Source organism: Phalacrocorax carbo, chromosome 6 (genome assembly GCF_963921805.1).
Source record: "Phalacrocorax carbo chromosome 6, bPhaCar2.1, whole genome shotgun sequence".
NCBI classification, from domain to species: Eukaryota; Metazoa; Chordata; class Aves; order Suliformes; family Phalacrocoracidae; genus Phalacrocorax; species Phalacrocorax carbo.
In genome coordinates, this window is record NC_087518.1 from 41,051,769 (window position 1) to 41,121,946 (window position 70,178).

The following is a 70,178-nucleotide window of genomic DNA, read 5'->3' on the forward strand; positions in this document are numbered from 1 at the left end:
CAGGTTCTTTAGGATTCAGGGGAAGAAAGTTCAGGCAGAGCTCAATTAGTCTGACTTAATTTACAAGCAAAGTTCTGTATGATTTGCTTCACTTGTCTGTTGCACATTTTAGTGCTTAGAGCATTACTGGTCTTTTTTACTTTTCAATGCACGTACTTAATGTAGAAGCGCTCCTGTTATTTGCATGTTTACAGCCCTCCTCATAATGAAACTACTGGTTTTTCTGCTGTGAAAAAAAAAAAAACAAAACAAAAAATCTAGTGCTGTGCCAAAATGAGCAGAATATGTGGGAGGATAAAGCGTTATAGTGCACATTGTGTATTTTCTCATGAGTTCTGCCTGACTTCTCCTGGTCACTCCTGCTGTCCTTCTCCCCAGTGCTGCTTAATTCTGGGAGTTCTTCTCATAAGGGATCAATGTGCTGTGAATGCGCTGAGCAAACAGCTCAGTCACAAGTGCTCTGTGTTCTTGCTACCTGGTGTATTCACTGCACAAGCAAGTGAATGATGAGCAAGCACTGGCAAGCATCAGGTACCGCTTAGCCAATGCAATGTACTTCATTACTATATTAGTAATACAATAATAATTAGTAATGCAAAAATATTATTATTACATTAGTAATGCAATGTAATGCAAAGTAATTGCAAAAGTTACAGATGTAGGTAGCTTGCTTGCTATCTTCCACCGACTGCTAACCTCAAACTCCACAGCACTGATATGCTTTGCTTATAAAGGGTGCCAGGAGTAGGTCATCTCTCACACTTCACTCTGAGCTGTCTCTGCTAAAGCCATATGATGGCTGTAGAGCACCTCATTTTGAACGGTTGGTATCTTCATGCAACACATCAAAAATCCAATTTAAAAAATTGCCAGAACAAACTGAACAAGCAGCTGCTAAGTTTCTCTGTGGCATACAATGATTATGTGATTCCTGAAGTTTTTCTTACTGGTCAGAAATCATGGCCATACTTGACTTTATTCAGAATCAAACATAATGTTTTCTGTACAAGAAATCACTGTATTTTGTGTGGCCTAGGAAAAGATCCATCTCAAAAAAACCCCAAGCAACTTCCTCCTTGCCCGTATATTGTACATTATGACAGCAAAGTAACACATGCATCTGAAGAAAACTGGCAAAGCAGATTTATAAAAGTTCTTAAGTTAAAAATTAGGAAAAACATCTCTTGAGAGTAGACCAAGGACCAAAACAAATTCTTCTCTCCCTGCCATCAACTTGCTGCATTTCCTATTCTTGCTTAATAAGCAGACAGCCAACAGCTGTTGGCAAAGCTTGAAAATAGCATGAGAGTGTAGCGTGTCAGAAAGCACGCTGTGCCTCTTTTGGTAAGCAGTGCAGGAGCGGCTCCTTAGGTAGGTTATCTATAGGCCAAATTCAGCCAAGGAGCATTGCATGTCCCAGCCATAAATAGCACCAGCAATCCACTTCTTTGGGTGGTGGAAATGTTGGGTTTGCTCCAGTGCAAAACAGTAACACAAGTGTGTGCTATGCAGGAGAACTGCATCAGCCTGCTCAGTCTTTGATGCCAGCTCCTGGAAGTCTTCTGTGAGTGTTTGAATTACCCACATGCTGTCTGCTAGCGTCTAATGACTGCGTCAGCAAGCAGCGTTAACGAGATGACTGTCCTGAGACCGATGTGTGGGGTTTCAGTGATTTGGAAGCTGTAATATAGAAGTTACATCCTTGATTAGAAGCAGAAGTGCAGAGTTAATAGTTCTTGGCTATTTAATTTCCAGGCAATAGTTGTCTGCGGTTCAGATCTTCAGGATCGATTGCAGTTCAGCATCGCTGAGCATGCATGAATGTTTCTCTGGCACAAAATTTTGCCGACATTCAGAGAGTAGCTAAGTCCCAGACCTCGCCATCTGTCCTTCCCTTGGTCAGCCGCAGCATGATCTCTGTCTTTATCCAGCATGGGCCAGGACGTAAGGAGGTGTGATGCCACCACACAGAAGCCGTGCTAGCCAGGAGCTGGGCACATGCTGTCGCAGCACAATGGAGAGCTTTGTCAGCAAACTGCGCCTGTGGCGTGAAAAGCAGTTGGGGCTGTTTCTTCCTGAAGTGGTGCATGGGAGGGCTTGGCTGTGGCTGGCTGTAGTTCTCCTGAGCCTCCCCGCAAGCTGGCCAGGATGCTGCCCCTGCCAGCCACACTGGAGAGCAGAAACCAGCCTCACTTGTCTGCAGTATCTCAGTCCAGACCAAATTGTGAAAGAGGTTTTCTTTGCTAAGCACTTTTTTCCCTGGCCTTTCCTACCTGTGGCTCTGTCCACAAATGTGGTCCCAGTAGAAGATACATTTCAGCCAAGCTTCCTAAGGAAGCAACGTGAGCGCAAAGCTGTCAGCCTCAGCCATCCCCCCAGTCACCTTTGGATTTGTTGGCCAGCATTGAGCAGATTTAACAGAGCAACATTGATTAAAAAAGCCGTATCTTGTAAGCCCTGTGAAAGGAGGCAGCTGGGTACAGGGCAGGGACCTCCTAATGCTGCTCCAGAAGGCAAGCAAAGGTACCTGCAGGAGCGCTGCTCCTCCAGGCCCTGCTAGGTATCAATGAACCCGGTGGGACCCGCCTGGAACTCCCCAGGTGTAGGAAGCCAGGCTTTTCAGCTCTGCTGAATTGAAATGTCGTATGGGCAGAAGTGCCTGAAAACTGTGAATTATCAGTGGACAACATTGTAATTTGGACTTTTGACCTGTGTGGCTAATTGCCAGGCCTCTTGATTGCAAACACCAACATGCAAGAAGGCAGTGCGCGCCAAAGCACACAATGGTCCCAAGAAGAGCCGGAGCTTCCTACCATGCACCCTGCAACTCCTGTTTCTGGCTACACAAAATGAATAAGTCTGGTTGTTGGTGACTGTATTCACATGATGATCGCTTTCCCAGTTTATATTAAAATACTTTGAATCTGTTTTGTGTGTGTTTCATTCAAAATGTGACCCAAACCCTATTATGCCGTGTCTACATTTGGAAAATTTTGGAATACTGAATGTATGTCAGCATGCAGTATAGCTCAGGGGAGTTAAGTATGCACAATACTTGCAAAAGCAACAAAAGGGAGATGCTCTGACTTCCCTTTGAGTGAAAAATTCCAAGCCCCAAAGACAGGCAACTAAGAAGTCCATTTCTGTGAGCAAATGCCCTCTTATAAACAAGAAGCTGTCCATGCCATCTGGCAAGCAGTGCTCCAGTGCTCCAAATGAGAAACATTTGTATTTTGTTCGTAAAATGTATACGATGCAATGTAGCTTCAGTGCAAGTGATGGGGCAGGAGGCTGAAATGGGTTCAAATCTTTTCCCGAAAACATCTGCCATGTAAATAGGAAGAACTATAATTATGTGTTGCTTGGTGACATTTGATTCATCCCCAAAGCAAAAGGCTTGCTTGAGGAAAATATTTTGAGTTCTGAGGATGTAATTTATGGTGATGACTTAACAATATCCCGAGAACAGGGTGAGCTGCTTGAGTGAGCGATGCAGTGCTTCAATCCCCCTTAGATCTAGCAGCAGTACTGCAGGAGGGGCTACCTCATCAGCTTCCCAAAAGCAGAACAGGGTGGCTGTGGTACTGCAGGGCAAGCTGATGAAGAACAATAATAATTTTCAGCTAATCTAGAAGAAAATAAACTGTGGACTTACATTTCAGAACCAATTGGTTTGTGGAGTCTCCAATTTATGGGCAATGCACATTCAAGAACTGAACAAATGTAATGAAATTAATTTCCAAAGCAATTATGTAAAGTGGTCTAACTTCTCGGAGTAGGCAAGGCAAATATTAAAAGTATTATCCATGCTGAGGATAAATTTAATTATACTAACAAGTGCCAAAAGGTTCTGACAACTTCTTTAAAGATAAAAAATGTAAGCATAAGAAATAGTGTTTTAGAAGGACATGTAAAATCTGCACCAGTTAAATATGTTTTAATTCCCACTGGCTATAAATAGAACTATAAAGACTAACTGATACTGCAAATACTTACTGTCTTCACTTAATATTGTCTTCTAATTGTGCATATCTGCTAACTAGATGAGTACAAATGTTAATGAAAGTATGAAATTTTATTATACCGCTAAGGTCAAGGTCACTCTGCCATGTTTTGAAACAGCCACTTTTATTGGTTATAGCAGCAAATCTCTTAAACTGCTGTTACTGAAGCTGCCTTCATTGACACATACATTTTTCTCAGTGTCATGCTTTAAAAAGCAACTTAATGTTAGTGAGAAGTGTCAGATTCACAGGTTTTGAATGCAAAACCGCTCTGGATCCTCAGCAGAGAAACGTGTCCTGCATTAACTCGATCCCTCATCAGAAGGACTGTGTCCACGCTTGCGCTTGCCCAGCCTCTGTATGCGGGGTACTTCGAGCACTCACGGTAATGATCTTCACTACCACAATGTAAGAACAATTTTGCTTTCAAATCAAACACCGTGGCACTATTACCTTTCTAACCTTCAACAGGGTGTTTCTCCCTGAGTCTGCACTGGATCCGATGGTGGGTCGAGTGTTGACCATGACAGTGGACAAACTCTGCGGGCTCTGAGCACACCGCTGGATCGCTTGTGGCTGTCCCACAGCTGCCTGCGAAGGCCCGAGCTGGGAAACCCAAAATGTCTGTGATTCCATACTCTTCAGAGTTTTTTTAAACCCATCTTTATAAGGCAACAAGATGGTGAAGCAGGACAGAGTGAGGTATTCAGTAGTTTCTTGTATTAGTGCATTTACCGGGATGGATGCAAGGATGAAAGCACAAATCCGTGACCGGTCATGCCTTCGCTCGGGCGTATCAGTGTGCTCTTAAAGTGTCTCCACAGCTAATTAAAAACTGTAACTTTGTTGCGGCCAAGCGTACATTATTTAATCCTTAAGCAGACTCTACACATACTCCCGCGGCTTGGTACGCTTTAACGGTGGAATTTGTTAAAAAAAGAGGTCTATAGATATTTTTTTCCACTTTTTGTTGCCCTCCACAGACCCTCGAGGTGACCGGCTTCTCCAGCCGAGGGAAGCCTCCGGCCTGTTCCGAGCGGGCTGGGACCGGGGCGAATGGCGCCTGCACCAGCCACACACGCCTAGGGTTAAGAAAGACCCTTAAAAAAGCGGCTCATCGCGTCAGGACTGATGTCACCGCCGCCGGCAAAACCCCTTCCAGGGCTCCCGGCACCCCCGGGTCACCCCGGGGCCCTGGGTGGTCGCCCCCAGGGGGTCCGTGAGAGGCCGCCGTGCCCACCCACACCGAGCGGGCCCACCGCCGCTCCGCTCCATTCCCCTCCTGGCCCCGCCTGGGGCGGTGGCGGCGGCGATGGCGGCGGGAGGCCTCCCGCCCCCCGCCCCGCCCGCCCGCACAATGGCGGCGCGGGGCATGCCGGGAGTTGTAGTTCGCCGGGCGGGCGCGGGCGGCGGCGGGAGCGGGCCGCCTGCCGTTCCCGTCGTGCCCCGCGTGGGGTGAGGTGCCCGGATGTGCTCGGCGCCGGAAGAGAAGCGGGTCTCTTCGGAGCCGGCCATCTTGTGCGGCAGCGAGCAGGGCGCGGGGGCCCGGCAGCATCGGAGGAGGATCCCGCCGACGGGGGCCCATCATGCCCGGACACCTGCAGGAGGGCTTCGGCTGCGTCGTCACAAACCGCTTCGACCAGCTCTTTGATGACGAGTCCGACCCCTTCGAGGTGCTGCGGGCGGCCGAGACCCGGAGGAAAGAGAGCGGCGGCGGGAGCCAGGGGGGCGGCGGGGCCCGCGGCGGCCCGGCGGGCGCCCAGACCAACTCCTCTGGTGGGGCCGGCGGCGGCGGCCCGGGCCAGGCGGGCGCCGGCGGCAGCGGCCCTGGCAGCGCCGCCAAGCAGCTGCGCAGGGAGTCCCAGAAGGAGCGCAAGAACCCGCTGCCCCCCTTCGCCGCCTCCGCCGGGGGCGCCGGCGACCGCCGTGAGGAGGGCAGTGGCCAGCCCGGCGCGCCGCTGCGGAAGGAGGGTGAGCGGGGCCGCGGGGGGCTGCGGCGGGGGAGGGAGCCGAGCGCCGCGGCGCAGCCGGGCCCGGCCCCGCCGAGGGGCCGCCCCTCGCCCCGCGGGGGCCGCGTCCCGCCGCGCACAAAGGCGGTGGCGGCGGGAAGGCGCCGGAGCGCGGCGCGAGGGGCCCCGGGCAGGGCGGGCCGAGCCGAGCCCGCGGCGGCCTTGCACCCACGTGGGGGAGCGCATGGTGGGGCCGGCGGGGGCCGCCCAGGGTACCTGCCCGGTCGCGGGGCCTGGTGGCGGCGGCGGTCCCCGGCAGCTGGAGCTCCGGGAGGAGCGGCGGCTGTGCAGGCCGTGCAGCCCGGCCGCACGTGGCCGCGGGCGGTGTGTCCCCACGGCCCGGCCCGCGCAAAATGGAGGCGTGTGCGTGGGGTGCCCGGGTGCTGCCTCCCCGCCGAAACGTCTGCTGTGGCGGGGCTCGGAGGAGGACTCCCCGCGGGAGAAGAGTGGCGTGAAATTGAAAATTCCTAATCTTCGGTTGTGTTTCGTGTGGCCTGACGTATCTGACAGGCTATCTGCCAGTCCCTGGGCTCTTCAGAAGTCACTTGGGTAATTTTTTCGAGGGAATGGCGTTGGTAGGATTCACGTATGTATTTTAATAATAGCTTATGTGAATTCTCAGTCGCGTTTGTGTAAACCCATAAAATGTCCCACACGGGAAACTTTGTTGAAAAAAAGAAATCAAAGCATAAGCAGGTTAAATGAATATGCTGTATGCAAAGTGGGTAGTAGGACACAGCCCTGCGTGAAGAGGGGTAGATGATGGGCACGCATGTTGTCCCGTGGAGGCAGTTGCACCGCGTGCGGACTTCAGTGCACGTCGAATTGGTCAGAACTCTGATTAAATTGGAATCCTTGAAATATGTCAAAGTGTGGTGATGGCAGTTGGCGTGTGGGTGAGGAAATAACTTGCTAACTGCAGTTTAATTCTTAAGCGATCTTTTCAGAAACACAGACAGTTCGGAAGAGCGCAGTGCTATATGAAAGCATCTTAATACTTCAGCGTTTACTGCAATGCATGTTGCAAAATCAGTCTCCACCACGTTTTAGGCTTTTCAAGAAAGAGAAAGCTTTAATATATTGGTTGTTTTAGAAGGTGGGCCTCTTAGATGTTACTTGAAAATACCTTGTGACAAGCTTTGCTTATGGATCTTTTGTATTTTAAAGCTTGAAATCGTTTTCCCTGTGAGGAATGCAGTAATTTGTCCCGAGTGGCAATTTACTAAGCCAGTGTCCTCTGGAAATATTAGTCAGATACAGAGTTATGGTTTTGTTCTGTATGAGGGAAACCTGAAACATGGGCAGCGTCTTTGGCCAACGCAAGAGAACGCAGAGGGGTTTTGGTAGGGCTAGCAGTCAATGTTTACCTCCTGGTTTTCACATTCATTTTCAGGAACAAGCACTATGAAAAAGGTATTTCATGGCTTATTACAGTAGTGAAACAGAGAAAGTCAGGCCTGCTTTTGCAGCACTGTGTATGGAGCACTGTAGTAAACAAAGTGACTGACTTTCCAGTTTGAAAGTTTCTATTTTTTGTGTGGGAGAGTAGTTCTAACATTAAAGGTGTTGAATGGCACAGAATTGATGGGGCTTGTATCTTGTGTGAATGTACTGCAGTTTGAAACTATTCCACTACTGTGTAGAGGTGCAGATTATTTGACTGGTGAATTAGCAGTTCAAAGCTTTGTGATACTAAGAAAAAGTAGCAGCTTGTATTTTTGGTTAGGTTTCAGCAGAGAAAACCAGGTTTTTCTGAGTGCAGGATGTTGGAACTCGAAATTCAAAAGACATGGATTATTCATTCCAGTTCTGCAGCATACCTCCTGTGTGACAGTGGCCTCTTTGCTTTCCTTGCTGAGCTTTACCTCTTAAAATGAAATGGTCCTCCTTAGTTTGAAAGTCCTTTTCAAAGTAAATGTTAGTGAGTTTAACCCCTGTGTTTCCTCAGGGAGTAAGAATTACTTAGCAAGCAATGTATGTCATGCAAACTTTAAGTACAGCTTGCAAGGTAAGGAATACATTGTTCATTTGGGTGTGTTGGCTTGCATATCATTACAACTGTAACTTCTTTAGCCCCACCCAAACATGACATTGTTAGGCAGGAACTTATTCTCTAAATTTTCTTAAAAATTGGCAGCTTTTAATGTAAAAGATGGTTCAGTTCACAAGTCTTAAGGCAGCCTTGGAGGTTTGCTTAGTGGTTTTTCCCTAAATATTTTGGCAAGAAAGTAATATAACAAAGGAGTAATGTGTTTGTTGAGATCTTTCTAAAGGAGAGTAAATGGGCCTTTCAGATGAGTGGGGGGAAAAAGCCCTATATTTAAGATCACTCAGATGTCTTGGTGAAGATGATGATGCCCATGGGGAGTTATTACTTCAAAAAAAAAAAAACCCAAACCAATTTTCGGAAGGCATAGAGAGGGAGGGAAGAATGCAAGCCAGTTGAGTGGCACAGTGTATTCTTAAGCTATTTTAAGTGCACAACGAGGTGAGTCTTTGTCAGGGAGCGTGTGTTGGACTGTGAGGACTGGCGTGGATGAATGCATGTTTAGTCATTGACCAGTACGTACTGTACTGGGCTGCCTGCTTGTTGGGCTGCAAGTGGCACCTGTCTGGGTGAGGGTGGCCCTTGTGGGAGAGCGACCCAGGGCTGAGTGTGTACTGCTCTCCAAAAAAGTTTCCAAAAAGAGCACAGTGGGATGAAGGAGGGTGGCTGTCATCATGGCAATGCTGACTTCATTTTGGTGCGCATCAAGATAAAAACCACTTGTTTTACCTGAAAAGCACCTTTCAGAGGAAAAAAAAAATCTTGCTTACCTTGATCCTTCTTTGAAAGTTGAACCTATCATTTTAACATGGATTGCTAATGTATTGTGTGCTCCGACAGGTTTTGTTTCCTACACTATTGTAAGAGTGTACACTTGTACAAAATACAATTTGATTGAAATGCTGCGTAAAAATGTGAATAAGAAGAGTCAAATGATCTACAGTGACTTTTTTATAAAGGTATAGTTTCTCAGATTACTTAGTCACAAGGCTAGAAGAAAAACTTTAATTGCAGCTTACTTTAGATATTGTTTTATGGTGTTAGAGTCAGTATCTCTCCTAGAGCAGCTCCACATTCCGTTGATGTGTTTCGCCTAATGTTTCAGGGATAAGACGGATTGGCAGAAGGCCTGATCAGCAGCAGCAGCAGCAGCAGCAGGGTGAAGGCAAGCCTATTGACAGGAGACCGGAGAGACGACCTCCTCGTGAGCGCCGCTTTGACAAACCCGCTGATGAGAAAGGCGAAGGAGGAGAATTTTCTGTTGACAAGTAAGAATTTTGTCTTGCCTGACAGTTTTCCCAGTTCTGATAGGAAGGGGCTTTCCTGCCTTCTGCTACTAAGTTTAAAAAAAGCTGATTGAATCAAAATTAGAATGATAGAATTAAATTTTGTCAGTCACTAGAAGCACACATCATGCAGAATATAACACTTTTCCTTCCTTTTCCATGATTTTGTTTACAGACTTGGCTCAAATTATAGACTGGCGGTGATCTAACAGGAACGGTTCCATTGGTTTAACTGAAAATACGGTTTAAATCAATAAAATATCTTTTTAAATCTATAGGAGATGGGTAAGGAGAGGAGCTCAAGTGTAGTTGTTGCCTGCAGGTTGGGATTTGTTTGCTGTTACAACTTGCTTAAATCCATGCAGCTGACTTCAAGCCAATAAAAGTTAGGCCGTGTAGGTGTTTGTACCTTGGCTGCAGTGACTTCAGGCCTGGAACTGGGGAAGCCATCTTACGGCTAGGCAAGTTTTAAAGTGTCTCGAGTACCATGTGGCCTCCAGAATTCAAATGCTCTGAAAGCAGTGTTCAAATACCAAATTCTACTAGCCAAAGTTAAAAACCTTTTAAAAAGTAAGTTGGTTGAACATGAGTTAAATTGAAATTGCACTATCAGCTAGTGATATAACACAATACAAACACTAAATTTTGGAATTTAGTGCCAGAAGATGCAAACGAATGGTAATCCTTCTGAGCATGTGTTTCCAGATCCTAAAATGCAAGCATTATATATTTGGGTTTTTTCAGCGTAATCATTTGGCATTGAAATTAGAGCCTCAACACAGTTCCAAACAGTACTTATGAAAGGAAAAGTAAGTGAACAAGAGTCTCAAAAGATAAAAAGAAAACCTTAAAAACAATGCTGTAAAATTTTGGAGGTGAAATATTCAAGTTTGACTGTTCTGTGCCAGACCCATTCTTGACCGACCTATGCGTGGACGTGGTGGACTTGGAAGAGGACGTGGACGTGGACGTGGAATGGGCAGAGGAGATGGATTTGACTCTCGTGGCAAACGTGAATTTGACAGACATAGTGGCAGCGATAGATCGTAAGTCTTTAACTTTTTCTATTGTTTTTATTTTACTATTCTTTGCAATTAAACCACATTTTAAAATTTGCCTTTGAATTTCTATATCTGGACACTATAATGTTAACTCAGTTTTGTTAGTTCTGTTTCACATTCACATTTCAGCGGCCTAAAGCATGAGGACAAGCGTGGTGGCAGTGGATCACACAACTGGGGAACCGTCAAAGACGAACTAACGTTAGTAGTCTGTAATTGCTTGGAGAACTATTAGCATAATGTTAATAAATCCTAATTCTTACAGTTTGCAAAATGTAAAGATTTAGCTGCTTTTGTTGTCTTTGATTTTGATAATTTTTGCTGACCTATTAAGGCAGCCTTAACAGAATTTAGAAATTTAGTGATCTCTTGTAACATAAGAGATGGCTTCACTGTTAAAACCAGAATTTTGGGGAAGTTTGGTATGGGGGAGGTCTTGTGCTGGTGTTTTAACAATTCTTATACTAAAAATATAAAAACTTAAAGAGCCTCAATGAGGTTAAGCATGCTTTTTTACAAGTATTACGTTGAAAACAGTATCTTTAATACCCAGATGCATTTTGTGTTTCAAGGTATGGTGGGAGGCTTTCAGAATGGGTGCTAGTAAGTGGTGGGGAAAACCATTGGGAAGGTGGAAAGCATAGAATTTAGAAGGCATGGAGAGCAACAATTCTTAATGAAATAGTTGTTCTTAGAGTGGGTTGTGTAAATCCACTATAGAACTTAGTCATTAATCTTATGTAGCTTTAAATAGGGATGAACGGCTAAAAACCAAAACTCCCAACATTATGTAATTGCAGTGAATTGGATCAGTCAGCTGTAACTGAGGAAACGCCAGAGGGAGAGGAACATCCGCCTGCTGATTCTGAAAATAAGTGAGTACTACCCCTCTTAATGTTCTTTGGTTGCTTCAAAGGTAGTATTACTTCATCTTTAACCTCTGATATTTATTCCTACTTCTGTTTTGCCAAATTTGGATTTTATTTTCTTCAGTAGATATGAAATTATCCACAGTGCTGTTGAAAGACTATCTCTTTAAAAACTGCATGCCTAAAAATTGTGATCTTGAAACTTCATAGTGTCACACAGGCTCTTAGGTTGCTTTCAGATTTAGTTGTTAATAATCAGTTCAGACACACCTAGGGTCTTGGGATTGCAGCTCCCAAGGACCAAATCCAAAAGCATCTGTGCTTGTAACTTGGTAGAACCACTGAACAAAAGGGACAAAGAGTTCTTCTGCCAGTGGAAGGCAACTTTTTTTAAACCTAGTTTTTCAAAGCAGCTGCTGGGACTGTGTGACTAGCCTGTAGAAGAAAGGTTATATCTCTTAAATGCTCCTGGGTGTGCAGGCAATTTTCAAAGTAGTTAACTTGATTGCTTCTCATTTCACTTGGACGCTGTTACAGAAGAAACCAGTGACTGGATGCATGAAATAGAGTAACTAGAGAAGCAGAATGAGCAGTAATAATACTTAGAGTTGATGTAAAAAAAGTGATTAAAATTTTTATGGTAGCATAGTACAATAAAATGTTATTTTAATAAGGAATGTGCTTTATAGTAAATTCAAAAGAAAATGGCAACTAGATAAGATAGAATTTTGAAATAGTTGTTTGCCCGAGATTTCTAATGTGGAGTTTGCTATAGCTTGATTTCCTCATCAATAACTTTGGCTAGTGGTAAAGAGGGTACAATTACTGCGTAGAGAATAAGAAATGGATTTAGTTTAACTAAAAAAAGACTAAATGCTATTACTTCTCTGAGGTTGTGGTGGTCCAGGGTTAAGGTCAGCTTGTATACAGTATGAGAATTTTTAAGGAATTACAGCTTGAGCATTGGTCGGAAAATGCAAGCTAGCTAGTCCTTAAAATTATCTGTGGAAATCTGGATATATTTGTTTCGTCTGCAGTATTTCGTGGACCTTTATTAGTAGCAGTGTCCTTGTGCTTGACCAGATACTGACCCATCCATGTGCAGACAGGTTATCTGCAAGATTCTGCAGGCTATTTGTATCTGGTTTTGCTTCCTCAGATCTACAGAAAATGTGTACTCAGTTTCAAGCATAACACATCTGTTGTAATCCATCAATTTTCTTTACAGAAAAGCATCTTTACATGCCTTAGTCTTTAGGTTGGCTAGTTTGGTGTGGACCTCTAACCTAAATGTTTTGGCAGAACTGGAAGATGTTTTACTGCAGTAAAATTTGCAGAATGCTGAGGGGTAGTATCTTTGCCTTGACCAAAAAAAAAGGCTTCTGAATATATACCATGTCAAAAATCATTCTGTCCTATGGAATGAGGAAAAAACTGAAATAAAGTGAATTTAATCTAAAACCTCTGCATTATTACATCAAAAATAATGACTACAAATTGAAGATATTTTACATTGAGGCACTCATGATCTTCTTGCTCCACATACAAGGCACTAGTTTTTCTATAAATTGGAAATTTAGTTGCATAAGCACACTGAAGAATGACTAGAGGATTGACTGCCTGTGTGGCTGGAACATGATCTGTCATTGAACATAGTGATTGTGTGTTTTACTTAAAAATAGCTCTTTGGCAGTAGGTAGAGGCACCAAAGATTTACAATGAGGTGATATGTCACACGAGTAACTAAGTTGTATGCTCTTGTTTTTTCAAGTTAGCTGAAAGTAAAAGCTATGTCAGTTAACTGGGAAATTAATAATTGTCTTTGGTCCAATAAAGGAAGCAGACTACCCAGAGCTGATTAAGTTCTGGCTTTTAAACACTAACAAGCTTTAAAATTGTGGTAAGAACGAGCTCGCTCTTACTGACTTGACTTGAAGCTTTGGGAGAGAGGTATCTCAAAAAGGGGGCGGGGGGGGGAAGCCTCCAAGTCCATTGCAGAAGCTAGGCTTTTATATTTGTAAAGAAAATTATCGTTAAGATGGAGAATATATGGCATGGGTCAGTGTTAATTTTAAATTTTAACACTGGCTGTGCTGTGCTCACTATTCAGTTGCTTAAAGGTGTCTGGCATGATTTTTTTTTTGCATGGTCTGGCTAAAGTTTCCATGTGCTTTCTGAGTGGTGGAAGTGAGGGGTTTTTATATGTACCTCTTAACTGCTAAATACTTGACAAACTTTTTTTAATCTGGTGCTGATTAACAACTGGTCTTGAATTTGTTGTATCTAGAATGTGAGTTCTAAGTCATTATCATAATATCCATGAATTTACTACAGAGAAAATGAGGTTGAAGAAGTTAAGGAAGAAGGCCCTAAGGAAATGACCCTGGATGAGTGGAAAGCTATTCAAAGTAAGGATCGTGCAAAAGTTGAGTTCAACATCCGTAAACCAAATGAGGGTGCTGATGGGCAATGGAAAAAAGGATTTGTTCTTCACAAGTCAAAGAGCGAGGAGGTAAAGTGATTTTTCCGTATTTGCTAGTATCCAGATTGTATTCCTCTGATCCAGGTTTTTCTATTGATATGCACTTCTTGGAGTGGAAGCTTCATTCTTTGAGGTGCTGGCCTGTAGCTGAAATTTTATAAAGTGGGAACAATGTATCTTTATAATAAAAACAAGTTATGCGATAGCATAAGTAGCCATTCTTACTGTGGTTAGTTTTAGCAGTTGATCTGTACCCTTAGGTTGGTGTATACTGTGATATAATCTAGAGATAAGGCAAATACTGCTGCATCTGGGCAGGTAACCTTGTAAGGACTGTCTCTTGGTGTTTCAGAAAGTTTGTTGGTATAAAATTAATTTGTTTGCTTTTTATGCGGTACACAGATTTATGGTGCTTGCTAAACATGATGTAAGATTAAAGAAATACCGGTCATGCCTCAGACACATTAATACCTAAACGGTATGTCTTAAGTTTGTGACGTAGGTATCTTCTCATTTTGTAGTATTATACAGACGAGTGTCCTTGAACCTTTTGGGAAACCAGGTGACATACACTTGTATGCTTCAGTGATGTTCAACACAGTTGCTGTAGAATTATTTTAAAACTGTAGTTTCTCAAGCATACTCATCTCATTCACTGCAAAATTTTAATTATTCTGCTCCAAGATAGTGAGAGTGGCAAGGAGAGACGTACTCTTTCACTTCAGAAGGAAAGGGAAGTGCTGAGAGCTCTGTTTTCTAATGCAGGGCTGCATTAATCTTTGTTTTTAACACTGTAATATCTTGAGTGGTCCATTGTTAATCCGTGTCCTGCAATTTTGTATACCAGATGGTTCTGACTCCGTTTGATGTAACTAAATAGTATGGAATATGCTGTTTGGTCTTAGAGTATGTATTTCTGCTTTTTCATACCTTGTCAGTTTTTTCTTGTAAGCTGGGGACATAATACAAATGGGGAGGCACTATTCAGTACTTTCCAGTGAAAACTCCATTTCTAATCTCATTGAATGTGGAATGAGTTTGACTTTTTGTTAGTCGTGCTATTTTCTTTTCTTGCTGTGTAAGGTCGTTCTTTAAATGATTGTGTATCTTCTTGTTTACCTTAAGCTGTTCAGTGTTTGAAGCGTTCATTAAATACCACTTTCTTTGGCTTATGCTGAAAAGGGAAACTGAGTTAGGCTTAATGTTGCTGTATGTTAAGAGTAGATTTAAACAGAAGTATTCATGTACTTCAAGATTAACGAAAACTATAGTCCTGCAAGTCCCCCCCAGTCCCGGTCTCCAAAGCAGATCTGACATTTAGTCAGTTAAAGACAGACTTTTTTTAACATATCTCCATGTATGATAGTATAATAAGGTGGTGGCACTCTTGAGTAATGTACAAGCTAGAAAAATCCATACTGTATTTTCCATTTGAAAAATGAATCAGTGGTGAACTCAGAAAAACCCAAACAAAACCAATGAGAATAATTAAATTACGTTCATGGAAGAACTGACAGAGTTGGTAGATTGTTCTATCTGAGAGGTGTATTCAGTTAATTTCTCTTCAAAGAAATGAGTCATATTTTTAACACTATTACATAAGAAGTTAACAGCTCCTTGCTCTGTAAGCACAGAAGTGAGATTGCCTTAAAATCTAGATGCCTTTAGCCTGCTTTTATTGTATGTCCAGCAGACGTCTCTTCCCCATTTCACTTATTCATTGTTCACTGATCCCTTGGAAAGCAGCATGGGGGTATTTTGTGAAGTATTATAGCAGAACAGCTCTATAATACAGGCATTAAGAAAGGCTTCACTGTGGCTTCTTTGTGAGCAGGTTTAGAAGGTGGAATATTTAGAAGTTATGAACAAAACCTACTAATCACCTGCTGTTCTTTTCCTGTTGGTGCTCTTGGACGTACTCATGAGTCATGAAATTAAGGTTGATGTAAGGTTTCTGTGATTCTTACTCATAAGAAGGGAGCTGATGTGTGGAAGTGACTTGCTTTATATGTAAATTCTAGGTTTCAGCCCCAAATCTTCAGTACTGCTACGGCTGAAAAATCCCAATGTGCCCCAGTAGATTTTCTCAGAAATTTGCAGTGAAGTGTGTTGACCACCCTCATTCCTGTAGCTTGAGAACTACTGGGAGAATGCCATAGGAGTCTGTGGGAAAAGGGACTATGAGGCTTTAGGACTGTTCCATCTGCCTTAGTCTTGTGAAAGACTGTCTTCCTGCTACTACTTGTGCTCTTCTCTGAGGGGTGAAATGCTTGACCCTATCTGAGGTCTTCCCGCTTGTTCAAGTTCGCTGTGCAGTTACTAGAAAGTGATACTTTGTGTAAAATGAGCTTTTAATACCGTCTCCGATTCTTGCTGGTTTAATATGAAATCCATGTGTATTGGCAGCCCTAGTCTAATGAGACTCTTTCCAGGAGATTGGATTATGCCATAAGAGATCCTCATTTTTCCTTTTCTGCAGCTGGTTTAGTGGTTTGAGTCTTTTTAAGTTCTACTGGTGCAGCTGAACAAAAAATGGGAAGGAGTTACATTGTAGAGAGATCTTAAAATTTGTTAAAAAAAAATTGGATGCAGGTTTCCTGGAAAGATTGATACACTAGTAGATCAGGTCCTACTCTGTGTATCTGCTGTGCCATGCCTCTTTCCTGTACATTCAAAGCTTCTTGCAATCTAATCAACTTCCTTAGAGGAGGTTGCAGTGGGAGACTGAGAAATATGTTTTGGAAAATAATAGTTCATCTTCTCAAAATTGGGAGGAATGATGCTTGAATTGAGGCTGTGCAGAAATCTTCTCATTAACAGTAATTTTAAACTTCCCACCTTCTTATCTGTCTAGTTCTGTATGCAGTGTGCCTGACGTATTGAGGTGCTAGAGATCAGCCTGCATGCATGGTCTCTACTAGAGTTTCCAGCAGCTTGTGTTAAATGTTTTCGGTGTCTGAGAGTTCTCTTGTCTCCACGCCTGTGGTATAGTCCATCCTCAAGTCTTTCTGGATGCTTGCACAGCTGTTGATCTCATCCTTTTGCTGCTTCATGTGCTCAGTGACATCTTTATCCGGCAAGTTCATGTGACCTTATTACCTGCTGTTTCTGTATGTAGTTGAGTCTCATTTCTTCCTTTTGTTTTCTCCTTTTGTTCCTTTTGTCACTTTGGCGTGGACATGCAACTTTCATCAGACAAAGGCGATGACAGAAATGCAGGGGAGTCTGCTGGAGTCAAATGAGGTACTGATCCTTTATATCTAACCAGTAATACCTGTGTTTTGGTACAAGCCCTTCTGAAATGAAGGTCTGGATATTAAGAAGTCACAAAAATAGAGAATACAAGTAGATACAATATGGAGCTCTTCTGTCCATGCCTGTTGTCTAACTGCACTGTATAGGACCCTTCATAATTAGTACCTTTGCTCCTAATTGAGCTGAATTCAAATCTTATCATAAATGCTTCTATCATGAGTCTTCTTATTTTTTGTTGCTGTTGTTTTTCCATATCTCGCCATCTGCTTTGGCCCCCTTTCCGTCAGTAGCTTGTTCTTAATTTTTGACAGCCTTTCCCAAGACTTGTAAGTGCAACCATGCCTTCGAGAAGCTATCAGTTGTTAGATCAGAGTGCTACTGAGAGTTGCCAATACATATAAATTAAATGTTTCCAAAGATGATCAGAATAAGGAATTTGTACGGTATGTCTTTGTTGTCACCGAAGTGATAGAAGAGTATGAGGAGAACATGCCAAGTCTTTTATTGGTGTTGTAAATTAGCTTCAGTTATTTCAGATAAAGAAATCATGAGGTTATATACAGAATTCACTGTTTATTTGGTTTAGTGGTTAAACAAAAGTTCAAAGTTATGTTGTGAAAATACAATGGTTTTGGTAGACTAGTGTTTCTTTTTTAAGCAGTAACAGTGTAGGGAAGGAAATGCACAGAATTATTGTACAAAGCCACTGATACTACCTCTCACAAAAGAATGTTATACAACTACTGATAAGTTCAGAATATTTCGGTACCCTGCAGTGATCAAAACTGTAGATAAAATATTTAGTAGGGAAGTTGTTTTGTACTGTTTACAGGTGGTTGTTGTACTTGCATTTGAGTAGTGCCATGTCAGGCTGTGATGTGGAATGACTTTTCTCTGAAAAATAACTGCTTAGGCTAACTTTCTGAGTTTGGAAAAGAGACCTCTCAGGGAAAGGGTGTATAATTCAAATCTATAAAATCAGGAGTGGGATGGGGACCAATTGTTACATGGAATACGTCCCAATGGCATATGTTACAAGGAAAGCAGCATGGGGAGGTATTTCTCATTATGCCTAATTAAATTGTGGTGCCCTCCACTGCAGGGCGTTGTGGAGGCCAAATGTACAACTGGGCACAGAAAGGCGTAATCAGATTGGCAGGGGAGAAGGCTCTTAATGGCTCCGTACATTATGGTGCTTGTGACTGACTCAAGGAATCCCTGAATGCAGCTTTCAGCCTTTTGACTGCAGACCTCTCTGTATCCATCGGCTGCCTTATGAAGGATCCACAAATGGTAATTAAAGGGTATAGGGCTTAATTGCACAATGTGTTGCCTTTGAAACAAGGCAGCATATTGTGTAATTACACCACAAGAAAAGTTACAGTCAGTAGGCTTAAGCTTGCATGTGGCACTTCTGTAGGAAAAAAACAAGCAAACTGAAAACTGCTGTGCCAGAAAGTAGGTGATTATAGGAAAAGTTGCATGTTGACATGTTTCCAAAACACGGTGATTGGGCCTTGTAAGAGGCAGAGTGCTGGACTAGTAAACCGTTGATCTGATCTGGTGTGGTCAGTTTTACTTTTTGTGTATCATCATAGGTGCCAAAAACTGACTTACTACATAGAAAAATTATTTGTGCAAAATAGGAAAAATTTATTTAAAAACACTTAGGTCTTTTTGTGTTCAGTCTGTAATAATTTGAAATACTCAAATGTGCTGAACAGTAGCATTTATGGTGTTAGATGTAACTCTTCAGCCCATACCTTCTTCCTCAAGGCTCAGGTTTCTCTCTGGGAACCAACCAGCTGTACGAGATTGTTGTATCATGGCAAAGGTGGTAAGAGTCATATTTCAGTGTAATTGGTGAGACCGGTTCTCTGTTTCAGCATTTTTGTTTTAGCTACTTCAGTAACATTGTGTTTGAACTGTTTGACTTGTTCGCTGTGTGTTATGGCTAATACAAACCAGTAAGGGATTCTTACTATTTCCCTTGTTTTAAACATTTATACAGGGCTAAGCAAATGAGAAACTGTAAAGTACTCATTGAACAAAATAAAGATGGGTTACCAAGTAAGTATTTTAAAAGAATTAAATGAATTGATAGAACCTAAAGATTTTTCAGGATACAAAGTGAGAAGAGAAATGCTAGAATGCCGTATTGCCTTGGTGATAGTTGGTTTGATCTCAGATGAGCCAAACACTTTCCTCTGAAGGAACTCCAGAGCTTCCTTGGAAATGCAAAATGCGTTTGTCTGATCAAGTGCTTATTTGATTACCTCTATGTGGTTTTGTCGTCTGCACAAGTGGTATAACTTGATTCCTAACAATTCCTGCACTATCCTTTGTCTTGAATCAATCAAGGTAATCAGTCATCAATCTGGGAGTGCATTTGGATGTGAACACGTGTGCCATGGTGGTAAGAGTGCAACTACAGATGAAAAAGTTTCTTTGGTGACTTTTCATACTCATGGACAAACACTCATTTCAGGCTCATGCTGAGGACTCTGTAATGGATCATCACTTCCGCAAGCCAGCAAATGATATTACATCCCAGCTGGAGATCAACTTTGGAGACCTCGGCCGCCCCGGACGTGGTGGCAGAGGGGGACGGGGTGGCCGAGGGCGTGGTGGCAGGGCCAGCCGTGGAGGCAGAACTGACAAGGTAAGGAGCTACAGCTTTCATCTGAAACTAAACTCCTTTGTAGTTGTTGTTAAGATTTTCATACAGATAGTTTTAGGTGTCTTCCTTACGTCTGAGGGAGTTGCTCTGACAACAAACACCACATCTTAAAACCAAGTAAAGCGTCTGTTCTTACAGGTTTACTTCAAACTAAGTTACTGTTAGGATGACAGGCCGCACGTTTCAGCAGTGCTCTTATTAAACACAAAAAAAAGAGGGTGGGGAGTAGGCTGGATTGAAAAAAAAGTATCAGTTCTTGAAGGTTGTACCTAAACCCCCCAAAAATTACTTCAGTATGGACAGATCTGAAGGTACTGAGAGATGCTTCTGGTTCTGCTAGAGCAGTTGTATTTGGACACGGTCAGGACAATGTATCTGCATTGTGATCTGCTGGGGGTGAAAGACTGGTTTTATGGCTGCATGTTATGTCTTGAATTCGAGGAATTTAGAGTTTTCATGTGGAAATAGGACTCTTACTGTTATTTTTCTAATCTGCAGTAATTTTTTCTTCCTCTGGCCCTAAAGCTGTAGGGAAGTACTCAGGACTAAGTATTGAATGAGGTTGGAGAGAGAACATATAAAGTTGAAGTACTGTAGTGTAGCTACAGTAAAGATGTGATTTAATATGGGTCATGTATTTGGCTTAAATGCATCTGATCAAGTTGTTACTCGCTAGAAAATGAGTTCAGTCTGTGTGGTGTAGCTTTCTTCACACAGACCGGACTTGCTTATTTTTGCCTCATGTAGGACACTGACTATTTTCGTTTATACTGAATCACTCTAAGTTTTAGGCTTATTTGTTGGAAAACTCTCTCCTGATATCAATACTATCAATTCCTTGAAGTGTTCTTATAAATGGTCGTGGTGGTTGCTCTGAGTTGTTTCACTAATATGGTACCTTGCTTCTTCAAGAATGCTATCATAAAGTAGTTAAAAACTGAAAGCTGCAGCTTACTTTATGTTGACTTTGTTTATTTCCTTCCAGTTGGTTAAGGAGTTTGATGTGATCCACACACCCAACCAGGTTGGTGATCTCTGCTGGCACTTATGTTACCTGTGAACAAGTCCCTCCTGTTGCAGGGACTGTAACTCCCCTCCCGGATTGGCTTTTTTGGCTTGCTTTCTGCTTTTGTGTAATGAGCAGCTGGAGATAGGAGGGTTATAGGTTTAAGACCCTGCTCTTACTTTTTAACTCTGTGGCCTGGGTGCTTCTGCAGTATCTTACTCTTGCCTACAGAGGTTGATACAACTTTTATTGAAATTGTTTACATATATCTTTGTCTTGAAAAATGAATTTATTTTCAGGAAATTCCCCTATTCTGGCTCTTCCTACTCTTCCATGTTCCTCATGGAAGTACTCTAAAATACTCACTTTCTGCATTTCACTGTAGCACTAATTTTTAGGTGTAGTACAGAGCCTTTTAAAAAAATCTCTGTTAGGGAAGTACTGAGGAGATTCTTGACTAATGTGTATGAATTTCTAGGGCTAGGTTGGCACAATGTTTTTTATCAACAGCTAGTTTATGACAGGGAGAAGTTAAATGTCTGAAACTTAATTTGTGCTACAAACAGGTATTTTCTGTAATGCTTCGGTCATGTCCCTCAGGAAGAATTGATAGCTATGTGCTAGTAGAACAGCATAAACCCACCTGTAGGGATCTCTTTAAGAATGGAGAAAAAGGTGTACTTGTAACGTTGTGATAATCGTGTGCAAACATGGTCCATTTGGCTCTTCAGATAGCTTTGATTCAAAAAGTAGTATAGGAGACTTTCTACTCCTTGGAATAAAAAAATGTTGCTCTTCTAGTAATTTGCTCAGTACTAGACTGCTTGCTCCACTGTAGCATGTACTTTGAAACCCGGTATTTGCCTGTTGAACAGGGTTCAGGTTAAAGTATTTTTAAAAAGGAAGAATTCCCACCCCTGTTCATCTGGAGTGCAGGGAACACCCCTGCCTATAGCTGCCCCGTGCAAGTGGTGCCCAGTCTGTCTGCACAGGGACGGAGGCTTAACCTTGTCACTGGGAGGCTAACCCAGCGTGTGCCCGCAGTTGTGCGGTGCCAATACCCTGCGGTGCCCGGCTCAGCATGCAGCTGAGCCGTGTTTGCCTGGCAAATGGAAGGACTTCGCAATGTGTGAAGAACTAGAAACGCAGTAGGGCTTGGTACCAGTGAAGGCAATAACTTTCTGATGTTTCTCTTTCAGTCAAGTGCTTCTGCTCCTGATGTAGATGACCCAGAGGCTTTCCCAGCTCTGTCCTAAACTGGATGTCATAAGCCAACCCTGCCCTCGTCGGGCCTTCCTCTCCGAGGCTTGCATGCTTAAGGATCCTAAACAACTAAGAAATTAAAAAAAAAAGACTGTCATTCATACCATTCACACCTAAAGACTGAATTTTATCTGTTTTGAAAATGAACTTCTCTCGCTACACAGAAGCAACAATATGGTAGTCAGTTTTGTATCTAGAAATGTAATGGTAGCAGGGATGTTTTCATAATTTTTTCAGAGATTATGCATTCTTCATGGATACTTTTTTGTATTGCTGCTTGAAAATATGCGTTTCCAAACTTGAAATATAGGTGTGAACAGTGTGTACCAGTTAAAAGCTTTCACTTCATTTGTGTTTTTTTTAATTCAGGATTCTAGACATTTTCCTCAAACTACAAACTGGGTTTTAATTATTGCACATTATTTCCGTTTCCTTAGTTCGTGTTTAGCAGATTTTTATCAGCCCAGGGTCTTTTGGAATATGTGAAATTTTAATTTGGCAGAGTGTTAGTGCTGTATGGAATACTAACTCCTGGAGTACTTTAGTTTAAATGCTTAATTTGAGGCTTGGAAAAACAGTCATTTTTCATCTATGGGTAGTTTGTTTATGCAAAAATCTTTACATAAAATTGATACCAGATACTTGAAAAAGATTCAAAGCACACTGGTTTATAGTGAAATGCCTGTGTATTGATCCAGCAGTGACATGTGGATAATTGGTCTAAACAGGTTTTTTTGTTTGTTTTAATGTATTGCAGCTTTTACTCACCCTTTTCTACCTTTATTCCTTCCTCCTCCCTTCAACAGAACAAGATGCTTTGTTGGCCAAAAAAAAAAGTTTTTAAATTACCTATGCTTTTTCCTTGAGAAGGTACCCTGTAGATTGGAGTAACCTTTCCTGTTGTTGGAGCTGGGAGGTGGGGGAAGGTGGTAGTCGTTGCTCCAGTAGTCTGCCTGGACTCTGGCTGGGATGTGGAATTTAGCAGCACAGTCTGTGGCTGTGAGTACATCAGTACCTGATGTATTAACAGCACTGCTCTGACAGTGGCAGGTCTGCTGAAGAAGAAACCACAGGCCTTGGCTGGGTCTGGCAGGAGGGAGTTTTACTGTTTCGGACAGGGACATTGCAATCTGTGTGTGATACAACAAAAAGATGCAAAACAAAACCCCAACACTTAACCTCTCTGTCAAAATTTTGTTCTGGATTTGTGTGGTGATCGAGATCTGATTGCTAGCTGACAAATGAATGTTTTTCAGAGTGCAACTGTTAAGAAACCCTTTCTACTCCTGTAGAAGTTTGCCATAAATTTAATTTAATCCCTGTGAAAAGGATTACAACTTCAGTACACAAAAGGAGTTGAGAGAATGACTAATAAAGAGGGTTTCTTCAGGTTTTTATCTGCAACATTTGTTAGGAGACTAGAAACAGGTTTCTCATTTTATTTAATGTTTTACGCTTTGGACAGCTTATAACATATTTGTAGTTTCTTAACTAGGTAGATAGAAAACAAAAGGTAACACCCTATTTTTTTAAAAGCTGTACAGGACAGGCAAAAAGTATTGGAGACCTTTGAATATGAAATATCAAACTCCGTAACTGTGGTGTTTAGCTGGCTTCCTTTATCTGAACTATTTTCTACAAAAGTTTTTGTTGTAAACCACTGTTAATATCATTGGATTAGACTTTTTAGTGCACTCACCTATAGGTTAAAGTTCCAGGCTGTGAGAAGGAGGCAAGTTTTCAAACAGTGGATGATAAAATCTCTTGGTTAGCTTCTCCTGACTCGAAGCAGATATTACACAGGTGCTCGGGGGGGGGGGGGGGGGGCTGTTGGAGGTCCAGCACTGAGTTGTTCCTCTTCCCTCTACCTTTGTGTTCTGGTAGAATGTGGTGCAGTTTCAGTGTTAGGCACACCTTGGATAATATAATTAAAGGAATGCCTTGATGTGCAGAAACATACTTGCAGAAAAGCTTTCTCTGTAACATAAACCTTCCTTCCCTTAACCAAACTGTATATTTGCTGCTTCAGTTGCCACTCAGCTTTTTTTCCAGATGACTTCTGGGCCAGCCAGTCAGTTGTTTGGGGCCCTGCTAGCCAGGCTTGGTCAGAAGCTTTCCCTTCTGCTTCAGAGCATAGAGCAGTTTCCCAAATGGCATGACATGTACAATTTTCAAGACAGCTTGTACTTAAAATTGGTCCGTCTGCTGTTCTGATAGATGTAAATTTGCCTCTTTCAGTCCATTTGTGTTAAGAACTAAAACTGTGAACATATATCTTTAATATTGGTGGGTGTTAACTGAAATAAAGGTTTATTTTCATGCTCTTTTAAAAATGTCATGAAAACACATGGAGATGAAACCACTTAGATTAAATAAAATAGTGTCTCATCTAGGTTCTGCCCCAGGTGGTCCAGTCTGCCTGTGGCGATGGTGCCCAGGCACTTCTGCTGCCAGCAACGGACTTCGCCTTGGGAAAGTGTCTCCTGAGTAGCTTATTTAATTAATGAGCTTGCTCTTTAGTAACATTTTCTGTCCTCTTGCTTGCTACTTTTGCTGTCATGCTAAATCCAGAGGACTAGACCTTTTAAAATCTGAACAATTTGAAAAAGATGGTCAGCAGAAAAAGTTGGAGAGAAACAGAGAAGCATGTGTGCAAATTGGCTTCAGAATGTAATGACGGCAAGGTTTGAGCATGAAAGTTCATCTTGCAGATTGAATGCCACTGATGCTGGGAGGAGACAAGACTGATAAATGCAAGTGTTAGCGTGTGGTAAAGGGCATAAATTCTTCTGAAACGTCAGAAGTCAATGTGAATATATGGCGTTTGCAGTTCAAGGAGTTGAGACCGCTCTTACCTGTAATGACTCTGCCCATGGAGATTGGTTTGCATAGCCACGCCTCTTGTTTTAATAAACACAGGACGTATGCCTAAAGCTGACACTTCCAGCATTTGCTAACCTGCTTCTTTTCTAAAATCATTACAAGGACCGCATTACCTTCATTTTGTACTCCTGTTCTGGTCTGCCTTTGCCAGGTAAGAGCCTCTGGGCCAGGCTCAGGGTGTGTTTGAGTAAGTACCGAGTGCCCCAACGCAGTGGTCGGCAAGTCCTGCACTGTGCTGGAGGAGCCAAATGTAGTGTTGTTGCTGGGGGGTGGTGGTGTATCCTGACTGAGGGGAAAACTCTTCTTTGCCCTCACCAGGGGACTTTCAGGTAGGAGTTAAAAGTTTGGTTGTTGTACTACTAATGATGCTATTTGGGTCTTGGAGTAAGACTTTATGTGAAGCTCCACATGGCAGTTTATATAGAGAATTGAAGAGCAAGGAGAAAATGTGCTCACGGACAGCAGAACACTGATGTTGACGTTGAAGATCAATATGCAGAAATAGATGAATGACAAAATACTGCTTTTTTTGCCCTTTTAAAAAAATACATTTCTTTGGCAATAGATATCTAATTTGGTTGTACATAGCTGACTTGAGGTACTGATCTGTCTATGATGCTCTGCCAGAATCCTCTTGCCAGGGTGGTTGCCAGATTTGGTATGGAGAGCATGAAAACGGCATTCAGTTGCCTTGGATGTCTGACCCAAGTCTGAATGAAGAGTTTTTGCCTTTGAGTGACACCAAGCTGGTCTTCACAGGTGGGGGACATCTGTGTACCAGGCTGGAGACCAAGCCTTGGAACCAGCTGCTAGACCCAAAAAGCAAAATGGCAGAGCTGGTACTTTGCAAAAGATCTTGTGCACTTTGTGTAGGTGATGGTGTGAATGGCCTTGTGCGATGTGGAGGGTGGTGCTTTGCTGCCTTACACCCAGACCAGTCTGTGGCAGTTTGTCTCCCTTACATATGTTATTTTCACAGGTGAAATACATGACAGTGAAAAAAGGCAGTGCAAAAGGAGGACTTAGACTAACAAAGCTGTTCTCATTTTCTAAGCTGTTGCTAAGAAAGTGGCCTTGGGTTTGTTCCTAGCAGCGAAGTGGCCGGCCGTGAGCCTAAAGCCCGCTTTTCCAGGACTGAAGCTTGCGGGGCTGCAGGGGTTAATGCACTTTGGCTCAAGCTGGAGGGTATGCAGAACTGCCTGTGGTCAGGTGCTTGACAGATGAGTTGGCAGGACTGCCACTTCATTCCCTGGAAAAGAGAAAGCAAGTAGGAGATCACAGGCTTGGGGTTGTTTTGTTTTTCATATTTCAGCAACAATTACAACTTCAGAATAAGAAAATAAATGCCAGGACTTAGTGTGCTATGTGGCTGTCACCTGTGTGCAGTGTCCAAGCTCTGGGTAGTCGAACAGCTGTTGATGTGTCTTCTGTGTTGGCAGGGAGCAGTAAACCTGTCGGCTTGCTGGGGTGCACTGCAAGAGAGGAGGTGAGCTGGGCCAGTGCTGACACTCGGGTGTGGACAGTTCTGTGAGAGCTGAGGCTGCTTCAGTTTGTGTCAGTTTACTGCCCTAGGGTGTGAGAGTGCCTGTAGTTACCGTAAGTGTGCTTGAGCTGTTAGATACTCACCCGTGAGGCGCTGCTACAAAGGTCATAATGCTGAGTAAGGTGAGGGAGCTTTATAGTACTTGCATGTTCCTTACTGGGCAGAGTTGAAGGTAAATCAGAGGTGGGATTGATTTTACTGCAGTCTTTCAGTTCAACACTTTGCATGTGCCCAGCATGCCTAGCTGTGTTTGGGATTTGTACTTGACAAACTGCAGGATTTCTCTTTTATGGAAGGCAAGGAAAAAATGTGCTTCTCTCCTTTCTCCTAAGAAAGTGCCTGCTGGTCTGCCTGGCTCAGTGAGAGTGTATGGCGCTTGCAGGGCAGCGATGTGGCACAGGAGGGAAGTGTCGGGACAGGATGGCCCTTGGTCCTTCTGTGCTTTTTTTGTGCAGCGGTTCCTTTTAACAGCGGACCACAGTTAACCTTTGTCAGACTTGGATGAAGATCCTAAAAGGGGTGGCTGCTCTACAGATAGCTTGTGGACTGCTGTTAAAGCTGTTTTCATGTGGAAGTGCATCTTCCCCTGCTGCCCTGTGAGCCACGTCCATGTCAGGGCTGTAACCTTGACTGTGGAGGTCCTGGGCCAGTTTGGATGTGGCAGTGAGGATGCAAACAAGTCCCAGGGTTGAAATACTATCCCAAAATACAACTCAAAACTAAATTTCTGGTAACTATATGAGTCGGGCTGCATTTGCAGAGCTGCTGCAGCACCTCCTTGCACGTGGTTTTATTGGGAGCCCAAAAATCCTGCCAGCTTTGACACCCCTATTGAAGGTGGGGTGAGGGCGTACATCACTTGCATTGGCACCGTGGCGAGGCAGACTGTGTGCTGTGTCTGTCGGTATGTGCACCTCTCTCAAGCGAGAGGCACATCTGGGAATCGCTCCTCTTCAGTGCACAATTTCTGCCACAAATGTGGTCAGCTCATGCCAAGTGGTTGGGCGGTAAGGGTAAGTATTTTCATCCTCCAGTGTCTGCTGCGTTACCTGGCAGGAAGAATAAGCTTTGCCGCAGCTGTGGTACGAGAAGGATCCCTTGGTGTGTCTGGGAGAGGTTGTGGCCAGCGTCCTGCCGCAGGTGAGCTGTGGGGTAGGTGCAGGGAATGGCTGTTGTATGCACCCAGTGCAGGTGGGCTGTGTCAGTGTTGTAGCAAGAACATGCATCTTGGAAGTGGCCTCTACGCTGCAGAGGAGCCTTCAAGTGCACACCGTGAGATCGCTGGACTGCAGCATGCTGGGGCTGTTACCTGGAGCACTGCTCCTGTTCCTCTTGCAACATTTCCCTGCAGCACCTTTCCTTCTGCTTGGGAAAGCAGTTCCCTGGGCAGTAGCTGTCTTCAGTCTCTCTTTTCCTTAGTTTCTTATCCCTGAGAAGCGACTTTCAGGAGTGCTGCACACTTATGCCCCCAGCTTTGATTGCAGGCTTCAGCTACTGAATGTGTCTCAGCCAGGCAGGCTGGGCTGACTGGGGGGGTTTGTGGGTGTCCAGTGGGAGCTGGCAGCAAGTGCCATGCTGGGTCCTGTGGGCTGCTGGCTGCTACAGCAGCCCAGCTTTTCTGCCTTCAGGATGCATCTGCTGCTTAGCAGTACATGTGGCTGTGTGCTAACAGCTAAATAATTGCTGATGGTTTTATTTTGTTCTCAATATGCAGAAACGGAAGACTGGAAAGCTAAGGTTTGAGAAGAGTCAGGGTGCTTGTGATCACTTGTGCTGATCAAAGGGAAACGCTCTGGGCATTGCAGGGAAGTGCAAAGAGAAGTCGCTGAAAGCTGAACACGAGGAAAGCTGGTGCCAGGGCTTGAATTTCACATTCCTAAGAAACCTTACAACTCGGGTGCACATGAGTAGTTTCATAGACTCCCACCCACTGCAGAGGGTGGTGTCGCAGTCCAGAGGGAGGTATGGACCTCAGCAAACCGAGTGATGTGGATAAGCGTGGCCTGCGTGGCACTGGCTCAGAAGGCAGTGTGTGCCTGGTTATTAACAGTCACAGGCTTGTCCTGCAGTGCCTTTGAACCTGGGAGCGCCGGAGTGTATGAGCCTCACGTAGGAGGTAACAGCCGCAGCTGGAATGAAAACTGGGGGAACAAGCCAACAGAGATCTCCTTAACCAAGCACTTTGGTTTTGCTTTTCACTTCAAGCAAAAGGCAGTGGGGAAAGCCATGGTCTTGAGGTAGCAGCCTTGTGATGCAGGTGCATCTCTGTTGCTGCTGTGCAAAGAGGCCTTTGCAGGGCTGCTGAGGGCTGTTTCCTCACCAAGTCAGAAAACAGCTGTTTGTGGAGGCGCTCTGAGATGGTGTGGATGGAGAGCAGCCACCTGCTCCTGGGTAGGAGGAGGATGCTCCAGGTAAGTTCAGATCTGGACTACCTAATCTTCAGCAGCGATGCTTCAGCTTTGTTTTTAAAGGCACCTTATTCTATGAATAGCTGCAGCATAGCACTTGAAATTGACCAGAAAAAAACCACCAGGAAACAAATGTCAGGTTTCCAACATAATATTTATATATATACACACACATATAGTAAACAAAGTCATTAGATGTGTAACACATACTTCAAACCTGTAATTAAAATACTTCAATAAATGATTTAAATTCTTCTCACCAGTCCATTTGACTTACTGCATCCATGCGCTGCCTGTTGCTTTTATTTCTGGTGAGGGTTTCTCCTTTCCTGAACTGAGCCATGAAGGCAGGCTGGCCCTGGCTAACTGCCAGCCCTGCTGCAGCCGTGGCTCTCGGTACCCACGCAAGCTGTAGCACCAGCATCACCAGGGACAGTGTGACTTAGTGCCAGTACTGGGGCTGCAGTGAGGAATATGGCCTGTGGGCTGGTGGGTGTTAAGTTCAGCACCAGCGGATGCAGGTGTCCCCGTGTTGCATTGCTAACCTGCTGCATGCAGCTGGAGGAGCAAAGCCTGCAGTGTGGTCCCCTGGGGCTGGGATGCTGAGGTCTGACTCCGGTGTAACTCCTTGCTCTTCCTGGCCAAGCGACAGTTAAAATTATGGTTAGTACATCTGATTCCTGGGGTGGACCAAACCAGGCTGACCCACTCGTGATCAGGCAGTGGGACAGGAGCCTGAGGCAACCCAGGCTGCATGAAGGCACCTGAGCAATTAACCTCTTCAGAAGCTGGGCCACACAGCTCTGGGATTCCTGATCTTCTGTCTTTAATTCTACCTGAGCGTGCTGGGTGGACGTGGAGCCGTTTCATTGTACAGTAAGGTGTGACTTGCAGTGCTGAAAAGGTTGGTGAGTTGGGTTTTTATTACTTAAAGGCGTCACATGCAAGTTACTGGACTGGCTGTCCTGAAACACTGGAATACTTCAGTAAAGTGCAAAAAAATCAGGCCAGGCTTACATCACCCTGACTACCTTGTGAAAGAGCTGCAGTTTATTCTCACCGTATCCAAAGTAAGATTCCCTTCATAGGAAAGTGCGGGTGTCAGAAAAGTTGTTGGGAAGATGGGGAGTGGATTGCACTCGAGTTCAGGGTGGTCTTCAGTAGTGCCTGTAACCAGGGGTAGGTATGCGGTGGCTTTGTTGGTGATGGGATTGGTGATGTACTCGGAAATGGTCTGTGTGTGCTCCGTCACCTCCACCACTATCCTCTTGTAGAGGTCGGGAAGCTGCTGCTCATAAACCTCTGCTGTGCTGGGCAGGGGCTTATACTCTGGCTCCTCATGCCAGTCATCGTTTCCCCTGCTGCCAATGCTGCTGAAGACAAGCTTGTCCTTGAGGGCCAGGGTGTCAGCATTCACAAAGGCTTCCTCTACTTCTGTTGTTTTGGGCTCTTCAAAGCTGCTGGTGCTGTGCAGGAACAGGGTGGAGGGGAAGCTCAGCTCGGCCTGCAGAGAGGCACATGCCATGCAGTGACAATTAATTATATGATCAATACCCTGTGACCTCCCCACAATGGAAGCGGCTAACACTGCTAAAAATGAAAGATCTCTGCATTGTTCTTGCATGCATTTTGTCTAATGCATCCTATGGTCTAACGCAATATGAGAACAGAAGTTATCCACTGTCAGATTGCTGGACTGGCATTAAGAGATTAGACTTGCATGGTTCCAATTGCTTTTTCTTCTGAAGGTGGTGGGATTAGAAGAAAAAAGGAAATACAGTTTACCTTTGTAGACATGTAGTTCTTGGCCCATGTAGCATTAGCTGGGTCTGGAATGGCTTTGCTCTGCCACTGTGGCATAAGTGCAGAGAGGAGCGAGTGTAATCTGCAGATTGAATAGGTGCGATTAAAAGCATGAATGCTGACACCTGCAGCACTGACTTGGGATGTGCTGTTTGTGCATGTGATTACCAAAGACCTTGGTGTAATTGTGAATTTGCCTTAGTTGGGACCTGCAGAGACCCTGGCTGGGTGGGGGGCATGTCAATGTTGATGAGGCAGTATAGCTCTTGAGCAGAGGTAAATGCTTCCCAGCATCCTCATCCTGCCAGCCCCTGCCAGATGTTTGCCTGCAATGACCAACAGCAGCCCTGTGGACAGAGATTGCTGGATATGGCCATGAGCCCCAGTCCTGGAAAATCTGGCTGGGGACTTGTGCGTGTTGCTCTAAAGTAAAACAGATTTTAATCTCAGGGTTTTACTTCGCTCCCAGGTTGATTGCCAAGGATTGTACCCCTTCAATTTTGTTTTGGTGGAAGCAGATCTTAAGCTCTAGGTTAAAAACTCATTATATGTATGAAATAAGGCTATATTTGAAGCTTAATAGATGTTCTTATTATCATTTGTGTACTCTGAAACCTTTATTCAGAACAATCTGTGCTGTTCCCCAAGGTGTCCATGTTTGTTAGAACATAACAGATGGATCCACTCACACTTTTCTTGCTGGAGGCATAGAACAAATGCAGGCTGAGAAGATGAAGAAGCTGCAGGTAAGCACAACAGTCATCCAGTCCCCAGCACCTGAAATATGGGACACCCATCATTCATCTGTATTGAAAAAATAGAAGTAGGTATGCTACTCAAGCTCAAGTTGGACAACAGTCGTGGCTTGACTAGTGTTTGCACTCAAAACATACCAACACTTTTTGGTTCAAAATTAGGAATCTGGATGGACTGTTGGGGACAACTGTACTTTGTAACGTAAAGATGTCTACCACTGTCTCCTGAGATATGTAGTCCGCAACCCAGAACAGGCAATTGCTGATCTCTCTTCCAGTACTGAACCAAACATTGACAGAGGACATGAACTTGGGGTGGTGCATGCAGCAGAGAGGTAGGTGTTAAGTAGGAAAGATATTATGAAATTAAATGCATCTTTCATAAGCTGTCAATGACTGAACTGTTTCTCAGTAAAAACCTTGGCTTTACTGTGCTTTCACTATCTGCTTAAAATGTAATTTTTGCAAATGCAGATTTTTATACCAGGAAAACTTTTAACTTGTCTGGATTGCCTTAATTTCCTCTCCTGCTCACCTCCCTGAATTTCTCCTGCAGTTAATGAGAGAAACCTGCCTCTAGAGGAGCCCTGCTCCTCAGGTTATGCAGATTAATTTCCTAATGTACATGACTCGGGAGCTTAAAGTTGTTGTGGCATGTTGCTGGGGAGGAAACACAGCAAAACAAACTTTCTGGCAATACTTCACAAATTTTCTCAACTGTCTTCTGAGGGGTCGAGTGATCATTTGTTTTGATCTAGGCTCACAGTAGACTTGATCAGAACAGTCTGTCTTGCAGAACAGAAACCCTGAATACTGCCATTGGCAGTTGTCAGAAGTCTTTGGGAGAAGGCCTTGCTTTTGCATCCCTGGGAAGCACAGGAACAAGGACCGCACACACCATGCGCTGCCCCAAGAAGGCTCTGAGGTCATGGCTGCTTTAGTGACCACAGGGCCGCAGAGAGCCACTGACCCTTGGGAGACATGGAGGTCAGTGGGACTTTCTGCAGGGATACCTGTGCCAGAGCTTGAAGCACAAAAGTGTCTGGGCCAACAACTCAAAGGGACCAAATACTACTTTCCCCCTTCACAATAAACCATCCTGCTGGCCTTCAACTGCTATTAAACGATACGGCCAACAGCTTGGCACAAATCTGGGTGCTTGAAGACAAAGAGGTGCTATGTTTTAAAACTAGCCAAAACTAGAGATCTTCAGTAGATAGAGTAGCGGGAAAAACATTCACAGCCTGTGGAACACAGGGTGCCAAGGGCTAGGACCTCTCCTAGCCCCCCACCCCAGCAGAGACTCATACTTTCCAAGTAGACAAGCTCGGTGTTGCCCCAGGGCCCCTCTCCAGCAGCCGTCAATGCTGTCATCCACAGGGCGTAGTGCTCACCGGGCTGCAGGTTGGTGACATACAATGAGCGCTGGGCAGTCACGTTGGAAGTGGCTGGAAGGAAAAGGGGAAGAAGCAAATGAAGCACATAAAGCACATAGCGTACATTTGCTTCATTTAACCTCAATGCGTTTCCAGTACTTGGAGTGTGGAGGGGTATTTGTTATTTTAATTTCCTTTTCTATGTTAGTGAATCACTGCAAGGGCTATAAAAGATCTTATGCCATAGAGTGACCTGTGCCGTTGTGTAGATGGGACACCCAGGATTGCATATCCTGTCCTCTAACTACTGTTGCTTGATAAGTTAATGTTTCATAATGATCCATTAAAAACTGTCGTGTGACTTCTGCATAAAGTTTAAAAAAAAGGCAAACAACATTTCTTGGGTGAAAGCGTGGGAGTTAGGCAGACGGAGTGAGAGAGGGCTTGGGTGGGAAAAGTGTGTGGGTGTGGGAATGCAGTGGGTGCTGCCTGCCAAGCATGCCTCAGTGTGTCATGCAGAGCACGCATTTGTTGGATAGGGCTTTAGAAAGTTTGTTATTTTACCCTACCAATAATTACAAGGGCTTGCAGTGGTTATGACTTCAGAAAATAACTAAAAGGGAAAAAAAAAAAAGAAAGCAGGGAGAAATCTGATAGTTCCACATTCAAAATAACTTAGCATGATCTGATTCAAAGCTGGAAGTCCTGAACATGTGGTCCTGTTGATGGGCAGCCGTAGCAGAGGGAGCTGACTCTGCATCTTGCTGCTGTCTTGGCAGACCAGCTGCCTGTGCCTCCCTGACTACACAGAGCTTTTTGAAAGCATCTCTCTCCCTCTTCTCTATCCTCCACCTGCAGAATATACACATCAGGTTGGTCTTCCCCAGATACCTACCGTAGATGTCTGGGGCTTCCTCCCTGTCCTTTTTCTGCAGGTATATATGGTACCCGGTGATGCAGCCCATTTGCTCGTGGGCAGGGATTTCTTCCCATGAAACTAAGATGCTGTTTGCCCGTGGTGTTGTATACATCTGGGGCCCAGCTAATGGTGCTGCAAAACAGAAGACTGACTTTTAAAGCTGAACTTAAGCTAGCTTAAAAATACCTAGAAGAGTATTACTGTGATTTACCTTTTGCTCCCGAGTGTCCCCTAACTGATGCCACTTGTCCAGCTCTGTCCTGATAGAGTGCAAATACACTGATCTGATAGCACACGTTATCTTTTATGTTCTCTAAATAAAGAAATTAAAAGTGGAGAGTTACTAGTTAAAGTATTTACAGTCATGGCTAAAATATTTACATTAGCTGCTTAAATCTGAGATTAAGCTTCTGATTTATTAACGTATCCTTCATAAAGAAGGAAAGAAATGCTTTCTGTGATGATCTATTCAGCTTGGCAGAACCTTACTGTGCATTAAACAAGTGATGTTAGCATTCAGAAGGGTGAAATCCTTTTTTTCCTCATAAAGCAGCAGCTGCCGGCAGACCTGTACCCTCCAAAGAAAACCCGGGACTGCATTTTGTGTTCCAGGTAAAAGGAGGAGGTGAATAGCTATCACCCAGCTTGTTACTCTAAGATACGAGGGGCAGGGTTTGGCTATACGTAAGGTCACTTAGGAGGCACAAGAATCTCACACCCTATTTTTTCCCCATGACTTCACGTGAGCATCCTCTTCTGGGCTGTTCCAGCAGGTTATGGGAGGTCAACAGGAACTCATTTCTTTCCAAAGTAGAGCACAAAGCAATGGCATGAATACACTGCTTTTTTCAGCTCATTTGAGAGTGGGGATGTAAACACCTCAGAGGCACAGCACCAGGTCAGAGGACAGGAAAGGCTAACTCACTGTCATCCCTGTCATAACTTCATAGCTACCTGATGTGCAGAACACTGACACGTAGTACTGGTTGGGATTAATAACCAACAATTAGTAGAGATCTTAAGCCTTTGATTTCTTGTACCTCTAGCTGGTTTGTTTCATTTTGGAGGGACTGGGGGTTTTTTAAGAGACATTTTTTTTTCATCCCATAAGAGCTTTAAATGCCATAATTTCTTCTGCTGGATTAGTAAAAATCAGAATCTTCCTTGTTCCTTAAAAAGCTTTCAGAATTAAATCTCAGTAACATCCTACCTCGAGGTGGTAGTTACCTGCTATCACTGTGGACAGGTTGGATGCTGGAAGCTTTACCCACGCTGGGTGGGGCTCCAGGCGTGTGTTCCCCTGTGTGTCTGCCCACTCCACTACATATCCACTGATGCATGCTGTTGATCTGACAGGGGGTTCCCAGCTGATGAGGATGCTGTTATTTCCCAGGGCTAGGGCAGAGACTTTCTGAGGAGGAGGTAGGTCTTACAGGGGAGAAAGAACAAGCAAGCAAAAAAGACACTGTCAGCACAAACTTGCCTTAACATCAGGTGGACTTGGTAAGTTTGATATATGTTTTTTACTGTGTCTCATCCAGTTTGGCACCATGCAATGCAGAAAAACTGCCATTGAAAGAAAAGGTATTTATATGAGGGTGATCTCTGTGCTGATAGGAATAGAGCCACATTCTTGTCCCGTCTCATGGTACAGCAGTTTGAACACATACAGCTTTGCTTGTTTTTCCCATCCCTAAGCCCTGAGAGGGCACTGTCACAGCACATACCAACACCCTGCTCCTATGACAGAGCCACAAACATGCACCACCTCCACAAGACCAAAGGTCGGTCTTTCACAGCTAGGGCCAGGTTACTTTTTCTTGCAGGAGAAATTGTTGGGAAAGTCATCAAATTTTCACTGGCAGTATAAAAACACCAGCATCTTTTTCGGAACAGTTTTTGTAACAAATGCAATTGAAGTGAGCCCACAAAGCGGTTCTTGTCCTACTGCCTCCAAATAGCCATATACCAGTGATGTTTCTGCACCAATCCTATCTCTAGCTAATGAAAGGGGCTCCCGTAACCAATGTGGTCTGCAAGCTGAGGAGCTGCGCGTCTGCCTCCGAAGGAAGAGAGCATCCCGCTGGTATTCAGTGCAGCACTGCGCAAAGGTGAAATACTTGGCTGTGGCTCTGTCACTGTTTTACTGATATTACAGCAGGACAAGAGCAAATAAGAGAACTGCCTCTCTGAACAAACCACCTGAGAGTGCGAGGCTCTGTCATGCCTGGTACCAGCACAGGAAATTTGGGGCTGGGTGAGTTCAGGGAACACTTGTTAATTTTGCTGCATGAGTAGAACAGAGTGCAATTTCACGGGAGTTAAAGCTTCTGTGATTTCCCCTCACCATCACCTTCCCTTCAATCCTGCCACCTCTCTCATAAAAACAAACAAAACCTCTCTTTTTTTTGGCGTAGTTAATTTTCTGCTATGTCAAGTCCCTGGGTGGCTGATGGCGTGGCTCACACCTGTGTCGGCAGAAGGGGTTGAGGTGAAATTACAGCGGCACTAATGCAGGGCAACTTATCGTGTTGTGAAACTGCACCCCTGACCATATTGACAACTGGATCTGCACATCCCTAGAGATTCATTGAGATGGACCTTGATGAGCACAAGGTGGTGGGACCTGAGTGTTTCCATGGTGTGTAGCACGAAGGAGGAGAGCACTGGTATTGCTCCCAGTGGTCCAGACGCAGCAGAAGCCCTTACCCTGGATGCCCAGGTTGGTCACGATGGATGCAGGGGGGGACCTGCCCCTTGAGTTCTCGGCAGTGACTGTTATCTTGTAGGCCACCCTTGGCATGACTCTGGTGTAGCTGGTTTGGGTAGTAACGTGTGCTTCTCCTGCTGGGGGTCTCCGCTGGTCCAGGGCTTTGAAGGTCACTGTGTACCGCAGGATTCTTCCTCCCGCCTCCGACTTGCTTAAAGCCTGCAAGGAAAGTGCTTCTTTTAGTCTTTTCTTCTTCTGATGAACAAAGACTGCAGAAAGCTGATGGTACGAACCCTGGGTGCCCTGGCAGGCAGCCTGGGAAGGTTTCAGACTTGCTCACGGAGGAGGCTGTGGTTGGCCGTTTGTGAACCAAATATTTCACCTGCTTTTAAACGAACCTACGACCACAAAAGGGGTGTGTGTAGGTGTCAAACGTACAAGTCCTCCTGAGTGAGGCTTTAGCAAGCCAGTACGCTCAAGTGGGACTGCAGTTTGTCCATCCTCACCGGGATTCCCAGTGCAGCAGCAATGGCCCCTTCCCCATGCCTGGTGGAAGTGGGAAGCCTCATTATCAGCCCTCCCGCCTGGCAACAGGGGATGGCTACGGAGCCTCTCCCTAACCCAGATGCTCAGGCTGCCCAATTTAAGTGAGGAACTTCTACTCAAAGATATTTTTTTCTCTTCCTTTTCTGTTGTAATAGTAAAGAGCTTATTTACAGCGGCAGTTACTTGCTGGCCTATAGCACATACCAGCTAATGTTCTTAGGTAACCAATTATCAGTTTTTACTTCTCTTCTACAAGCTGGAGGAAACAAGCAGTGCTAAAGAGATTGCTTGCTCATTGTTGAGACTGCTTTCTTCTGTAATACTTTATTTTTTGTTAATTAACTTAAGATCTGTTGGCCTGAAATACAGTTAATGCATTTTAAAGGTAGCATAGTTTCCCCATCAGTACCAACAAAAGAATACATGTTCATAAGTGAACAGGCACTTTTATTGCTAAAAATCTAATGTGGTTGGTTTTTTTTTCCAAAGAAAGCTAGTGTCTTTGCTGCAGAGTTTCCCTTTTCCGCCATGATTTTGCACATTTGTGTAAAACGCGTACCACGTAACAGCCTATTCTGATTTTTACCCTTGATTTTGCTGCTGCCCGGCCCTGTGACCCGTGGTCTCCATTCCCAAGTCTTGTCCCAGCTCCATCACTGCTCTGCTCTTGGGAATCCATGGCATCTAGCCACGTGAAATGAGTTAATTCCCTAATGGTAGGGCCAACAGCATGCATTTATCTGAGAGTCTCTCTTAAGGTTGCATATCTTTCTTTTTATTTCTTATTTATTTTTCCTGTTTAATTCCAGTTTAGTGAAGCTCTTTCGCTGTGAGCTGCTGATTTGCCAAGCAGCAGTATAGCTGGGGACAGTGAAACACTAGCCTCGTCCTTCCTTGAGTCTGAATTCAAGTCATGCTTTTCACAAGGGGAAAAAAAAGGTAATTAACCGCACAGTTAGATTTGTAAAAATAGGCAATTTTTGATTTTGGGAAAATCCAGATTTTTGCCTAAAGCCATGATAAATAATTATTTTAAATCAACCATTTAGAATAAACATCTCTGAAAAGTCAGTCTGTGCTGTCCCATGTAACACCTCTCACTGGTTTTTCCACCCCGGGTGTCTGCAGTTGTATTATCAGTTTCACAGTTTCCTGCAGTTTCTATACAGTGAGTTCATTTTGTTTGGCTGTTTTTTTTTGAAATAACACAACATAAAAATGAAGAGGGGGAAAAAAACCCCCCACTTCCAAAAATAGGAAAATATTTGCAGTTTTACAATCACTTTGGTAGTGACTCGGGACAAATGCGGTGCTGAAACACTCTGGAAGCCTGCTGAAATTAAACTGGTGATCCTTTCTTTGGTATTAGTGTGAAAATATGAGAACATATAATGGCAGTACATTGTATTGAGTCTGAGTCTTTTGCTTTGTAGCTGTTGTGAGAACTATAGAAGCAATGTATTGCACCCATTTTATGAATGATGCTGCAGGAAGCCTGCTTCGATACTGAAAGCATTGCCACTTGCTGTTGCAAGGTAAAGGTCTTAAAGTTAAGTGTCTTAAAGCCACAATGGCTGGAGTCACACAATCACATGAGAATTTCTGCTTTCACTTACAGCGTAGTGCTTGTTGTTGTGAGGAGAATATACAACAGTAACTGGAAGGTTATCTAGAGATTGCAAACTGGAAGTCAAAGATAATTTATGCTTTAAAAACAATAATCTTACTGACTTTGAAATAAAACCACCACAGCGAAATGCCCACCAATCCAAAAATTCCCCTTGGACCTGGCAGGTAAATAATGGAGAAACTGAGCACCCGGCACCAGTAACAGGGCTTGGTTTCACTGGGAATGTTGGTATAGCAGACCTGGCATAACCTTTTCCCCTGACCTGCATGGTAATGTATGGTAATGTGAAATTTTTACCCTACAGCTGGATTTTATACTGAATTATTCTGGAAATTTCTCTTGCAGGAGTCTCAGTCCCCAGCTCACAGGAGGTGTTGCTCAGCAGACCCAAACAACCGAATTTTTGACTCTGAGTTTGTCCAATTTCAGATCTGCTGCTTTATTATTAGCAAACCCTTTTGCATGTGGTTTGCCAATTACCTGCTTCATACCTGTAGACAAAATCTATTTCTTCCTCCTGCTGCTGTATGACAAGAACATCCACTGACAGGCCATCCATCCAGCAGTGCTGGGGCCAGGACCCTTGCAGTTGCCCAGACTACATCCAGCTCTTAAATTTTTAGAGTTCGGTCACCTTAAAGGGCTATTACAATAAATCACCTCTTCTGCCTCCTCTGTTCTTCATTTCTCTGTTCTTCTTATAAGCAAAACAGAGCAGAAACACCTATCAAGGAAGCTCATATCCAAAAGCCGACACACAAGGTGTGTGTATATGGAGACCGTGGGGCATGGTGTCCTCCCACCATGAGAAGGACCTGGGGGTGCTGGTCGACAGCCGGCTGAACACGAGCCAGCAGTGTGCCCAGGTGGCCAAGAAGGCCAACGGCATCCTGGCTTGTATCAGGAATAGTGTGGCCAGCAGGACTAAGTGATCGTGCCCCTGTACTCGGCACTGGTGAGGCCACACCTCGAATATTGTGTTCAGTTTTGGGCCCCTCAGTACAAGTGGGACATCGAATTGCTGGAGTGTGTCCAGAGAAGGGCAACAAAGGTCATGAAGGGTCTGGAGAACAAGTCTTATGAGGAGCAGCTGAGGGAACTGGTGGTGTTTAGTCTGGAGAAGAGGAGGCTGAGGGGAGACCTTACCGCTCTCCTGAAAGGAGGTTGTAGCGAGGTGGGGGTTGGTCTCTTCTCCCAAGTTACTAGTTACAGAACAAGAGAAAATGGCCTCAAGCTGCTTCAGGGGAGGTTTAGATTGGATATTAGGAAAAATTTTTTCACTGGAAGAGTGGTCAGGCATTGGCACAGGCTGCCCAGAGAGGTGGTGGAGTCACCATCCCTGGGGGTGTTCAAAAAACGTGTAGATGTGGCACTCCAGGGCATGGTTTAGGAGACATGGTAGCGTTGGGTTGACGACAGGACTTGATGATCCTAGAGGTCTTTTCCAACCTTAATGATTCTATGATTCTCCCAGTCTCCCAGAACTCCTGTCCTGACCAGGCATGGCAACCGTGGCAAACAACAACAAGGTGGAGAATGAGAAGAGGGAGAGATTAATTAGAAAACAAATTAGGAATTCTGTAATGTTGTCATCTGTCTCTAGGTATATCACCAAGGACACAGGTCACTTTGTGGAAAGGGGCAGGGAAAGGTGGTAACTGAGCTGTGATACCTTCACTTCTCTTCACTGATACAATGTGCTGGGAACATGTTATACTTCCAGCACAACAGAAAGTTGGGGAACTGTAAAAGCGAAATTGTAGGTAGAAAAGGATTGCTAAATATCCCAGGGAGAGGCAAGCCTTGGGTAGCAGAACTGGTCTGTGTCCCTGTCACTGGGCACTGGTAAAAGCCCTGTGTTCTCCGTGGGTTCAGTCCTTTCCTGCCAACACATAAACCAGAGTTCCCCCTCATCTGCTCAAGTTTCACTTAACTTACCTTCCAAAAAAGAGAGATGTTCTGCTGTTGAGAGTCCACGTCTTGCTGTCGGTACCAGACGTCCAGGAGCCCGGTCGGCACTGGTGTGGAAGGAAAAGGTAAGCAGCATTACAGGCTGTGTTTTGAAGCAGAGAAACAAGATATTGTGTAGGTGAAGGAGGCAAAAATCCTGAGACAATTAAAATTTAAGATGTAAATCCCTGAAATGATGCAATATGTAATAGCCTGTATTTGCTGTTGCAGTTGGAGTTAGCTGTGTTGATGACTGCCCACATGATGGTACTCATGAAACGAACAAGCCATAAACCCTAGAGAGGGTTTTGCTCTGCTGATGACTTTATCCTGCGTTCGGTAATCAGGATGGCTCCCAAGGAAGCCTACACATCAGAGTAACAGTATCAGCTCTTGCCTTTGCATAAAAGTTGAGGCTAGTTAACCTCCTTGGGGTTGGCTACGTCAGTCCTAAAACAACGGACAGCGTCAGGTGATAGGGTCTGTAGGATCTACAGGATTTCACTGTCTGGCTCTAGGCAATAAATGTCTTTAACAGCTAGCTGAGTAGGACCTTGTCAGAGGTAACTTACAATCCCTGTTTCTTCTTTCTCCTAATAGTCACAGAGTGACTGGAAACCCTTGATGTTTTGAATAAACCTTCCAAAATAACACTAAAGCAAACGTCTGGCTGCAGAAATTAGTGAACAATGCCGTGCTGTAGCAGTTCAGAACCGATAAACACACATAAAGAAACCCAATATGACCAAAGATAACAAAGTTTGGTTCCTTAAGGGCCTTCACCAAAATAAACCCATCAAATTAAACTAATAATTGCTCCTAATAGCCTAAGTGGCAGGCAGTTGTTGGACAATCCCAGATAGAATGGGGCTGCCTGCTATTTACTAAATTCAAAGACAGAAAAAGTCTTCAATGCCAGCAATGTTAAGAGCTATTTGTCCTGTATTAACTGCAAATAGTGACTGGAATAGAAACAAGAGGCAGGACTGACAGAAGGAATAAAACCAGAGCACGCTCACTATGAGTAAGAGAGGAAGTGGCAAGCTCAAAGCAGGAAAAAATAAAATATGGGATTGCATCTGTTGGACTCCAGCCCAGATTTTAAAGTTCATTTCACAGGTGAACTACACAAATTAACTGGGGGGTGGGGAAAAAAAAAAGCACACTTATGAACAGTGCATGCAAAAGCAAGTTTTGTGGCAGGTCAGAGACACAGGAAAAAAACAGGTATTTGAAAAGGTATACTCCTGAATTTGCAAAATGCCAAAGTCATGTGTAGAACTTCAGCTCCTTCAAAGAAGGGCAACCCTGATATACCCAGAGCCTCTCTCCTGCAGCCTCCCCTTGCTGTCACCTAATCTGACGACAGAAAATGCTCCTTGATGAGCCAAAAAGATTCTCGGTTTATGGCATCGACCGGGGTCATGACTACAAATGCCGTAGCAAGCCAGGGTGCATTGAGGAGGTTGAGAAAACTGTTGAAAGGAAGGTGGGGGAGGGAAGGAAGAGTTCATACCTTCTGCATCAATCAATGCTTCTTACAGAAACTGATGCTGTCAGTAGTGGTAAATAGCATGAGTAATAATGACACTGGCCTGAAGAACTTATAGTAATTCACAAAAAAGAGCAACCAAAGCCAAGTAGGAGATGAAAGAAGGGAATGCCAAAGCAGCTGACACATCTTTGTTGAAACACAAACTTCTGAGAAGATTTCTTCTCTTGTAAGAACTGAAAGATTTGCAGCATGTGAGTTCGTGCAGCTCGTGGTGAAGTCAGGCAGGCAGGTATTTGCGCCCACGGCCAGCCAATATTAGATTTGGCAGAAATTAATGGGATTGCCCTCAGGTTGGTGCTGTATGTCCCTGGCGTCTGCTGTGCCATCCCCTGGAGCAGAAATGCTCTTTCCTTGCCTCATTCCTAGTGGGATCTTTCTCACGCAAACATCTGGCCGGGTTCTGATCTGCTGAAGCTACCCAGGTCTCCAGCAACTCCACAGCGTCGTGGAGGAGGCCACCTGAGGAGGCTCCAAATGAAATAAATTCTCTACTTGGGAAAAGATGACGTGGCAAAATTAAACTGTTCTGTTAAATCCTGCCAGCATCAGCAGAACTGAACTGAAAGAGTCCAGGCAGTTTCCTGGCCAATTCACCCAGCTGCTCAGCAAATCATTGGGCAAGCTCAAGGACCCAGAGGGTGTCACCCAAACTGTGGTTCATCAGCACCAGAGGGTGACATAGCAGTCATCCTGATCTGAGAACAGGATTGTCGCAGGAGTTCAGTAAAATGTTTAGGTATGAACCAGTACAAAATATTTTTCTTTCCCCAGCTAATCTGCACAACTGCCTCTGCCTTTTCCAGATGTGCCACTATGGCTCCAGGCAACATGGAGAAAATTTCTCCAGCCTTCAACAATATCAAAACAAAATATCCTTCAGATGTTTTAGATGAGGTCTTGAAAATCCCATTTTGCAGGAAACTCGAACAGCTTCATTTTTTGTTCATTAAAAAAGCAGTTCTGTTACAGACGTTACTTCCCTGTTGCCTCTGTGTCTGCATCGACAGAAGCTCTGCAAACCAACCAGCAAAAACCCAGCAGCATTTTGACTTCAATAGCTGAAGTCTCCACTTGTATGGAAAGGTTAGGCACAGGCCTAGTGCAGGAGATGCCACCTTGTGTTACCTGCTTCTGGAGTCTGGGTTTGGTACGCGTGCCAGTTACTCCACAGTCCTCGCTCTGGGTGAATTTTACAGCTGAGCTGAAACTCGTAGGCTGTATGAGGCTCCAGACCATAAAGACTGCATTTCTCACTGTTTAAGCTTTCAACCTTTAATGACAACAATGTTAAATATAATATTAAACTCACAAGGAAATTAAGGTTGAAGTCAGTGACAGGCTGAATTAGTAATGCCCAAAGGAAGCTCAGACAGCCAAAACACATCCTTAAAAGACAATGAGGAAAACCGTGACCTGAGGCAACTAAAAGAATGATGCAATGAATCATCAGGCCTGCAGATCTTCGTCAGAAAAATCCCTCATTTAATTATGTAAGGATAAAAAATTTTCTGTTCATGTGTTTTGCTCAACTTCAAGCAATGCATTTGTTTTACCACTTAAAATAAAAGACTTCCAATCAACATTAAGGAAAGCACAAACATTTGGGAATTGCACGCCTGTAGCCATGAGCTACAATGAGCAGATATGAACATATTCCAATGAAGTGGTGGGTCAAACATAACCTCTGATTCTTCAGTGCATCATACGGACACTTGACATAAGGGGAAATATTCATGCACACGTTTTTTTACAGTATCAGTGCTTTACCTTCATTCAGTTTTAGACCAATGATTGGTTTTGACCAGTAGGCAGTAGTTTTTCTTAAACATGCTGTTTAAGAACAGAGGAAGGCGAGTTTGGACAAAGTGATTCTAGTAAGAAATAACTATATTAAAGCAACCTCCAAGGATCTTGGAAGGTTCCTTTACTTCCTTTAAACTTCCTCCTCTCATTTATCCTCTTCCTTTATCCTCTAAACTTCCTTTATTCAGGGTAGGATTACCGTGCTCCAGGTGGGCCTGGTAAGTGGACGGTATCTCAGTCTGCAATGCTGTGCTTGTGCTTCATCATGCCAAAAAAAGGTGCAGTTGGTTGCAGAAGAATTTTCACATTCCACTAGAAAGTTGGGAGGATGTGGTTTCACTAGCAGCAAAAACAGAAAGAAGCAAACAGTGGTCAGATACACAGCACAGCTCGGCATAGGAGGGTTACGTGGAAAACAGAATTACTGGTTTAGACTGGATGGATGCTTTTTCTGAGAGGTTTAAACAAGCAAGTGCTCAAAATACTGTCACATCTTTCTGAAGGGCTGGGACTAACTGAAAGGTGGCAAGTAATGCATTTACCTATGTCTATTAACATGAACACGAGTGGCTGTGAAAGAGCACTTCCTAGCTCATTGGAGGCGGCAACCACAACGGTGTAAGTAGAGCCAAAATTCAACTTGCTCAGAGCCAGTGAGCCAAAAGTCTTATTCAAACTTTCTTCTGGAACACATAAGACATCCGTCCCATTTGATAGCCTGGAACAGAAGGACAACTCTTGGTTAGTACTTTTCTGCACGCTGTGAAAGCTAAACCCTGGGTGCATTGGGGCCCGGCTCATGTCCCCGTACAGTTGTGCTGCTCTGGGTCCCTTGGGGCTGCAGCTCTTTCAGCAGCTTCCCTGCAGGTTAGCTTTCAAGGGAGGAGCACTGCACTGAAAGCCACATAGGTCACCTTCTCCTTGAAAGATCTACTTTATCTGCTTAAATACAGTGGTTACAGTAAATACTCTCTAGCTAAACCAGGAGTAAAGGCGTTATGCTGCTTTTTGTTTTTAACTGCAGTCAAAGGAAATACTTTTGTATTTCCACTGAGCTGCAAGTATGTGAGTAGGTTCCTTTTAATAGTGTAATGGTTACCTAACACCGGTTACTAGTATTTCTCTACGAATGAGCATAGGTGTTGGTACACAGCATTTGAAGGGAGATGATGGATTTTGGGAGGGTGTAGTTTTTTACATAAATTAGATATTAAAAATGTAATTTATCTGCAGTCTAATGGTCAGACTGCATTACTTCAAACACAACTTTTCATTCTCAATCTGTCATTCAACCCGTTGCCCCAGGTAACTAATTTAGCTTCTCTACATATTTTTCTTCCACCTGAATCAGAGATGATTGTATCATGTTGCTTCAGGCTGACCTTTTGTATGTTGTAATATACTTAATAACTTACTAGCAAGCACTGTTATATCTCCATGTTACAACACTTGCAGGGCTCATTATCCACACTTCCCTACTCTTCTGTAAATTACCTGTATATTCTCTTTCTGCTTAAAGAGCAGTGAGATATTTCTACAAGCTACTAAGAAAGTTGCTGCTACCTTGGCCAACAGAAGCAGGTGAAGAAGAAGGTGATGAAGAGTGAGCCTTGCAGGGCAAGGAGATGGTCAACCTGCAGCACCTCAGAAACAAATGGGGAGTAGTTCAACCTACCCAGTGGTTTGTAAAGGGCAAAATTAATTCATTCTACCCAGATGTTTGCTTGAATAGGGGTTTTTAACAAGGTTCCTCAAGTGCATGGTGATTCCCGAAATCCAAAGTTCTCCTAACATGCCTTGATGGGCCTTAGGGAACCTTTGTTCCTTCCCAACAGTTTGATGCAGAAGTCTCCACAATCTTTTTCAGGAAGGTCTCAGCCAAACCAGAGAGAACAAAAATACAGGTTGGGTCTAAAACAGGAAGCAAAACCAACACATTTCCCAGCAAGGTCCTTCTCCATCTCCTTAGCTGAATTCCAAGACAGTGAGCAGCTCTGATTGCAGGTGTTCTGGTGCAGGCACTGCTAATCACAGAATCACTAAATAGAGGAGATCCACCACGGGAAAGGAGCAAGTCTGAGCAGCCATTTTCAGACCACTTCCTGTACTAACCTTCTATTTCCAAATGGGAGCCGTGTCTTGGCATACCCTCTTTCCCTGCTGCACCCAGAAGGAGCCAGAATGCTGTGGTGCAGCACACACAAATATGAACAGAAAGGGGTTTTAACGGCTCCACTTGGCTTCTGTGATCATGGCAGCATTGGACTGGCTTACTCACAAGCCACCTTTTTGTGTGCTTTGATAAGGATAAATCTTCAATAAATGGTTAAAAAATAAATAAATTAAAAAATTTTAAAAACCCAAAAACCTCTAGGATACATTTATAGGAATTAAAGACCCTACATCCCTGTGTTACTTACTGTATTACATATGTAGTGTTGATGTATGTGAGCCTTCCTTTATCCCAGGTGCAGGTGGGATGACCATCTGTCCCATACTGGATACACGACACATTTCTTGGCTCATCTGGAGGATCTTAAACAGATATCCTTATCAGTCTTCCTTAAAGATGTTGATAGAAGACATTTTAAGAAATGCTAGGTTCGTGTTGATTTTTTTTAAGAGTTTACAGGCAAGTAAGTGCACAATATTCAGGCTGATAATTTTTATATGTGAAAATAGCTGAGTCTATGATCTCTGCAGCCTGTTGAGACCTCTGACACTTGAATGAAACCCCAGCAACTTTACAAGGGTGCCAGGTGAATACAAGTGCTTAACAGCTTTCCACAGTGGGGACTACAAGCTTTGCATCGGCTCATCGGGGTAGAATAACATCTAAAATTTACTTAGAATTTTTCTTGCAAGTCCCCTGGGTCCTGGAGAGACTGGTGGGTATCAGGGGTGGAACAGGAGGGAGTATATTTGCTCTAAGCAGGCAGTTTTATTTAACATCTCTCTATTTATCAGTAACAGAGGTGCACAGTCCCATCCAGGAATATTTTAAATATGAAGAGCCACTAAAAGACAGCACCTTTTCTGGAAAAGGCCACCCACTGCTAGTTTCTAACACATATCTCAGAGGTACCACAGGAAATGATTAAAAACAAGGAATAATTAAATTCTCCTTACTTCCAGATTCTATATCGATTCCACAAATGAGTTTTTTCATGTATTCACAAACTGTTTTGCACGTAAACATGTGTTTGCCATATGTATGGACTAGAAACTTGGTGCTTACTGAACTGCCATGATTGCTAATTAGTTCAGAGCTGTTAAAGAAAATAGCTATCCTGCACTGGTCAGTGTATCGCAGGGGGTTCAGCTGGCATGAGAGGGTGATACTGGTTCCAGGCTGGACATAAGAAGCAGTGCTAGCAGTCATATTCCCTTTGTCACATATTTCTGCAGTGCCATGGGGAAGTTTGGTAGGAGTCACATTCCCTTTACTGCGTGCTTCTGCAACAGAACGGGAAAACAAACCTTTAACATGGATACATCACTCAGGCTGTTCAACATGTTGTATTCGAGGAAGACAGTCTCCCCAAATTTATAATGCAAGGATTCCTGCCTCTGCATGGTAACTCATGGGATACTGCTGTCCCCAGTCTTCCCTGATCTGATTAACTGGGGATCAGAAACCAAGGGCTAGCTACCAGACATCAAGTGAAAAAGCACAACACCAGGCAAAACCTGTCAGAACTCTTTTTACGTTGTGTTGAAGGGAAATACCTGTGTTTCAGTAAAATGCTGGCAGGCATGTCTCTATTGAAGAGGCACGCAACATTTTCTCTGACTTGTAGAGACTCCCCTGGCATGCCATTGTCTTTTCAAAGTGGCACAGGATGCAGATGGGGGGACAGGCAATCCTATGCTTGGTGGAGAAGGGCACGCACTTGCTGGCAGGCTCCAGGACACTTGTGCTGGGGGTAAATAAGCTGAGCAGCAGAAGATAGGGGCAAATGCTGGAGCACCATTTCTACTTGAGTTCTGAAAGTCTTTGTGGAAGCTAACTCTAGAGCTGCGTTCTCATGTAACCAACAGCTCTACCTTGAACTAAAACAAATAACCTCCCTGCATAACTCATTAGCAACTATTTGCTATATACTACATACACAAACGAAACAGGCTTGCAGCACCAATTATGCATAAACACATGCCCAAGCTGCCAATGCCTGACCATATATGATTCTATATTCGCCTCCTTTGCTGAGAGCCGAGGCCATAACCCTACCTGTGGTCACTCCCAGCTGTGCAGCCAGCATGTGCAGCCCTGCCAGACCAGACACTGCTTCCCACAGCCTGCCCAGGCTATCAAGGAGAAGGTGCGTTGCCACGGAGAGTGGGAGCACATGAAGCAGTAGCAGCAGATCAAGGAGTTCTTAAGGAAATTACAGTATAAACCTAACCAAGCATCAATTTTTGCTCTAATAAGAAAGATGTTTACTAGTATGCCACACAGAAGCTGAAAAAAACCCTAATTAGCCTGAGTGATTCTTTTAAGTGATAATTACTAAGTAGGAAAAAAAAAAAATCTTACCTGCTGTGAAGTGCACCAACAACCAAATTGCTGCAGGCACGATCCATGCAAATAGCATTTTGCTCCCTATAGGAAAATGTATACCTTTTACCAGTTCCTAAAAAGCAGTAAAACAATTTACAGATATTTGTATTTTAATGTTTTACAACTTTAGAAAATCCAGAATGCTTATTTCACTCAAGACCCTATCTTAAGCAACAGCTGATTTTTAGATGGTTCTCCCTGGAGACAGGCACAAGAGCTAGAGGAATGGCAGAATTATGGGTACTTTAAAACTCTGTGCTTTAAAAACAGACAATGCTGTTCTTTAGAAAAATAAATATTTTCTCCCTTTCCCCCCAAAGACCCGCTGCAAGACCGGAACCAAATCTCTTGCTGTGAAGGACAGCAAGATGAACCGTCAGTACTCCTCATGTGCTTTCTCCCCAAGATATGGTTTGCATGCCACACGTCAGCACAGCTCACACCCTCCCGAAATCCCTCTTTTAGATGGAGCAGCCCATTTCTGTACACCCTGAGGATCCTCGTGCACTCCGCAGCAGGTCTGTGCTCAGACTTTGTAGAGATGACCTCAAATCCAAGTGAATTGATCTCATCCCCAATGACTAACATGGTCTCAGGATTCCCTGACCTGAGTAAAACTCATAAAATTTTGGCTAAGACCTTGGGAACTAGCAGTCTTACAATTTCTTTAGACTACTTTCCAAAAGGAAAGCCACCCCACACAATTTATTTATTTATAACTGTTTAACTCTACCCTAACGGACAAAGCTGCAGACACATGCCATAAGCACAGTTAACACCACAACCAAACGAAACAGCTTTGAAATGCTATAAACTCCACAGGATTGCTCAAAAATTCTGTTCGAATGCAAACCTATGTTTACTACATAAAACCCACACTCTAGTACTGGAAGTTACGGATACAAACATTTTACACAAATTATACAAGGTCTGGCTGAACTAAGCTCAATGCTTTCCCATACATTTTGCAACCAGCATTAACAACTATTTTCTTTTTCACTCTTCCCCTGCAAAACTACATGAGCAGTGCGAATATATTAGATACTTCAGAAGTGGTTACACCATCAAGCACTTTCTGCAACTCCCAACCTGTCACAGACATGCAGCTATTTTAATAACCTGATGCCATATTGGAAATGAACTACTGTAAAGTGAAACTTTAAATCTTGACTGCTTTTCATGCCATTTTGGATGGAGGGGCACTTCCATGGGGTTGCATTGCACACTGTAGTCTTTGCTACATGTATATTAATATAAAAACGACAAAAAGGTTATTTCAGGCTGTTTTGAGATAATGAGATGGGATGCATTCCATGTTTTTTAAGTAAACCGATATCTGAGGTGAATGTGAAATACCTAAGATTTGCCAAAATGCATATTAGCACCTCTTTTTATTTAAATACAGATGTTCTTCAGACTGAAATGTTAAGCCTTGCTGCGGTGCCTCAGCTTTATACAGGCACTTCATGCAGTGCCTTCCGTAGGAGATTAGTAACTGCAAGGATGAGCAATCACAGCACCAAGGTTCAAGTAAATGCTCTGCCTTCCAATAAACTGAAATTGCCCAATGACTGTGTAAACATCCTTCAGACAGCTTGCTTTCTGACAGCTAAACCGTACCCAAAATACTTTGGTCAATAGACAAAAATAATCTCGCTTCAAATAATTTTACTGAGTAGTTTACTTAGGTAAGTGCTAGACAATTTATGCAGCTTCATATAAGTGCAGCAGAGCATATAAACTGTGATCAGAGTAAAATATGAGAAAATAATGAGAAATAACCTTCAGCATAGAGCAAAGACACATGGAAAACTTTTTTTTTTGAGAAGAAAAAATCTCCAGATTCCACATAAATGAGGGAAAATAGTATTGCCATATATAAATATGGCAATATATAAAATATAAAGGACATTGTCCTGGTAAGTACAAGGTAGAGGAAGTACATAATGTGTCCACAGAGCATGAGGTCATGCACATTTATGCATACTTATCTCTATGAAATCTCAGTTGAAAACACAAGGGCTGCAGACTGTACATTTTATTTACCTATGGATTCACCATAATGGCATCAGCTGCTTACAGTGGTCAACACAAGTCCTTAAATGAAATCACTTGTAAAGCACAGAAGTTCTGTAGTTTGCTGTTAACCAACTTTTAAGGCCCTTGCTCCCACTTCTCCCTAAAAAAAGCTCCCCACAAAGCAAGTGTCTGTTCTAAGGGTCTTACGTGGAATCCGCAGGAGCAACCGACCAACACTGGTGGAAAGAGGAGCGCTTCTCCTTGTCACATTTCACCCAGAAAAAAGATGTTTCTACCGAAACTGTGCTGTTGCTTACACATCGCTAATAACACTGGCTGTGTTTTCAGGGAAACTTGCCTCTGTTGGCAGGCTTGTGGGTACCGCTCCGGCTGCCTGGGCTGCTGCAGGCCCAGCAAGGACGCAGCACCCCATGCTCTGGGGCTGGGGATCCCCAGCCTGAGGTCAGCAACTCTTCACCAGAGCTACCAAGCATGAGGTATATAATAAGACCTCACCGTATGAAAGAAAGGGATGGCGTTATTTCCAGAAGACGGCCCTTCAGCACTGTGCTCCCTTAGGAGGCTCTGTTTCAGGGGGCAGCGGGCATCCCTGGTGGGCAGCAAGCATCCCGGGGCAGGCAGTGAGCACCCCGGGGCGGGCAGCGAGCATCCCGGGGCGGGCAGCGAGCACCCCGGGGCGGGCAGCGAGCACCCCGGGGCGGGCAGCGAGCACCCCGGGGCGGGCAGCGAGCACCCCGGGGCGAGCAGCGAGCACCCCGGGAGGGCAGCGAGCACCCCGGGGCGGGCAGCGAGCACCCCGGGGCGGGCAGCGAGCACCCCGGGGCGGGCAGCGAGCATCCCGGGGCGGGCAGCGAGCACCCCGGGGCGGGCAGCGAGCATCCCGGGGGCGCTGGGTTTCCCCGCGCACCGCCACCTTGCTGCCCGCGGCAGCCCCCTCGGGCCGGCGCCCAGCGTCCCGGGGATCCCTCCTCAGGACCGAAAAGCCGCGGTGTGGGGGGACACGCCCGTCCCCGGCAGCCACCCTCCCGCCGCCCCCTCGCCCCCACGGCCCGGCCCGGCCCGAGGCAGCCCGGGCTCGCTCCCCCCGGGCTCCCCGCGCCGGGGTTACTCACCCCGGAGCCCCGCAGCCGCCGGGCGGCCCCCGGCAGCCTCCCGCGTGTGCGCGGCGGCGGCACGAGCTGCCCGGCCCGGCCCGCCCCGCCCGGCCCCGCTCCCCCGGCAGCCGGGCGGTACGGGCGGTACGGGCGGGGGGTGAATCGGGGCGGGGGAGGCCTTTCGGTGAGCCGGCAGTTTTTCACCCGGCCCCGCGCGAGCAGCTGGTTGCAGGCAGGAAAAAAAATCAAAGAGCAGCAGAGGGGCAGCGGGTGGCTGCGAGGGCATGGCTGCCGGCTCCCCCTAGGCTGCCCGGCCCCGGGGTTCTCTCGCTGGGAAGGTAACGCACGGGAAATTTCAATGACAGAAATCCCGGGTATGAGAAAAGGACGAGATTACCAGAAAAAGTTTGTGAAACTCCAAGTGTAACTCTCACTACCTGCGTGATGCCTCTTAAACTGGAAAGAACAAGAAGTGCAACTAGAATAAAATAAACCCTAGCCTCCCTTGTTAGGAGAGAGGGGCTCATCCTGAGACACATTCGCGATTCTTCTCTTTAATGTGATTCTTGCTTTCTCTCATTTTTTCAGCCCTCCCACAAACTACTACCATATTTGAAAGAGCTTTTAATGAAAAAATATCTATCTTGTTACTATTGTTCCTTCCTTTTTCTGGACATAGGCAATATAAGCTCGGTTTTCCTGACAGCGTCTCCCTGATGTGATTAACTTTTACTAGCTTGAAAATTGTAGCAAGGGTATTTTGGGGGGCAGACGTTCAAATGAATGAAGAGGAAGCACAAAGATTGCAGCCTCCAAGACTCCGGAGTTTTGCATTTGAACCTCCAGTCCATGTCATCTGTCTTCCAAAGCCCAGTGTACCATTCGTACTTCTTTCTAGACAGTGGACAAAGTTTACAAAAATAGCATGTGTGAACTGCGCAAATCTGTACCCTATGAAACTCCAGATATCAACAGTTTCTTTTTAAGTATATATTTTGTTTCCCCTCTGTTTTCTTTTAGTTCATGCTACGTTTTTTTTTTTCACCGTACTGCTTCCCAGCACAGGTTTAACCTACACTCTGCAAAACCAGGATTCATGTCAGTTTAAACCAGGACACCGTTAGGAGTGTTTGTGGAATCTAATCTTGTTCGTGTTTCTTGTCAAGGCTTCACTCATCGCTACCCCTTCTCCTCGTTAGAAAAAATATGGCAGCAGCCATTACATGATGTGCTCAACAGGCATTAGCAGAACTAAGAGGTGTTTTACTCACCAATGGTATGTTTAAGGGAAGATGCCCATCAGATGACCTAAGTGATCAGAGTTTTGTGTCCCAGCAACAGGAAACAAAACTGAAAAACACCTATCCATTACCTTTCATAAAATGTAGTTGCTTTCTTTTTGCTTTTCTGCTTTTTCATATGGTTCTTTCTTCATTGACTTGTGTTGAGCACAAAGCTCCGTAAGAAAGCATGTAGTACTTACGAATCATAAAGAAAACTATGTGTTCCCTGCAGTTGGATGTCTCCCCAACACCTCTACTCTCTGCTTGACTACACCAGAAGAGCCAAAGCACAAGGTCCTGCTGCAGACGGAGCTGCCGGTGCTGAGAGGACGTGGTGCCAACCTCCCTGCTCCACCAGGCAGGGGATGATGTCAAGGAAACTACAGAGTCATCAGTTCTCTGAGAGGAGGGGGTGTCTGCAATTCTGAAAACAGAGCTCGGGAAAGCACCAGCAGCAGTTGACAGAAGAACGTGAGATGCTTGGTGGTGACAATAGCCAGCTCCTGAGGAGCATCTGTACCAAAGCAGAGAAGGGCAAAGAAAGAGGCTGTAACAAAACACTATTAGTAGTTGTAGCGTAATCCCTTAGGCTCAGGCAAAGTTGTGCTGAGATCCTCATGTGCCTGGTGCAAGCAGGACACATGCTGTTCCATTAGCCTGCTTTTCATGGGGTGAAGCCTATATGATCAAACAGATCATATGCCAATGCACAGCTGTAAATGCAAGACCTAAGGCACCTTGTTGACTGTGCACTTCAGGGAATACCAGCTGCCTTGGGTGGCGCTTGCTTGCAGGAAGAGAATTATGAACTGTCTCCTAGCAGGCCTTTGCTGCCAACAGCAGACGGTCATACAGCAAGGGAGGCAGGGAGCGCTTCTCTCACTCCTGGGACATGAGGTACAGGTGCCTCCTGTTACCTTGCTTCCTTGTTTCTGCAGAGCTTCCAGAAATACAAAGCTGAAAGGAATCTCCATTGGTAGAGGCACTCAACGTACTAAGGTCAGGATGATTTCTGCTTCAACCCACCCTCACAACACAATGAACGATGGAATAAGGAAAAAGAGTAATGAACATGGACTTCCCTTAGTGAAAATAAAATGGATGTAAATGATGTAATGAAGTTTAAATATATACTGTCCTGGCAATTCATGTTCAGCTTCTGGAAGTGAAAGATGAAATAATTCATCTGAGATCCAAAATGCACATAAAAGGAGACCTCTAAAGCAAAGCAAAACAAACCAGAAGACCAGGAATGTCTTATTCAGCCATTGTGTCTTTTGGCTTTGTAAGGAAAAAAATTTCTATCGAAAAATATAAGAAGCTTCAAATGGTGAAAAGCTGCCTCTTTTCCAAATATTTTAATGAGACTCAGAGAAGTTAAAGTTGATGATGGAAGAAGGCTGGAGCCCAGTCAGCCAAAGAGGTGAGCACTAATGTTAAAAATATTACTGAAGGAAACAGAATTAAACTCAAAAGTGAAATCAGCATGTGCAGCCCTTACACGGTTTAATTTTGTCAGGTGGTAGGTCTGGAAATAACCTTGTGAGAGAAAAATTGTGAAGGAATGGTGGTGAGTCATCAGCATCAAAATGATGGGTGGCAGATCACTGAGAGTTACTTACTGAGGGCTTAAAAACCCATGCCAGAGACTGTAAGTATACCCAAAAACCCTGCTGGGGCTGTCACCACTGGTCAGTCAGCAAGTAGTAGTGCTTGTTTATTCAATGTATTTCCTCCATAACATTCTCTAGAGTTCCTGATTTTACCACATCTTCTAGTCTGGATTAGGAAGAGCTGTTGTGATAGTGTTTGCATCCCTGCTCTTTCAAAGGTATGCCACAATTTTTTGTCTTCAGTTTGTGTTCAACATAATTCCATTTTCTTGTGTCAGCAAAGACAAGCAGTTATTAAAAAAAAAAACCAAATATTTTTTCTGCCTGCTTGAAGACCTCAGAGGTTCATAGACTGCTTTCAGACTGGAATCTCTTACCCAGTGGAAGGGTCACTCCTTCCAGCCTGCTCTTTTTTTTTTTTTAATTTCTCTGAATATCTGTTGGTTTCTCATTCTGATTTTGGTGATGAGGTTCTAGAAGAGAGTACAGTTTCTAGATCTGATTGTACCAGGGACCACACAGGCAAAGCTGTACAACAGTACTTCACTGAATGAGAGGTCTCTGGCCACGCCATGAGCACTGCATTGACCTTACCATCAAAACTGTGGTCTCATTTTGTTGCAATTCCATATTTTGTCTGTGTTTTTTTGCACTGCGCCAACCCTCCGTTATGGTCAAGAAGGTCTCTGGTTTGTCAGTGCTGATCTTTAGCTGCTGATTTCAACAGCTGACAACGAGGGCGGCAGGAAAGAGCCTTCTCAATAGCAGGGCCACCATGGACAGATGAGGACAGGGAGTTCTGGAGCAGACAGAGCCAGACGGACTGGCAACACCAACATGCAGCACACCAGCCCTCTGCGGTCACCAGCTCCGCATGCAGCGCCAACACCAAAGCTTGAGAAGCTCAAAGACCAATAGATTCAACACTAATTCAGCGTTGAATATAGGAATAAACAAAACTTAAATCACAAGTGTTGTTATTTGGAATTATGATCAGTTCTTTCATCCAATTTACTTTGCAGGACCGTGAGTCCTGTCAGTGCCGTGGAAGAGGTGGGACCACTAGACGTGGTTGAGGGGACACCACAGCTCAGGCTGCTGAATGTCAAACCACGGCCCAAGCACATGCAGCTTTGCTTCCAGGAACGGAGCTTGGTCTATTCATTCCTGCTGCCTTTTTTGCTTCAGCTTCTTTAATGACTTTCAGCTGCTCAGCTGTCCAGTTCCTTACTGCTACAGCAGTAGAACGGGCAATAATTCATTGCATGTTTGCCTGTCTTCAATACTGCAGGTAGCATGTGTGCTGGTTCTCTCAGTTTCACATCTGCTGTGTACGCCAGCAATTCTCATTGAATTTGCCTTAACCCAGCAGGATCAGTTACTTAGTTTCGTAAATGCAATTGCTGTCTCCTCTTGAGTGTATAACCGGGCCAAGGAAGGCTGAATTCATGGGGAGAGCACGGGCCCAAGAGTGCCACTCTAGAAAATCATATAGATGCTGTACAAGACACAGCATCACCCTGCATCCTTTAAGAGGTTAAGAATTGTGGGTTTCTCTAATGTTCTTGAGGCAAGATTAATTCCTCTCCACTAAGGAAAGACTCAGCTGGTTTGGTAAGTAGCAATCCTGAAATGTCCTTTAATAGGTAGGCCACTTCTATAATTTGTTTTCTATTCATTGTGTTCAATGCTTGCTTTGATCTTTCATTCAAACTCTCCTCTCGTTGCTTTACAAGTGATATTTTCATGGGATTTGACATCAGTGAAGCTGACATTCAGTGAAGCCAGTCAAGACACAAACCACAGCCTCACTTCTCACATCCTCTTCTACGAAATGCAGGTTTGGTTTCAGTCTCTGGTGCTGTGCGCAGCCCTTCTACCTTGTGAATAACTCCCTCTTAAAGAATTTTCCCTCTTAAAGAATTAATCCTCCTGAAGGCTAAGGAATGTAAGAGGCTATACCAAATAGTGTAATTTTTAATGAGTATTTCTATGTTTGTTTTGTGGCTGTTTCACCTGCTGTCATTTTGCCGTTGCCGCATTTTCGGAAGGCTTTTGCTGATCCAGGCATTTATTTGCAGCTTTGCATGCAAGTGTTGGTCACAACCTGGGCTTTGATCTTTTGTATGTGCATTCAGAAATACCCGGAGGTCTACTGTTATTTAGCTTTGAGAAGCGTTAAAGTTTTTTATCCAGTTTTAGTCTCTGCAGCATATTTATCTGCCACTAAATCTCTTCCACAATTTACTGAAAAAGAAGTGCTTACAAACCTTTCAGCATGAAGTAGTCTGGCAAATGTATATGCAGTGCAAGATTACTCAGAAAACATTTCTATTGCCTTCATATTCTTGTACTGTTCCTGTTACCAAACTCTATATGGTGCTTTCGGACTTTAGATCTTGAGGCTTTACCAGAGGTAGTAATTGTTACTATCAGACTTTGTGGATAAGAAACGGAGGCAAAGTGACTTGGTGAAGGTCATGAAGCCAGACCATGACTAAGCTGAGACTAAAACCCAGCTCTCCTGTGGTTCAAACACTAAACCAGAATTAATGCTATGTCCTGCTGCAGAAAGCATGGTAATGGTGGCAGAGCAGCAGCATAAATGATTTTAAATTGTAGCTTTTGATGCGTATTTAATACATAATTTATTATGTGTTTTTTATTTATTATGCATTTTTATGCATTTTGTTTAATTAATTTTCAAGCATACTTTGTGAAGGGGGACAGTAAGCAACAAGATCCAAAGTGAGCGTGCCTCTTGCTGATCTGCACCATGCTATTGGTAACTCCTCTGGCTGAGGTAGCGCTTGCACTTGAGCAAGATCACAAGCTCACACCTGATACAGCCCGTACTGATGCAACAGGATAGAGATAAGAGCAGGCAGTGAATGGCTTTGCTCTTCTCTAAGCATGCTGAAGCTTCGAAAAGACTACACCCAACTTTATTTCTTTTTAATTTGTTCTGTCCTTCCATTTATATAAAAAAAATCCTTTTTACTAAGGTTGTGTTAGACCTGTGAATAACAATGAGATGCAGCGTCATGGTGCATCTCTGTGGGTCTTGAACTATTGCGCTTTGCTATTTAATTACATTATACTTAGATGAGTGGGTAACTGCTGGCTTGCACCAATACTCCTCTCGCTGAGCTCTTCCCCAGGCTGGTGAGGGATGTCTCCGTGGGCCTCTGGCTGTCTCTGTCTGGGGGACAGGGACACCAGGCTTAAGGGATATGGGGTCACCACTCCTTTATATGAAGGAACATGGGGTCACCAATTCTGCACACCAAAAAACCTGCCTTGTGCAAAGTCCTCCCCTCTGCTGTAATTTTGACCGTAGCTGCTTTCCCCGTGTTACTCCTGTGGCGTTAAAATAAAATGTCTTGCCATAAAATAATTACACACAAATTTCACTTGCATGGAATAACATACAGATGAGTTTGCAGTCTCACACGGGTTGAGTGAGAGTTACACAAGAGATGAATGCTTTTTGGTGCATGCTCTCTGTGGGTAGACATCACTCAGCGTATACTTCCTTTATGTGCCTCCAAGGTATATAGCCCCATGTTGCAATGAAACTGAACAACCCATGAAACTCATTGCCAAACTGACAAATAACCTGTGGAAATTGCTGGCACAAGATACAGCTGCCAACAATTTAATCAAACTTAGAAAAAGGTTTAGAAAATACTAATATCAAGAATTAGAAAGCATGTACTATTTGAGGGAAGGAGGGAACCCTGAGATGTGAAAATAAATATACTGAGAGCAACATCATTATTTGATTCAAAACACTGGGCCATCCCAGTGGGCCATTCAAAGGGGATCTCAGTGTTGGACTTGCATGCCTATAGTTTGATTGATGTCACTCAGGGTGCTGGTTTACATCCCTAAATACTGCACCTGGTGGAAAGAAGGCACAGGCAGGATGCAAAGGGCTCTCCAAGGGCAAAGCAGGCAAAGACAAACAGCAGAGCAAAAAGCATGTCTGAGGAGTAAAAATCTGGAACCAACGATATGATGTGGCATCAGTGTACAGGACTATTATTAAAATTCCTGCTTTCTTCATGCAGTGGTCATTACAACCCTTGATGCATTCTTTGTCAGAGGTGAGCATTACAGGTACACATCCCAGACCAAGCCTGTCACCTCTTGTAAACCGTTGGTAGATACAACCACTGTCCAAATGGGTTAGAAGGGAGGGAGAGGGGGAGCTGTATTCTGTATTGGAATAGAATCGATCGGTTGGAATATATACACACACGCACATATATACACACATACATATATCTATACATATATTTGTGCCCTTCTCTTTCCATTTTCTCCAGTAACCAGTCCATATTTACCAGATGCATCCATGCACCCATGTAAAGGAGAAATATTTCTTTCAACCCCCACGAAATCAGTGGGACCATTGCCACTGATGAAGCACACGTGCATAGTGAGACCAAAGCAATGATTCACCCCTGCACTGCTGCGTGCTGAGAGCTGCTGAACAGGAGAGGAGCTGTGCTCCTCTGGCCACAGATATATTTGCAGGTATCCACCCTGGAGTGAGTTCGCAGGGCTGGAAATTCAACCAACAGATACCTGAAATGTAAGACCAGGCTTTCAGCATTGTTTTCTGACAAGACGAGCATTTTCACCCATTGGGTTTTTCAGGTAGTTCAGGTGATACAGGCAGTGTGAGTCTCAGGATGTGGACGTTGAAAAAAATACCTTCCCCATCTCACATTTGGGCTGCTGATAATATGTGGCTGCTTTTTTACAATTTCCTTCCTGCACAGGCAGCAATCACTAATTTTAGACTCACTTACATGCAAAAGTCATATTTCTGGCTTGGAAACAGTTTACTGCTTCTAAAGAAGAATCCTACCCCATCTTGCCAGGTAATTACTACTACTCTGTAAATTTAAGGAACAGATCTCTTGGGTTGTTAAAAAAGAAACAAGTACAGCGCACAACAATGTTGGTTTGAAGGTATCCAGGAGTAACCAACAAAATCGATCCAATTGTCTAACAGCTGTCAGAGAAACGCAGAGAGTGCCTAGCAAAAATTGAAAAAAAAAAATATTATAATCTACAGGATTAGCAGTTCTACTGCAAAAAGGGATTTCTTAATAATAAAGTGGATAACTTTAGATAGGTAATGATATATAGGTTAGCATTTACATTAGCTTTGTAACTTCTAAATCTTAAAAAAAGTTGTCAAGTCTTGCTTTAACTATTTTACAGATTTTGATTTGGTAATGCAGAGTCAGACAATTCTTTTGCCTTTTAATGTGCGGGTGTTAACGTCATTCAAGCAAGACACATTCCCTGCAAATATTCCCTGCAGTATGCATGGCCAGCTCAGTCACCCAGCACCCTATAAGCTACATAGGCTCCTCAGTGAGCAGAAATCTCATGTATGAGTATATAGTTCAGAGGCTGTTTGTGCTCCTTGTTGTAAATGGAGACTCAGAGCTGTTTGCAAATATGATGGGATTCTTGCGAGCACACCAAGTTGCTAGCAGGATATATATAAGGCCCTAGTCCCTCCCGTTAGCGATGACAGGAGCCATGTGCTCTTTGCTCTTTTGGCTGGATACAAGGTGGGGAAGGCACCGCCTGCAGCACGCTGCTCTGGGCTGTCTCTTACAAGAGTTTTACATGCAGAAATTCCATGCCCTTCTGCAGACAGCCCCAAAACAACATGTGTAAGAGCTGGAGGAATATGGCTTTGCTGGCCTGCAGAGGCTTAAGGGGCTCATGAAAGAGGTGGCCCTGAGCTACCCAAGGCAGTGAGCACAGGGCCCTCCTGCCCTCCCCTCCCGCTCAGCGGGAAGCTCTGCAGTGCTCTCCTGCAGCCCTGGGCGTGCACGGGGGTGTGTGGGCGTGCACGGGGGTGCACAGACATGCATAGGTGTGCATGGGTCTGTGGCTCTGGCACCAGGCCCTGTCCCCATGCCAGCCACATGCAGTGTCACCTCCACCAGCTCCAGACCAAAACCACAGTCTCAGCTGGGACGTAAGAGGTAGGAGAAAAGGAGCAGCAGAGCAAACCATAGGGAGGGCATTGAGTGCTCAGGCATTTTACAGAGTATTGTAAGCTTCTTTTATGCTTGTATTCCTTAAAAGCATTTGGGGTGTTTCCTTAAAAAGGTGTGGGTGATCAGTGAATAGATATGTAATCCAGTCTCTCACATTTCCAGGGAGTTTCTGGCTGCTTTAGGAACATTTTGCAAGACCACATCTGAAGTCTCAGACAACCTTTTAAATGATTTCACGACCACTCAGCAGGAAGGAAACTCCTGTAGTTCATTTTCTGTATTTCAGAAAAATCTGAATTCCCTGCCATGAGCCAAATAAACACTGCTTTGCTGTGCCACGTTCTGCCTCAAACATCAGAGCTGAGGTGCTGACAAGCTGCTGTGAGGAGGTGATAAATCCTTCACCCAAAGTGAAGAATCTGCCCAGTGACCAATTTAGAGAGACTTTAAATCAGTCTGGCAGATGATGAAAGTTTGTTCTTGCCTGATGTGGTTTTTATGATTAAATGGGAGGGAAAATGAAATTGGGTTATTCTGTCACACAGAAAAGATTTCACGTTCTTGGTACCTATGTCTGCTGTATGATATATAAATCCTCCTCGGTGTAGTGTCTTTTCATTAGGAGTGATCCCAAGATATTTTACATAATTCAGTCAGGGTGTCTAAGGGATCATTTTATCCATCTTAACTGCAATCAACTCCAGGGATGAAATGCTCCAAATATTTAACAAGAGAATGATTATGAATAATTATTGAAGCATACTGCATCCTGCAAAAATCACCTGCTTCGTATTTCAGTTCTTACAGGAATCCAACTTTATGCTTTTATGCCTGTGAAAATATGAGGTAAGCCTAAAATTGTAATTTACTGGCTAGAGTATTCCAGGCAGCCACAAGTATTTGTAGTTGATGAAGAGGGTGAGTTTCAGATTTGGAGTTTTGCTCCAGTTCTGCTGTTTGCAATCTCGAAGGCTGATATTTGGCATGGTTATCACTTTGGTTCTTTTTATCACAGTTACAATTTCTCTCAAAATAATCTTCCAATGCTTTGTGGAAAGCAGGTCTTTATATCCACCGACTCCCCATTCATGGCTCTCAGGCAGGAGACCAGCTCATCGGGGACCAGTGTTTGCTCTTGAACATCTCCGGCTGACGTGTGTCCCCACTGGTTCTCCAGGAGGGAGCCACGTCCCCCCTGGGCTGAGCCAAACGCATGGCTTTGCCCACTCCGGCTGTTGTTTAAGATGAGGTTGATCTTCTCCAGCAGACAGACGTGGTGCTCCCCTCCCTCCCCATCCCACAGGTGGATAACGGGGCTCGTGTAGTCTCTGAAGATGATGTTCGTCTCCAGTTCTGGGAGGGCTGTGGGGGGCTGCGTTTGGTAAATGTTGGCAGCTACATACCCCAGCGGGTTGCTGTGAGACACCTGAGGTTTGTAGTCACTGATCTGCTCGGGGGCCGTGATGCTGGCAGATGCCGTGCTCCCTGGGTGCTCCCTGTCCTTGGGGATCTCTTTGCTGGGCTTCCTTCTGGTGGCCACATTCTTGTACTCCTCGTGCGCTGGCACCTCCTCGATTTCCATAACTGTGGGGTCACTAGTGTCCAAGAATGGCTTATGAAAAGTGTTACATGTGAAATCACTCTTTTCCTTGAAAATAAAAAATTATGAGTGTCATAACAAACAGGCAAATTTTACCAATGGGAGAGAGATCATTAGAGCATTCCAAGGAAGAAATGGAGCAATGACTTGTCTTCAACTGATCTTCTTTCCCACCTCTCTTACCCAACCCCCCCGTGAAAGAGACCACAGCGAGGTGGACACGAGAAGACAGGGGAGCAGCTGTGCGTGTCTGCTGCATGCACTTCAAGGGCAGCTTGAGTCAACTGTGGCCACTAAATAAAGTGTATAGCAAGGCAAGGTTTAAAGACCTCAGCTAAACTGGGCTCCCATGCACCTTGCAAATGCCTGGGAAATTATTCCTGATCAGTTCCTGGTCCCTTAGAGCTTAATCCTTTTCCCATCTGTGTTTCTCACAGCTCCAGAGTGAGCTTTAATCTAAGGGGAAACAAGTGAAGAAAAGCTGGGAGATAATGCTGCAATTACCTGGAGTGACTTTACCACGTTGCTGTTTTCCATGTGGGGAAAGTCTTCAAACAGCCATTTTGGCAAGAGTGACACAATAGTGGCGTTAATTCTTTATCAAAAAGAAAAAAATCAATGCCAAAACGTTAGTCCATTTTATTAGTCACTTGTTCATGCAGGATGAAATTATCCTGTGGCAGAAGGGCAACACACGAAGTGCATCCATCCTTCATGGATGGCTTGGAAGCCCCAGGTTTACCCCATATGGGTAGGTTCCCCTCTTTGAACTCTAGCTCTTCATCTTTCAACCTAGTCCTCTGGGTTTGATTCTGGAAGCTAAATTACTAGTTAAATCCCTTGTGTAAAACTTGTCTGTATGTGAAAATGCTGCTAAACTGGGGGTGGGGGGAGAAAAAAGCTATATGTATGAACCAGAGGAGGCACATGTGTCCTGAACTGGTGAAATCAAATACACAGCAGTAATGAAAGTTGATTTTCCTATCAAAGCTGCTGCTGAAATGAAAATAATTACCAAGATATTATCATTTCATTGAGCTTTGCTGACATTCTGGTGCATTGCTGTGTTCCTGGGAAAATACACAGTCCCTGTTGTTGCTGAAATGTTGATGTTTCACAATTACATCAAGAGCAGAAGAATTAGGCTGGGTTCAGGAACCGAAAGAAGCAGCCCCTCAACATCTTCAAGCCCCAGGTCTCCTCTGCCCTATTTCTTGGTTTGTTGGGAAGATCCAGCCAGAAGCTGTGCACCCATTCCCATGGATTCCCATTAATTTATTTTGGGGACAGTAGTGCCTGGACTCCTGGACATTCCTATTCCAGTTAAATGGCAAACTGGGACAGAAGGAATGCTGGTTTGTGAGGGTGCCTAGTGAATAGCAGTCAGTGTCAAAAACCAGTATTAAGATTCTCCCTGTTGAATTCTTCTGCTGTTGCACTCTCCAGTCTCTGCCTGACCCTCGGGGTCCAGGCACAAGGGGCTTCAGCATCCCCTCCTCAGTCAAAACTGGGAATAACAAGTCCTAGGATAAAACTTACGTAAGAGGCAATGTTTTTCCACTATTTCTCTATCTCTTATATCTGTGTAATAATATATCGCATGTCCATAAGTCTGGTCTTGACAGAGGAGTAATTTTTACTTTTTCTATCGATCTTTGCCTTACTGTAGAGTGCATAGATATCTTGTCATATAGCAATATGATTAACAGGAGAAGTTGGCCTTAGTAAGAGCAGGATTCTGTAGTTAATTTTAAAATATTCTGGAAGAAAGGCAGGAGTCGGAAATAAGGAAAAAAATATTAAGAAAGCAATACCTTTTTCTGGCTGATTTTTTAAACGCCAGAATTACAAAAACAACTGATAATATGACCACGCTGGCACCCAGTCCCAGGAAAACTCCAACATCTTTGTCTGAAAAAGGATAGAGAATAAAAAGGTCAATCAGGTGGCTCTGCTCCAGTGCCCCATCTGCCATGACATTTGTGGATATAAAGGGCAGATCTTTGACAAAGCAGCCTTCAGCATTTCACTTGCCCTTTTGCTCCTCAATTAACGAAGCAAAGCCATAACGAAAGCAAAACCAAAACCACTGTCCCACGGTGTTGTCCTGTGACCAGAGCATTGTGGGCACTGCAGCCCCATCACCTCCTGATTGCCATGCACGGCAGGGTACAGCCAAGTAATTTGAAGAAGTATGGTCACTGTATTCAGCCATTTCCTATGCAACCTTACCTTCCAGAAATGCTGAAGTGAATTCTTCAGCTTACGTTGGTTTTACTTTCACTTTAAGAACTGCAACAGATCATAATGTAATCTTTACCAGAAGAAGATGTGCAAACCAGAAGCATAGCCAAAGTCAGAAAAATGGATGGGAAACATCTAAATGAGTCTACGGTTCAAACTGTAAGGTCAAAACAGTCTATCACTGTTATGCTATATGTTAACATTATATTGTATTTTGCTTGTTGTCTTATCTCCTACTTGTTGTAATGTACATTATATTATAAGTCTCATAAGAAAGCAAAACTTAAGGCATGCATTATGTGGGTGCTCTTGAGCCATGAGAGCACTGCAGCCTTTCCTGCCATTCAGCCCATGTCCCCATCAAGTGAAAAGGCTCTTTTCTGGCTCTGGCATCTCCAAAATGTAAGGGAGCTTTTGCTTCCCCATCACCAGATGCTGCAGGCACTGCTCATGCTGAAACTTCCACTTCTGGTCAAGGAGAAAGTCTGGCTTACCATGGGGGATCTCACGGTAGATGCTGCCCAGGAGCTGGTCCTTTGAAGGGACTTAAACAGAGAGAGGAGAAAAATGTCCATAATGTCATTTAGAGGACAGCAGGTGACATAGAAGCTATGGCTTATTTTTAATTTGATAAAATCATTTAGAAAAATAAATAATGCTATAAAGAGAAAAATAAAGCCCCCTAAAGTAATTAGTAACTCCAGCTCTGGCTGGACTCTACATAATCTCCTATTTCTCAGAGATCCAATTAAATGAGATGTTGGTGAACACACAATACCAATTACAAAACAACTTTCATGAACGTCACTCCCCTCAGCACCTGAAACAAGAATTTAGTCTTCACGAGCACCTACAGATTATTTCCCAAAGTGCCTGAACCCCATTGGACTGAATTTTCTTATGATATCTGTTTGTGTGATGGGCTGTGCAGTGAGAGAAGATCTGCAGTTAAAAAGCCTGCCATGACAAGAAGCATATTTTTGCTAAAATAAGCAGCAAGATTTCTTCCTGGCCAAGTTCAGCATTTTCTGTGGGATCTTTTCTCCATAACACATATGTGGTGCTGTTCCTACTACAGAAAAGGTGTAAGGGTCCAGGCCAAGGGTGATCTGACTGCTGGGCTCAGTGTTGGACTGAGCCTGTAGCCTGGACCAGAACCACAGCTCTGAGGTCCGGACAAACCCACCCACCACATCTTCCTGGGGTCACCTCCCTGCACCGGGACTGGGGTGATCACCCCCAGCCAGGCATGAGCAGCACTGCCAGCTAGACAGGGAAGGAACCACTGTGCCCTGCAGTCAGACCTCAGCTGGAGTGATCTTCTGGGGTTGGGGCTACCCTGCAAGAAAAAGGGGTTCTGCTGGGATTCGCACAGTGTGCATGTTCACCCTCAGGAGAATGTGCCCCACCAGAGCACCCTGGGCAGAGCACGCAGAGGGGAGGTGTGCCGGGGTGGCAAGCAAGTGCTGCTGCAAGGACAAGTAAGGTAGTCCGTCTCCTTTCACCATGAGCAGGATGACAGTTGTCACCTTGGACTGCAGTAGGTAAAGCACAGGCCATGAAAGAGGACAACTGCTCTAGCAGCAAGGCTGAGGAACACTAGTGTAGGCTGGCTTTTCCTGGAAATGCAAGCACAGTTTCAGCAAACATATCTCAGGAACGGAAGCAATACAGCTGATCTTCCCTTGGGATCAGGTAATCGCCCTTTCCAGCCCTGCTCCCTGTGATTTTGCTATGTCTTTCAATGGTAATGAGCATTGCTGATGATGTGGTTGTGGGTCCACATTGTGTTTGAAGGAAGGGAAATGCCCCCAAAGCAGCTGGCAACGAAAGACTCCCTTTTGCAGAGCCATGCATGCAAGCACAGCTCACACTGGCAGCAGGATTTTCCCAAGGCAGCAAATTGCCAATAGTGGGAAATTTGGGAAGGGCAGACCTGCAAGTGCATCTTTAGAAGTACAAGGATCCAGGTGCTTTATGAAACTCCTCATTTGTAAGTTTGAAAACTCCTCCATACCCTTCAGCTGGCTGACTGCTTTAGGAAAAATCCTGCTGCTCCCCATGTTTGCCTCTCTCCCCAAGAGCCGGCTGTCCCAGCAGGGCAGGGAGGAGAAGGCACCTCCTCCACAGAGTGGTCCACCATGTTGCTCAAGCCAAACACCTGCTCGGGCAAAAGAGGCCCGAATGCATTTAAGCAGAGGACCAGCATTAATAAGAATAGCAGCTAGCATCCTCATCTACAAACACAGAGCTTCAACTGGCTGAGACAAGGGTATTCAGCATAATATATCCTATATATATAATATCCTAAATAACATGGGCCACCTGATTTCAGCCAGTGATTTCTGCAACAGAGCTAGTAACCCATCAGTTGAGTCTGGTTCAGATGAAAATGGGTGAAAACCTTTTGGACTTCACAGCCTTTAATGAATGAAACAGCAGCAGTCAAAGTACGGAGCTTATCCAAGCCTGGTGGCACATGACCTCTTCCACTTCTGTTTGGTACTTGCTTTGCAAGGTCCAACACAACCCAAGGCCAAATGCAATTTCTTCCTCTCCCAAGGGAAAAAACATCCCAGAAAAGGTACTGTCTCTGATTTTGTGCTTTTGAAGCATATGTGTCTCCTAGCAGAGCTCCTGGAGTTCAAGTATTTCAGTTCCCTAAGTAGAGTGTGTTTGCAGGTCAAGCCCACTCAGCTGGAGTGCACTGCAGATGCTGCAAAACATCCCTGGAATATATGGGTTTGTGGAAGGGAAGTGGTGGAGCACATTATTCTGCAGGCAGGTAATTCAGCAGTTTGGGGGGGCAGGTGTCACTGGTGCATTGAACTTGTATAAATTAAAAAAAAACATATTATTACAGTAACACTTTACTGACAATGGATGGGCTTGATCTGAATAAGGAAGATGAAGAATGAGGTTCAGCCTGTGTGGTCAGGCTGGAGGACTTCACTGTGGGTGTCAGCTGTGGGGAGTGCTGGTGCTTTGGAAGCAAACCTTGTCACAGGTATGAGTTTCACTGCTGCCTCAGGTTGGTACTTCCCCACATGAACCCCCAAACTTTGTTAAAGGAATCTATACAACCACTAAGGATGAAGTCTCTATTTTTAAGCATTTAGCACATTTCTAAGCCATTTGCTAGTGCAAAGGTTAGAGCATCCTCCTTTTGACATCCAGCTCTTCCTCGCCTTCTGCTCAGAGACCTGCTGCCAAGGTTTAAGGCCACTTGAGAATCAGGGCCCTGGAAATTCATGTTGCCAGAGCTGGAGGTGCCCAAACCCCAACCTGCCCAGAGCCAAAGGCTGTCAGTGTGTCCGTGAGGATAACACCTAATAGCCAGGGCTAGCAGCCATGAACAGGTCAGGAATATTTGTTTCCATTTCTTAGGAAAAAATTGAATAACTGCCCTTCTCAAAGCCATGAGGGGTGCCAAGCAGAAACACAGAGCCAGTTTGTCTCAGGCAAAGTATCTGAGCAACTTCAAATAACCCACCTAAAACTGCATCACAGCATAGGACGGTGAGCTGATCGCATTCTCAGGTGCTACCGTATCCTGCAGCTACAGCCAGCTCTGTCAGGGCATGAAGGGCACTAACAGGTCTTAATGGCCCTGACCAGCCTCACCTGGGACCTCCACCCACACCCCCTGTCCAGGGAACTATTTAAGCTCAGCCCTGGGCCCTTAGACATGGACTATGATAGAGGAGCTCTGGATGTCCAAACCCTGACATATGGGTTGAGTTTGTGGCTTCACCTTAGCTTTCCCTTGTCTCCATGGACCTGTCCAGCCACCACTGGGCACTTGTCCTGGTTTCAGCTGTGATAGAGTTAAATTTCTTTGTAGTACCTAGTATGGGACTATGTTTTGGATTTTTGCTGGAAACAGCGGTGATAATGTGGAGATGTTTTGGCTGTTGCTAAGTAGCGCTTACACTGATCAAGGACTTTTTCAGCTCTCTCTGCTCTGCCGGGTGCACAAGAGACTGGGAGGGGGCACAGCCAGGACAGCTGACCCCAACTGACCAAAGGGATATTCCATACCATAGGACGTCATGCTCGGTATATAAAGCTGGGGAAGAAAGAGGAAGGGGAGGGACATTTGGAGTGGTGGTGTTTGTCTTCCCAAGTAACCATTACATGTGATGGAGCCCTGCTTTCCTGGAGACAGCTGCACACCTGCCTGCCCATGGGAAGTGGTGAATGAATTCCGTGCTTTGCTTTGCTTCCCTGCACAGCTTTTGCTTTACCTATTAAACTGTCTTTATCTCAAACCATGAGTTGCCTCACTTTTACTCTTCCAATTCACTCCCCTGTCCCACCAGGGGGGAGTGAGCAAGAAGCTGCATGGTTCTTCTTGCTGAACAGGGCTAAACCATGACAGCACTGTGTACAGCAGCCATAAATGCAGAGGTTTTGTCTGTGCTGTTGCATCCTTGGAGCAGGTATGGTGGTGCTTGGAGGCATCCTAGGTGCTCAGATACTGAGCTGTGTATGGATTATCCTGGTTTACCTAAATGTGGACCACCAGCAGGATGGAACAGCTCAGGGAGCTCAGTATGCCCAGCTCTTGAGGATAACAAAAGCCAATACACGCAGTACTGGAAGTCTTGACAGTCCTTGCTTTCCTTTGTCAATTGGCCCATGCTCTTATCTAAAACAGTTCCCAGAACTGAAGCCTGCCTGCTTTCCCCTCCAGGTAAGAAAGGGCAGGCTGCAGCTTGGCCAGGTGGTCTCTTCAGAAGTTATTTTCTATGTTTTGGTTTAGCTATAACATTTTATTGTCAATGGTGTACTGCAGCAACCCCATCTTTTCTATCACAAAAAGGGAGAGTCATTCCATTGGTGTATCTTGTGGAGCAAGATATGGCTCTTGTGCATTATAGATTTGTGAACAGGAGCAAAGATCAGCTAGAGAAGGCTTTCATACAGGTGCATTGATAAAAATCTCTATTTTCATGTCCTGCAGACAAGGGGTTTCCTTCTAGAGCCGTGCTTTCCTCTGGTCAGTGGGAGGGTTTTACATGTCATTTCTAAAAGTAAGTAATTCCATAAAGCTGGTGGATTGTGGGACATCAAGAACGAAACAGCATGTTGAGCTCTAAAGCTCCATTGCAGCAAGCAGCAACTTCTCCACTCAACTGGGCTTACCTTGGCTGGAGCTCGGTTTGCTGACTCCATCAGGATAGACTGCATACACTGATGCTTTGATGTGACCTCCTGCTGCGGCTGCATCTTCTGGAAAGAAGCAAGATGTACCTTTAAAATGTTTTTGTAAGTTGCCGTGAAAGCTCTAGGCTTGCTCAAGGGCTTGTTACTAAGTGGTGAAAGTAGACAGAAGTGTGGGGTCTCCCCAGCTCTGAGCCCGCTGCATGACTTCCCCTGGGGAAAGCCACTGCATGAGCTGTTCCCAAAAAGACATAGAACAGCAAAAGCCCAGTCAAGTAACTGGCTAGGAAGTACCCAAAAACCAATAAACACCTGAATTAATGTGGGAAGCAGGAACAGAGGGGGACAGGTCCTAAGATGTTGATGCTGCTGGGCTCAAGCTGTGTTGGTAAGGACCTGCAGGATTGTTTCTTTGGGTGTGGGGGGGAGGAGAGGTGCTAAAGCAATAGTTTCGGTGCCTCAAGTGTTTGTGTCTTCTCTCTCTCTATCCTTTAAATACGGGCTTCCCTGCCTGCCAGCTCACTTGTCACTTCATTCTCTTTCCCTGTCCCTTCTTTCCCTTTGATCTTCACCTGGGGGACCAAATCCCACTCACTGTCCTTATGTCAATTATTGCTTTATTCCTCCTTCTCCCTAAGGGCTCTTCATAGTCCCACTCTCCACAAACAAGTGGGCAGGGGCTCGATTTTAAATGAAACT

The 70,178-nt window shown here is 44.4% G+C and overlaps 3 protein-coding genes across 6 annotated transcripts in view; 1 reads left to right on the forward strand and 2 right to left on the reverse strand.

The window, feature by feature from the left end:
* The first annotated feature begins 5,474 nt into the window (after positions 1-5,474).
* Positions 5,475-22,298, forward strand: SERBP1 (SERPINE1 mRNA binding protein 1). 4 transcript variants are annotated; one of them, XM_064454858.1, is made up of 10 exons: positions 5,475-5,975; positions 9,166-9,328; positions 10,255-10,392; positions 10,513-10,608; positions 11,208-11,282; positions 13,611-13,788; positions 16,954-17,001; positions 19,502-19,675; positions 20,679-20,717; positions 21,899-22,298. In XM_064454858.1, the coding sequence occupies exons 1-10, from the start codon at positions 5,591-5,593 to the stop codon at positions 21,953-21,955; spliced, it is 1,353 nt and encodes a 450-aa protein (XP_064310928.1). In that variant the 5' UTR covers positions 5,475-5,590; the 3' UTR covers positions 21,956-22,298. The 4 variants fall into 4 exon arrangements, with proteins under 4 accessions (XP_064310928.1, XP_064310929.1, XP_064310930.1 ...); XM_064454859.1 differs by having other exon boundaries at positions 5,476-5,975; positions 10,537-10,608; XM_064454860.1 differs by lacking the exon at positions 16,954-17,001 and having other exon boundaries at positions 5,476-5,975.
* Positions 22,299-28,931: 6,633 nt separating this feature from the next.
* Positions 28,932-48,992, reverse strand: IL12RB2 (interleukin 12 receptor subunit beta 2). The gene is made up of 15 exons (XM_064455778.1): positions 48,848-48,992; positions 46,973-47,299; positions 46,264-46,378; positions 44,386-44,561; positions 44,043-44,182; positions 43,166-43,310; positions 40,474-40,553; positions 36,359-36,578; positions 34,877-35,077; positions 33,861-33,962; positions 33,626-33,781; positions 32,665-32,802; positions 31,289-31,376; positions 30,582-30,681; positions 28,932-30,300 (listed from the first exon to the last, which is right to left on the reverse strand). The coding sequence occupies exons 1-15, from the start codon at positions 48,990-48,992 to the stop codon at positions 29,824-29,826; spliced, it is 2,610 nt and encodes an 869-aa protein (XP_064311848.1). The 3' UTR covers positions 28,932-29,823.
* An 11,736-nt stretch (positions 48,993-60,728) lies between these two features.
* IL23R (interleukin 23 receptor) overlaps positions 60,729-70,178 on the reverse strand; it is an 18,901-nt gene continuing 9,451 nt past the window's right edge. Inside the window, exons 11-15 of the mRNA XM_064454862.1 lie at positions 69,462-69,548; positions 64,808-64,858; positions 63,884-63,980; positions 62,574-62,664; positions 60,729-62,117 (exon numbers count right to left, since the gene is read on the reverse strand). Coding sequence (XP_064310932.1) covers positions 61,497-62,117; positions 62,574-62,664; positions 63,884-63,980; positions 64,808-64,858; positions 69,462-69,548 — 947 coding nt within the window. The 3' untranslated portion in view covers positions 60,729-61,496. The remainder of the gene's footprint in view (positions 62,118-62,573; positions 62,665-63,883; positions 63,981-64,807; positions 64,859-69,461; positions 69,549-70,178) is intronic.

What these genes read in the sequence shown, in the direction of transcription:
- SERBP1 (XM_064454858.1), top strand. Translation starts at nt 5,591, where the DNA reads ATGCCCGGACACCTGCAGGAGGGCTTCGGCTGCGTCGTCACAAACCGC. An exon ending in CGCGCCGCTGCGGAAGGAGG is followed by an intron (nt 5,976 to 9,165) that starts GTGAGCGGGGCC and finishes CTAATGTTTCAG; the next exon opens with GGATAAGACGGATTGGCAGA. An exon ending in GTGGAGGCAGAACTGACAAG is followed by an intron (nt 19,676 to 20,678) that starts GTAAGGAGCTAC and finishes ATTTCCTTCCAG; the next exon opens with TTGGTTAAGGAGTTTGATGT.
- IL12RB2 (XM_064455778.1), bottom strand. Translation starts at nt 48,992, where the DNA reads ATGTTAGTCATTGGGGATGAGATCAATTCACTTGGATTTGAGGTCATC. An exon ending in GTTCATGTTAATAGACATAG is followed by an intron (nt 44,183 to 44,385) that starts GTAAATGCATTA and finishes TTTTGCTGCTAG; the next exon opens with TGAAACCACATCCTCCCAAC. An exon ending in GACCAACCTGGGCATCCAGG is followed by an intron (nt 35,078 to 36,358) that starts GTAAGGGCTTCT and finishes CTCCCCTGTAAG; the next exon opens with ACCTACCTCCTCCTCAGAAA.